This window comes from Schistocerca nitens, chromosome 5 (genome assembly GCF_023898315.1).
Source record: "Schistocerca nitens isolate TAMUIC-IGC-003100 chromosome 5, iqSchNite1.1, whole genome shotgun sequence".
Taxonomy (NCBI): Eukaryota; Metazoa; Arthropoda; class Insecta; order Orthoptera; family Acrididae; genus Schistocerca; species Schistocerca nitens.
In genome coordinates, this window is record NC_064618.1 from 72185243 (window position 1) to 72257331 (window position 72089).

The window sequence follows — 72089 nt, forward strand, 5'->3', positions numbered from 1 at the left end:
AATATTTTTTTAGCGCAACGCAATCTGACTTTCAAAAAAATCCCTACAAAAGAATGGCCCTGACTAACATTAACCTATACGTTTCACAAATCACTTACCTCACAAAAATCTTGGTTTGTCGAACTACTGCAATACAGCCAGCGCCACTACTGCCACCTTAATATCATCAGTTCATGACAAATTACAAAACTCCGCCATCTCTCTCCCCACATCCACCACTGCTGGCGGCTCACCTCCAACTGCGCAACGCTACGCGCTGTTCACAGCCAGCTGCCTAACACTACAATGGCGAGTATTACAACAATGCAAAGCAGCCACAGACTGCACACAGCACAGCCAGTGATTTTCATACAGAGGTGGCGTTACCAATAAAAAAAACCTAAACAGCCTACTTACAATACCTTAAAGTAAGTGACGTTATTCCCAATAATTTTACTATATGTTTGTTCCCTTTGATATTTAGACTGTAGCGTAATGACCGCGAAGAGTGCTGAATGATTTCTTCAGACAAAATCTGACACTTTAGCTGCTGGGAAACCTTTCTGGATGTGAGGTCGTGGCTCAAGAAACTCTTCTGTTCACGACGCTTTATCCATGACTGCGCTGGCAGTGGCGTTCCTCCGCTGAGTCTTGCCGACTGACAGATCGGACGTCCGAGAGCGACATATATACTGTAGAAAATGGGGCGTGATCGAAGTTTCACCTGATGAGCCAGAGTTAAACCTTGTCAAATATAAAACTTAACTATCGATTATCGTCTTGTCAAAAATAAAATTGATGATGTGACGCTTTAGTTCAAGGGATTTTCAAACGTGGCAGGGGAAATAGCGACTCTCTTCATTAAATCATCAAGCAAAGTGCCTTCCGTTGGGTGGCTTGCGGAGTATAAATGTAGATGTAGATCAGCAGAATTCAAAAGGAGAATTTTCAAGGCACGGAAATTAAATATCTGGTATACACCCAACTTACTTGAAGGATTTAACTGTATGTTTGCTCTCACAATGAAAGGCCACGACGTTCTGCTCACGCATTTTCTTCAAACTTTTGTACTCATTTAGTCCTCCATTAGTGCAACATAACGTACAAGTAGTAAGGCGTACTACTTCCATGATTTCGAGAAAAACACAAGAGGCGTTTTGCGCGTGAATTATGTACCGGGGCATTGCGCCCTTTCATACGAGCTGGTGGCGGTCATGTAGTTAGCGTTCAAACGCCGTGAGCAGTGGATTACTGGATGGGATGTCGCAGTTGCTTTTTTTCTTAATTCGTATTTTTGCAACACTACTCTTATTATTTCACACATATCACATCCTGAAAGTTAATATGATGAAAAGACACGTGTTTTGCGTAAACTTTTATTGAAGTTATGCTCTTATTTGGTTGTCTGCCAATATTTAATATCTCAAAAATTTTTATATTTACAATTATTGATAAGTAAATGATCATACCCTTAACTTTTTCGTGAAAATGTGCCCTCCGTGATTTCTTTATACCTGCTGTCGGTAAGGTACAGAGAACTGCTTTGCACCTGCACGGTTCGATCTCCAGCCACTGGTTTCGAGAACGCAAATAAAGGCATAAATAACTTCATTCAATAATATAGTAAGTTACACTATGCCAAAATCTTAGGGTAATGTTCGATTAATCGTCACATGGGCTTTCGAGTTTACAAGTTGCAGGATGATATTTTTCCTACAAACACGAAAAACAAAAATTAAAACGGCTGCTCCCACAACGAATGAATGCAATTTTTCCACATGGGCAAGTTATCTTCAGAGTTTCTAAGGAAAAACAAAGCTCTCTTTCATTTTGAAAAATTTCTCCTTCTTCCGACAGCTTGGATGTAAACCATGCATAACGCAATATTTTCGTAAATGTCGATACAGAAAATTTTCGATGCACGGTTGAATGTATTTTAACAGAATCTTCACGAGAAGAATTTTCTCATTCATATTAGTTAAAAAGAACAAGTCTGAAGATGCTTGAAAAAGAATTAAGCTTGTCTATAGAAATAAAAGACACAATAATGATTGTTGTAATGATCAAAATTAGTAAATAGCCGAATAACATGGCAAATTCGATAAAAATAAAAAATTAAATTGGGATATGAGCAAGATTCGATCCGGTTGTAACACCGAAAACACAGATAAAATACTTTCTGCACCACCCAAAATTTTTCGCCGTTTCATATCCGTTGATAACTTGTTCAGTACTTCTGATTCTGAATCTACAAGTTTTATTACAGAAAGTATACTGTATTTAATACGTAATCGACATAATAGTGTTTTTATTTCTGGCTGCATATTATTGATTATAATACTGTAAATTGATGGGTAATAGGCAAGGGAACTCTATTTAAATGTATCGATATCAACGATGAAATGGCAGGAGCTGTGTCGTTGTTTATCATTGCGTATGGAGAGTTTCTGTCGTGTTGCGAGCAGAGAGGAGACTGGGCAGCTTGAGTCATGAAATAGTGCGGAAGTGTTTGTTGGGCGCTCCCGCAGACGGCGGGTCGCAGCTATGATCGCGCCACTGTAGACGCGGATGATTCGATAAACAGCGAATATTGAGAGCACGGTAGGAGTGGACAGGTGGAGGAAGCTGCAATTCCAACCATTGTCTGTCCTATAATTATCCGTGGCTCTGCGGACGACTCGGGGTCCTCATCCAGTAGCAGTACCACCACCAGCGGCTACTCAATACTGTCGTCAGCTACATTCTTCGTCGTCCGCACAGCTGCAACATTTTAAGGCTGTTAAGTGAAAAATTATAAACTTACGTAGTCATTACCCAATGACATTTCTTTCACAAAGTACGACTAACTTGAATAGTAGCCGGCAATAGTAGAAACTTGTAGGGCACCTTGGTTGTAATTGACCTCAGATATTATTACCAAGCAGGGTGCCTTTCCTTTCTATGGAATCACCGAGTGTCGTAAGAATAAGAAAATTCATTAACTATTTCCTGCCAGTTTTGAGTGTTTGCTAATGAATAGTTTCGGTCTACATTTTCTGCCTCAGTAGCTGTTCATTCTTGTACTGCATAACAGAGGCTACTTCGTAAAATTGCACTGGCAAAACTATTAACGTACAGCACAAATTAAGAGTGCACATTTCATTTATGCTGTATTTAGCTTAGTGAGTGACTTCTCATGGCTTGGTATGTATTTTATTGTTGTTATTTTAAAAGTAAAATCAGTTGCTCATTGGCTTAGAGTAAATTGAATTCAGTCTTTTAATAATCAAAGTAAACTTTGCTTTACTCTAAATTTTGCATTACGTTATACTGAGAGCACTGAAAATAATTTTTTACATAAAAAATTTCAGTTAAGCCAGTCATTTCTTAAACCGGTAACTTTATCTACGTTACTTTCTAAATTTAGTATTTCAGAATAATTAACTGCAAACTCAGTGCTTTCTGATTCATTTATTTTCTTGTGAACTATTGTGCTGTGGAAAAGCGCGACAACTTTCTGTTGCCACTCCAGTGATTATTTGCTTAATTTCTTTTTTACCATTACCTTTCTTAAGATTCTGGAGATTTATTGCACTAGCGGGCTGGCGATCGTTTAATTATCCCCCTTTTAGCTAATCAGTGATTTCCTTGTATTATCAGTAATTTTCGTACCAAATATTACGTGGTACCCTTTTCCCCTCTGTGTGGTTCGTGACCGATTGCTTCATATTCCACCCATTTCAAAATTATCATCAGTCTTTTGCTTAATTTTAGATAGATTCTTCCTTCAGATCAGTCTGTTCTACACTTTCTTCCAACTAACCGGTGTCATTTTCCTTAGGTTACGATAGCCTTACTCATTTCATTAGGCATATGCGATCACGGTCAGTTATAGCGCAATCCAGTAGACCGATTAGAAAGGGGGAGCTTGCACAGTGACCCACTCTTTCTTTTAGACGACTTTTTTCAACCTGGAGTAAACAGGAGGTCAGAGAACAGAGTGGGCAGGGGTCGTTAACGAAAGCCTGACTGTGGTGTCCTCGTCACACCTTGAGGGAAAGGAAGAGAAGCAGAAGTATTTGGCAAACCAAAAACAAAGACAAATATAGTCTTTTACACCCACTGAGCAAGAACTGTGTGTTCTTTTCCGTTCCGGTTTTTCCCAAAGTCCACGTTTCACTACCATACAATGCTATGCTTCAAACGTACATTCTCAGAAATTTCTTCATCAAACTAAGGCCTTTGTTTCATACTAGTAGACTTCTCTTGGCCAGAAACGCCCTCTTAGCCAGTGCTACATTGCTTCTGATGTCCTCCTTGCTCCGTAGGGGCGAAAGACTACATCGCAGTCTTACACCGTCTTTAATCCATACACTTCGTTCTTGGTCATCCACTCTTATTATTCCCTCCTAGCTCTTGTACGTATAGTATATTACCCGTATCTCTCTCCATAGATTACCCATATTTTTTCTTTAAATATCGAATGTATTGCCCCATTTGACATTGTCGAACGCTTTTCCCAGGTCGACAAATCCTATTAACTTGCCTTTACTTTTCTTTAGTCTTACTTCCATTATCAACTGCAACGGCTTTACCTTTCCTAACGCCAAACTGATCGTCGTCTAACAGACCCTCATTCCTTTACTTTCTTCAGTATATTATTCTTGTGAGCAACGAAAGTCAGATGGTACGTCGACAGACTCCTACATTCTACACACCAACGCTAATAGTAGTTTTGTTGCCATTTCCTCCCCATGATTTTAAAAATTCTGATGGTACGCTATCCATCATCGTAAGTCCTCCTACACTCTCTTAAATTCTCATTCTAATTCTGGACCCTTATCTCTTCTAAATCGACTTCTTCCATCACATCGGACAAATCTTCAGCCTAATAGAGGCCTTCAGTGTACTCTTTCCACCTATCCACTCTCTCCTCTACAATCAACAGTAGAATTTCTGTTGTACTCTTAATGTAACCACCTTCGCTTTTAATTGCGAAAATTCGGTTTTGACTTTCCTTTCTGCTGAGTCAGTCCTTCCCACAATCATCTCTTTTTCAATTGCTTCACTTTTCCATGCAGCCATTTCGTCTTAGCTTCCCTGCAATTGCTTTATATTTCATTCCCCAGAGAGTTGTATATCTCTATTCTTGAATTTCCCTGAACGTTTTTGTACATTATTCTCTCATTTATCAGATGAAGTATTTCTTCTGTTACTCATAGTTTCTTCGCAGTTACCTTTGTTATACGTATGTTCTTCTTTCCAACTTCTGCGATTGCCGTTTTTAGAGATGGCCATTCCTCTTCAATTCTACTGCTGACTGGGCCATTCCTTACTGCTGTATCTCTACCCTTAGAGGAGTTCCAGCTTATATCGTTATTGCTTAGTGTGCTGTATGCCACTTCTTCTCGCTTTGGTTCTTCCTGATTAGTGTCTTAAGCTTCCGCCTACTTCTCAGTACTACTATATTGCGATGTGAGTCTGTATGTGGTCCTAGGTACGCCTTACAATCCAGTATCTGATTTCGGAATTTCTGTCTGACCACGATGTAATCTAACTGAAATCTTTCGGTACAAGCTGGTCTTTTACAAGTATACCTCCTCCTCTTGTGCCTCTTGCTTTTACAAGTATACCTCCTCCTTCTGTGGCTCTTGAACAGAGTATTCGCTGTTACTAGCTGAAATTTCTTACCGAACTTAGTCTTTCTCCTCTCTCATTCCGTGTCCCAAGCCCATATTCTCTTGTAACGTTTTCTTCTACTCTTTCCCCTACAACTGCATTCCAGTTCACCACGGGTGGCCGGGGTGGCCGAGCGGTTCTAGGTGCTACAGTCTGGAACCGAGCGATTGCTACGGTCGCAGGTTCGAATCCTGCCTCGGGCATGGATGTGTTTCATGTCCTTAGGTTGGTTAGGTTTAAGTTGTTCTACGTTCTAGGGGACTGATGACCTCAGCAGTCACATCCCATAGTGCTCAGAGCCAGTTTTGAACCAGTTCACCACTACTATTAGATCTTCATCTCCCTTTACGTACTGTATTACACTTTCAATATCTTCATATACTTTCTATATGTCTTCAGCTTTCCACGTTGGCATGTATACATGAAGTATCGTTGCCCTAATTAATTTGCTGTCGATTCTGATACGAATAAGCATATCACTGAACTGTTCATATTAACAGAATCACTGTCCTGCCTTCCTATTCATAACGAATCCTAGTCCCGTTATAGGATTTTCTGCTGTTGATATTACACTTTACTCATTTGGCCAGAAAGCCTTGTATTTCTTTCAATTTCACTTCACTGACCGTGTCTAGACTGAACCTTTGCATTTCCCTTTTCAGATTTTCTAGTTTCCCCACCACCCCCAAGCTTCTGACATTCCACGCCCCGACCCGTACAACGATATCCTTTCGCTGATTATGCAATATTTCTGTCACGGTGACCTCCCCCTTGGCAGCCCCTCCCCGGAGATGCGAACGGGTGTCTATTCCGGAATCCTTTGCCAATGGATATCATCATGATACTTTTTCAGTTACAGGCCACGTGTCCGGTGGATACGCGTTATGTGTCTTTAATGCAGTAGTTTCCATTACCTTCCGCATTCTCATGCCGTTGATCATTGCTGATTCTTCCGCCTCTAGGGGCAGTTTCCCACCCCAAGGACAAGAGAGTACCCGGAACATTGGACCTCTCCACCGCCCTCTTTGACAAAGCCGTTGGTAGAATGAAGGTGACTTCTCGTGCCGGAAGTCTTCAACTGCCAGTGCTGATTATGAATCGAACTTTAAGCGGTAGCAGCGATCCCGGACCAAGGACGTTTTGATTTCTAATGAACGACGCTACGCCTACACCACGGGTGCACTACATAGGTAATTTCAAAAGAAGTTGACAGTATGGTAGGTTGATATTACACTTTACTCATTTGGCTTGGCTTGGTGTCGCCCATGGAGGTAACACCAGAGCTCGAGAGCGTGTTTGATGTCGTCACAGTAGATATATTTCACGGGCTGGCTGCGGAGACTCAAGACTGCGTTCTACGAGCCCTGGGTAGACTGTTTCATCCGGTGGAAGAATCATGTGAGTGCTGATATAGAGCGGCATTGCACGTAAGATATATGCTAAATTCTGACGCACACGTACCAGACATGACCCGCGTCCCCACAGCTGAGATGGTGTTCATAGGTATCTCATGGTATGTTTGGCAAGCTGTTGACTCCTGCAGGTGGACCTTATAAAGGTGTTAGCGTACCATTTACTTCCTGTTGACAGGCACCTAACCATAGGGAATTGCGAATCAGAGTCAAGTAATGCATGGTGCTCCATTTTTTACCTAACTATCCACCACGTATTTGGATATCAGGATTTGATCACGTTAGCCTGGCGGTACTGCTGTAGTTCCCCGTAGTGTCGTATGGCCGTAACCGAAAAGTAGGGTCGTGGGTCACTTGGTATAGATAACTGTGGTACAAAGAGAATCACCCAAGATGACTGGAAGGAGCCAGGAGATATCCTAACACAATCGGTCGGTCAAGAGGGGCCTGCTCCATTGCGAGCAGTAACGAACTCGCTAAGCTCAATGGGCATCTACGCTGCAAGCTTATGTGCATACTTACGTAAAGGACCACCGCACTGTCATAGACGTTGACGAGCATCAATCAGCCCCCCCCCCCTCCCCTACCGTTGCCCCCTCTGCTCTTGGGTAGGGTGAGAGAATCGTTTCTAATTTTAAACAACATTCCTTTGCTGACAAAGGAGCCGTAAGCGGCCATAATGCTACAAGCCAAAGGATGTTTGATCGGTTGTGATGCGTAGAAACTGTGAGGCTAAGTCCAAACTGGCATAATGCACTCGCTGTACGATATTGAGGGACCATAGGAGTTGATCCATTACGCTGGCTCGTGTCTGCTGCAATAGGCATCTATACTTCAATGTTTTAATGTGCCGGATATAGGCTGTGAAGTCCATTCCAAGAAATCATAGTGTGTTGATAAGTCGATATGGGGCGACGCCCTCTCGTGACAAACCCAAACATGTTGACAGTGTGAGCAACTTGTCGATGTTGAGTTTATTTCCTGATGCTGCTCCGCATTTTGCAATCCAGGACATGGCCTGTGTCGTATCATCAGCTCCATGGACGACGAGCATCACATCATCGACGTAGGTCGTGCACTAGTAAGCTCGACTGCCAAATTGGAGTCCTGCTAATAGTTGGTGAAGGTCACGCAGCAAAGGCTCCCAGAGTAATGTATAATGTACTGTAGATATAGGACAGCACTGACGCACGGGATGGTTGATGTGGAGGGTACGCTTCAGGGGCCACTGATGAGTGCCCGTGATGGCGACCCATCTCGGAGGCACATGATTGTATCAATAAAGGTATCCGGATAATGCATAGTTGTGGTTCACTGCAGTGAGATAGGTTTGGTGCACTTATCGAATTCCTGACTAAAATACAGTGAGAACAGCGCACATGGGAGGCGCTGGATCTGTAGTATGGAGATAAAGTCCCTATGCTGCACAGAGCAGACCTGCTAATGTATGAACCTCCTAGGGAAGTTTGATCCTCGGGGTGATGTGGCGTACTGAACTTGGTATACATTTGCCAAAAGCCATGTGAAAATTTTCAAGTCACTGTTAAGCTTCGTAAAAAGTCGGTAGTCTCATATTGCGTTCCGACCTTAAGGACTATCAGACATTTGAGGGACTCGTCGCGCTGAGATGTGTTGGGAGACAGAGATTCTCCACAAATCTCAGTCCCTGTTAGGCATCAGTAGCCACTGTTGAGCGCTATAAAACCCCAATGGGAGCCGCCGGGTCCTGGGGATTTGTTAACAGCCCCTTACTGACAGAGTCGTGAATTCATGTTCCGTCACATCCTGCAATAAGTCTGTTGCCACGTCCGGTGGAAATGTACCATGGAGCAATCCAGAAACGGTGGCTACCGTCATAGAATCTGTATGACCTCCTGCATAGAGGGGCGAGTAATCTCCCTCAAAGGCTCCTACAGTGTCCCGTTACACCTCCATAAGTTTGCTGTCGTCAGTAACCAGATTATGCGCCGGCACTCTCTTGCCCTTTTTACACTCCAAGTTCACGTGGTTCATTGAAGGTCATTGCTGAAGTACTGGACATCAGTTTTTCGCTGCAGACTTTGTACGTTTCGACAGTTTGCCATTTTTGCGCCATATGACTGATCACATTCCCATACCATCGAAAAGATGCCGCCACGACATCTTCGGCACCTCAAAGCGAAGGTCAGATACTCGCAGCGTCCGTGGACCATGTCCCGCGTGGTCCACCACGATGGCTCCGAAGGAAGGAAGGAAGGAGGACTGGGTTTCATGCCCCATCGACATCGAGATCATAAGAGACGGAGCTGAAGCTCGGATTATGGTAAGGGTGCGGAAGGAAGTCGACTGTGTCCTTTCAAAGGAACCGCCTTGAGAGATTTAGTAAAACCACAGAAACCTAAATCTGGATCGTCCTCACGATTGCGATACCAATGTGCTAACCACTGCTCTACCTCGCTCAGTAATGGCTTCGATATGACCGTTAGAGTGTTTGAACGTAGTGGCATATGTACACACATAAACGATACCGGTCGTGATAGAAAAATGTACACCCACAATAAGCGATAGATCAGTCTGAGTTGGTCTCGAAGGTATTGCTCAACTTCGGAAGCTCATGGTCGGGCGTTGTCGAATTGAAAAGTGATCCTTATTGTGTCCTGCGTATACGAGTGTGACCTAGCGCGCTAAAAGCTAACACAAAGCTAACACGTTTGTGACGAGGAAGTAAACAGAAACTAATCGCGCGCAGCCCCGCTGGCGGGACACAGCGTACGTCCCCACCTTGCCACTGCTAAAAGCGGACTGAGGCGCTTGAACGTTAATCACATGATCACTGCCCGTGTGTCGTGATGGCCTCTACGCACAGCTACATCACTGACACGCAAATCTTCTCCTGTGATTTTCTCGGTATTGCCCAGGTAGTAGGCCTTACTACGTGCACACTACGTTATCCTAATGGGCAACAAAAAGTGATGTGTTGGTGAATGTGCCAACACCTTGTAGATAGAGGAGGCCGAAATGCACGCTATCTAACGCAGACGGGTGTGAATTCTGGAACAGGATAAGTAGTGAATTCTAATAAGAAAAGAATGCAGCTCCTCTAATACTTAACTTTTATTTATCCTTGTTGTGAATACAGCATTCTTGATGAGACATTTCATACGATAACTATCAAACTATGTAAGGCTAATGGCGCCTTGCTAAGTCGTAGCCATTAACTTAGCTGAAGGCTATTCTGTCTCTCGGCAAATGAGAGCAAAGGCTTCGTCCGTATAGGCGCTAGCAACGTCGTCGTACAACTGGGCGAGTTCTCGTACGTCTCTCGAGACCTGCCGTGTGGTGACGCTCGGTCTGCGATCACACAGTGGCGACACGCGGGTCCGGCATGTACTAATGGACCGCGGCCGATTTAAGCTACCACCTAGAAAGTGTGGTGTCTGGCAGTGACACCACAAAAAGTGTACAAAGATTGAAGGAATCCGTAATCGGAAGGTCGTGGCCTGCCCTTGTCAGTTATAATCACTGGTTTAGGGGAAATGAATTTCCCACTAGCGTTCTACCAGTGATTTTCATTAGTGTCGTGGTCCACTTTCTTTGGCTTTCTGCTCTAAAATAGTATAGGAATAATGAAAGTGATAGCTGCGATTATAAACTGTTTCACGAGGAACTGTCGTACAGGAATCATTACCCACTACATTCCAATCCTGTTAGCAACTTACTTTGGAATCACTTAATCCCAAGTGTCCCGGCGGAGGTTCGAGTCCTCCCTCGAGCATGGTCGTGTGTGTTTATCCTTAGTATAATTTAGGTTAAGTACTGTGTAAGCTTAGGGACTGATGACCTTAGCAGTTAAGTGCCATCAGATTTCACACACATTTTTTTGAAATCCCAAGTACTGAGTTAAAATTCACTTGTGTTACATTCACAAATCATTGTCACAGGAGTAAGTCATGTTAACCTGGAAGTCTTAATGCTGCAATCAATCTCAGAAAAATTACAGAAGGTACTTAAATCGAATTCTACAACATATACATTAAGATGTGTAAAGGACCTCTAGGACCCTTGTCCGTAATTCAGTGTGATTTGTGACAGCCGGGCAACATAGACTTAATAATAGTAGATTGTAGTCTTGCGCATGTATCTGTTATAGCAAATGTGCGTAGTGTATTTCGTTACTTCATTAGCGCGCGATATTCTCCAGTTCAAATTAGGAACGCTAGTTATGTAATAACGTGGACATGCCCTTCTATTTTTGTTACTTAAATGAATAATAACTGCGTAATCATCAGAATAATAGGGTTGTTAATTACGTATTCAGGTACATTGTTCATTAATTTGGTGCTATGACGATCTAATGTGTCTTGCAGATGTTCGAAGAATTCTGTACTTTATCACCACACCACCTTTCACCATATATTTTGTCTTCAAAAATGTTTTTAGTATCGCATAGTTGGTTGGGAGACACGTAAGAGAGGGTTCAGCGGCCCAATTAGAATGATTTCTCTGTTCCTCGCGCAAAATGTTACCTTCCCTTCGCAAAGTGTTAGAGCTGAGTGTAAGTTTACCTGACACGTATCGCTGACAGTAATGTGTGTATGCATGTGTGTGTGTGTGTGTGTGTGTGTGTGTGTGTGTGTGGTGTATGTGTGTGTTTGTGTTGTGTGTTGTCGTATTTGTGTTGGTTGATGATGCGGAAACAGATCACCGTGAACAGCGTTACATGTTCTCACTTCATGAGACACAGCGGAAGGGTTTCAGATTTAATCGAGGACATTAGTGCAAAGGCCGGTAATCAGAAACATGTGCCAGTATCCCTTCGTAAAGACAATGATAAAGCATCCAACAGCGCATGCGTACCAAGGCGGTTGCCTTTGTAAGTACCGAACACGTCCCACGTTGCTTAAATTACGTGATATGACTGGAACCGGTGTATTCAACTAGGGACGTCCGGCAGCTTTTATATTGTTTCTAGACAGAGATACAGTACGGAAATTATCTGACTAAAACAAATGAGAAAAAGCGACAAAACTCTGACCATAGATTTTCTGGGTGTTGTGTAAGGTCATAACCCACATACACGGCATCACATGCCCCAATAAATTAACTATGATGAAGTCTAATGTTGCTGGAATCCGAAGAATTCTCTAAGTATTTGCCACAAAGCACGCAGTTTTCTCTAAGATTCTGAACAAACTATACTGGTGTCCAAAATTAAAGCAACAAACCGCTGTTTCCCCGTCCGGTGTCTAATTCACGATATAATTATACACACTGTCCACAGATGTCCGGACGATCGTGTTCTGCATTGAAGATGCCATTCCAGTCAAGTAACAACCACGCAAGCGATGCCGTCAGGGCCCTATCAAACGGGGTAGCGTTTTCCAGCTAGTCGCACATCCAGAAAGCACTGTGTACACAGCCACACACGGTGCAGTATGGCACAGAGAAGACGCCTACCACATTCTCTCCGGTAGAGGGACAAAGTAAGAACGGAAGCAGAATGGTCGCAAAATGATATAGCCCTGATGGCTCAATGCGAATTTTTCTGTTGCTTCTCATATCTGGCGACAGTTTATAGAGGCCGAAACTGTACCACAAGACCAGGGCAGGGCCGACCATGTGTGACATCCGAAAAAGAGGTTGGTTATTTGGTTGTAAGGACACGAGGCTACCGACACAGCACTGCATGGCGACTGGCATCTGACCTCGCGTCACCACTGGACGTTTTGTATCGAGACAAACGGAGATGAGAAGGCTTCGGCAGAGTGACCTTTAGTGCAGGAGACCTGCTGCATGTGTACCTCTGACATCTCTTTACAGAAGGGAACGAGTAGAACGTAGTCGTGAACATGGCGCCAGGACGGTCTAACAATAGGCCAACGTTCCCTTCACAGATGAGTCCCGATTTGTTCTGGTGGGTGATCCTCGACGGATTCACATCTTGCGGAAACGAGGAACAGGATTTTGTGACCCAAACATTGTGTAAAGAGAGCGATAACGAGGACTATCCGCAGTGGTGTGGACAGGCTCCACTCGACCACTGCAATACCTCTTCACTAAATTGTATGGGTGAACCAGCGAGGCTTAAACTCCATCGTGAAGAGATTTCATGTGCTGTTGTTGCGAGGTGCAGTGGATCCAGACTCCATAACTATGGACGTTAATTCTCGCCCTGATACAGCACGGGTGGCTCATGTTTTCCTGGAAACGAAAGATACCGCACGCATGGCGTGGCCCGCTCCCTCTCCCTATTTGAATTCCACAGATCATCTCTGGGACGCACTAGGGAGACTGGTTGCATCACGTCATCATCCACCAACCACTCCACTCCCCAACATCTACGAGCAGATCTGCAGCAAGAATGGGAGCTACTGCCTCAAGATGAGACAGGTGGCATCATTCACAGCATGCCGCGTCGTTGTCAGGGTTTTATTGCTGCTGAGGTAGTCACACCCCATACTGAGCACATTAACCAGTTGTTAGAAGGTGTGCGTAAGTGCGAACAACATTTTTGTCTACCGTTATGCTGGTTCCACCTCTGTACGTTTTGTATACTTCACGTTGTTTCTACTTTACTACCACACGTTTGTATGTCTTGTGCCAAAATAAAGGCAACTTTGCAAAATTTCCTTTTGTGGCTTCAATTTTGGGCACAAGCGTAGCAAGATATGTTTTGTTGTTGTTGTTGTGGTCCTCAGTCCAGCAACTGGTTTGATGCAGATCTCTATGCTACTCTATCCTGTGCAAGCTCTTCATCTTCGAGTACCTACTCCAACCTACATCCTTCTGAATCTGTTTAGTGTATTCGTCTCTTGGTTTCCCTCTATGATTTTTACCCTCCACGCTGCCCTCGAATACTAAATTGGTGATCCCTTGATGCTTCAGAATATGCCCTACCAACCGATCCCTTCTTCTAGTTAAGTTGTGCGACAAATTTTTCTTCTCTTCAATTCTATTCAATACCACCTCATTAGTTATGTGATCTACCCATCCAATCTTTAGCATTGTTCTGTAGCACCACATTTCGAAAGCTTCTATTCTCTTCTTGTCTAAGCTATTTATCGTCCACGTTTCGCTTCCATACATGGCTACACTCCATACAAATACTTTCAGAAACGACTTCCTGACACTTAAATCTATACGCGATGTTAACAGATTTCTCTTCTTCAGAAACGCTTTCCTTACCATTGCCAGTCTACATTTTATATCTTCTCTACTTCGACCAACATCAGTTATTTTACTCCCCAAATAGCAAACTCCTTTGCTACTTTAAGTGTCTCATTTCCTAATCTAATTCCCTCAGCATCACCCGACTTTATTCGACTACATTCCATTATCCTCGTTTTGCCTTTGTTGATGTTCATCTTATATCCTCCTTTCAAGACTCTGTCCATTCCGTTCAACCGCTCTTCCAAGTCCTTTGCTGTCTCTGACAGAATTACAATGTCATCGGCGAACCTCAAAGGTTTTATTTCTTCTCCATGGATTTTAATACCTACTCCGAATTTTTCTTTTGTTTCCTTTACTGCTTGCTCAATATACAGATTGAATAACATCGAGAAGAGGCTACAACCCTGTCTCACTTCCTTCCCAAGCACTGCTTCCCTTTCATGCCCCTCGACTCTTATAACTGCCATCTGGTTTCTGTACAAATTGTAAATAGCCTTTCGCTCCCTGTATTTTACCCCTGCCACCTTTAAAATTTGAAAGAGAGTATTCCAGTCAACATTGTCAAAAGCTTTCTCTAAGTCTACAAATGCTAGAAACGTAGGTTTGCCTTTCCTTAATCTAGCTTCTAAGATAATTCGTAGGGTCAGTATTGCCTCACGTGTTCCAACATTTCTACGGAATCCAAACTGGTCTTCCTCGAGGTCGGCTTCTACCAGTTTTTCCATTCGTCTGTAAAGAATTCGTGTTAGTATTCTGCAGCCGTGGCTTATTACACTAATAGTCCGGTAATTTTCACATGTGTCAGCACCTGCTTTCTTTGGGATTGGAATTAATATAATTATTTTCTTGAAGTCTGAGGGTATTTCGCCTGTCTCATTCATCTTGCTGACCAGATAGTAGAGTTTTGTTAGGCCTGGCTCTCCCAAGGCTGTCATTAGTTCTAATGGGACAGATGTTTTACTTACTCCATATTACTGTGTCATACACTGTTCATAATGCATAATCACATTCTACACATCCAAACACAATATGTTTGAATATAACAGGCGATGTTTTCTTTATTTATGTACGGATTTTCTGAAATTATTTATTATTTCTCGCCGGCTGGGGTGGCCGAGCGGTTCTGGGTGCTACAGTCTGGAACCGACCCACCGCTACCGTCGCCGGTTCGAATCCTGCCTCGGGCATGGACGTGTGTGATGTCATTAGGTTAGTTAGGTTTAAGTAGTTCTAAGTTCTAGGAGACTGATGACGTCAGAAGTTAAGTCCCATAGTGCTCAGAGCCATTTGAACCTTTTTTATTATTATTTCTCCGATTATCCTGCGAACCGATCTGCGTAGTTTTAACGTAGAATCACATTCCTCATTAAATGAATCAGGCATTTTTCTCTTTACTCTGTGTTTATTTATATCTTCTTCATCCCATAACTAGTTTCAAATATATTAAAGCCATTATCCAGTGTTTCGTGCGAAAAACGTCCCATACGTTTTGAAATGAGAGCGTGGTCATATTATGTATTTCCATTACTTTTGATTTACAAAATTAAAATAAATACTGGTTAAGTGGAAAAGTGCCGTATTTATTTAAATGAACATATAGCGCTGGTACCGACTATGACGGAAACATTTTCTTACGTTTCTATACAGTCCTGCACTATACGTAGATGGAAAAAATATCTCAGTCCCAAAAAGTAATTTATGTAGAGCAATGAAATTTCTGGAATGTATTTGCTAGGTAACATACCTAAATGATTAACATTACAACATCACGTGTTCACTTAAGAATGAGACAAGCGACTGCAAATATGAAATGGTGGTACGTTTATAACAGGAGTAAGCGCCCGAATGTTGAATGCAAGCACGCAAATGGGCATGGATTGCCTTATACAGGTGCGGGATATAAGTCTGTGGGATGGAATACCACACCTGCTGCACTTGGTCGGTCAATACTGAGACATTTAACGCTACTTTTAGATGAGAATTGTCTTCCGATTAAGTCCCATATGTGTTCGACTGGAGATAGATCTTGGGGTCGTGCAGGCCAAGACAGCACGTCGACACTCTGTAGAGCATGTTAGGTTACAACAGCGGTATGTCGACAAGTGTTATCCTATTGGAAATCACCCCCTGGGATGCTGTTTATTAGCGGTAGGTCGACAGATCGAACCACCAGAGTGACGTACAGAATTTGAGTCAGAGTGCATGGATAACCACGAGAGTGCTCCCGCTGTCGTACGAAAGTACACATTTTTCCGTAACTCCAGGTGTAGATCCAACGTGTCTAGGTCGCAGACAGATTGGTTGCAGGCGCTCAAATGATCTCTTGCCCTCCTGACCAACACACAGTAAACTGGCACTGAGGCAGAACCTGAAAAAATACAACAGGCCTCCACTCCGCCCTCTAATGAGCTGACGCTTGACACCACTGAAGCCGCAAATGGCAGTGATTTGTGGCTCAGGGCTTCACGACATACGTGCTCGCGGAGCAAGCTGTGAGCAGCAAGGCGCGAACACGGAGCAGCGCGAGCACGCTACCCCCACTACCGGACCAGAGCGGAGAGTGGGGAGAGTCACGAGGGGCACACAATGGCTGCCACCAGTCAATGTAAATCCGCGGCCACCTGCAGGGATATCACTCACGAATTATTACTGCGACAAATGAAACAAATGAAGGAGAATGTACACGTGCCACATAATTTTATTAGCTTAGTGTATGCCTCTACATTCGCATTAATTTGTGAACTGTTACACAATAAAAGGTGTCACTGAAGTGTGGGATCATCGGTTATCTTGTACTTTTTGCCCTTTACAATTGCGTCTATGTTCGGAGTAATTGTTCTTGTGCATTTTAGGCGCAGCGTGCAGTTTAAATTTCGATCAGACAATGCGTTTCTCAGGCGCGTCTTGTTACATTTCATTGCAGGAACAGTTGTTCACAAACACGTGGAACCGAACATTGATATTATTGTAGCCGCCAGTTTGTGCAAACGAGGAAATATATCCTGAGGGAAGTGTCTGTAGAATTCCAAAATGTTTTTTTTGTTCTGAAATTTGTCTCTGTATTCTCTGTCACACTGCAGGTCAATAATTTCTTGCTGCAGCTCAGGACGAATCTCTTAAATATTCGCTGAATATGGAGAGAACAGATCAAAATCACTGTCTAGTGCTGTCAGACCTTGAAAGCGCTGATCAACTAAACTATGTGAATAACGTTCACAGTTTTGTGAACATCTTGCATGGATGATAATTTAGGAAAATGAGCTAGGTTTTCTGTTTCCAGCTGACTCACCCAAAGTGTCAATTTCATTTTAAAAGCTCGTATTCGATGTATGAAATGAGTAATTAGCAGATCTTTACTTGTAGTAAAATGTTCAAAGCATTCAGATGGCTAGTTAAATCCGCTAAGAACGCGAGATCACATTCAAACGTGCGCGCGCATTTCCCCTCCCTCCCCTCCCTCCCTACTCCACGACCTTGCCCCTGCTCGCGAGCACGTGCCTGAGCAGACGTGAGTACTCGCGCTCAAAACCGGCCAGTTGTTAAGCCCTGCTCTAGGTCTTCTGGCTTGGAGGTGTCTTTGAGTAACCGATTTGTAACCGTTCGTTGTGCCAGTGTGGTGCCAACGCCTGCTCGAACTGTGGCAGTTGCAGTTCCATGCACCAGAGCCATACGACGAACACGATGGTCTGTCCTCTCGGTACTACCACATGGCCGTCCAGAGCCCGGTCTTCTTGCTACCGTGTATCCTCGTGACCACCGCTATCAGCAATCATGTACAGCAGCTACATTCCTGCCCAGTCTTCATGCAGTATCGCAGAAAGAACATCCAGGTTCTCGTAGTCCTATTACACGACCTCGTTCAAACTCAATAAGGTGTCGCTAACTGCATCTTTATAGCCTTGAAGGCAACATCAGCTCACCACGTCCAATCTCAAAGGTGACTAATGTCCACAACAGTTACAGCGTGTATTTAAAGCAAACATGATATGCATTCTCATAGAGGCGGTACTGGCGCAACTATTACGCGACTGGCGCTATATTTTAAAAGACATCACCTTTCATTTGTAAAAAAAAAAAAAAAATGCCTACAAACTTTCGTTTATGCCGCACAACTCCTTGGTGTTGCGATTTTTTTTCTGTCAATGTATAATTTATTTTCTGATAGTCAGCTGAGATAAGTTTTTCTTTCTGCAGTCCAGAATATACTGTAGATAATAAAATAGGTATTTAGCAAAGTAGTAGTTCTCATTCAGTATCTTTGGCGATGATAAACACAGTGAAACGCATTGTTCGTCGCTGCATGGTTGAGCAATTTTTAACTACTGGCGAAAAGAGCATAAATTGTATTTAGTTCCGCTTCTAGAAAAAAATAGTGTTACCTATTGATGTCCTAATAAACGGGAAACTGGTCATTAATAAACAAATATTACAGGAAAATGGTGGAATGTGTTTGTTTTTCACCTATAATAAAAAACCATTTGTGCTGTTCACTGTTTAACACGAAATTATTCTGTAAATGAACAGCAGACGTTCTTGTAATGGCAATTCTTTCTTTTTTTTATTATAATAGGTCTCATCAATCCTTCGTCTAAACGATTTATAGTTACGAAGCCGGCCGCGGTGGTCTAGAGGTTCTAGGCGCGCAGTCCGGAACCCCGCGACTGCTACGGTCGCAGGTTCGAATCCTGCCTCGGGCATGGATGTGTGTGATGTCCTTAGGTTAGTTAGGTTTAAGTAGTTCTAAGTTCTAGGGGACTGATGACCACAGCAGTTGAGTCCCATAGTGCTCAGAGCCATTTGAACCATTTTAGTTACGAAAATTAATACCCCTGTAGATGTAAACTGAGGGTGTATGTCAGTATTCGAAAGGATCCTGTCTTTTCCTGGCATTCATGTTACTCGTTGTACAGTATGTTCATTAGGACATACAGCATCGCTCAGACGAGCGACCCGTCCAGCAGAGTGAATGACACTTATCCGAAATATGCAACACATGAGGCATATTAGGTTTCTGGATTGACCTCTATGAAACACAACAATAGTGTCGGCTTAGATTTATAAGGTTGATTGACGCGATTTCACAGATTAGCTGTAGCTGTATTATTTCACATATTGTCTCTGGGCTTTGCACGCATATAACAATACCCAAAAGCCTATTTTGACGTATCACAGGAGCTCCATACATGCCTTCTACTGATTCTGCAGATATCAAGTTGATAATCAACTTGTTCCCACCTTCAGCTTAGTATGTCCCTATCAATCTGTTCGAAAGTACTGTTTGACGGCCGCTGTGGCCGAGCGGTTCTAGGCTCTTCGGTCTGGAACCGCATGACAGCTACGGTCGCAGGTTCGAATCCTGCCTCGGGCATGGATGTGTGTGAGGCTCTTAAGTTAGCTAAGTTTAAGTCGTTCTAAGTTCTAGGGGCTGATGACCTCAGCTGTTAAGTCCCATAGTGCTCAGAGCAATTTGAAAGTACTGTCGATGCGAGCTCTGCGTTCTGGTGGGTCTATTGGTAGATGAGGCGGGTTCGCGTCCTGCTCCTGTACATATCTCCGTTGTTGTCATACCATTACACAGGTGATGGATGTCCATATTCGCAGCTGCGAATCCTTTCTGTAAGTTTCATAATGACTGTAATCGCCACAGCGCCTGTTCTTTCAGACATAGATGCAAGTCCGAAGGAACATTGCATCTTACTTCTGAACAACACAGGCGCCGATATAACGTAGTTTTCCAGCACCTCCAGATAGACGGATATTGTAATGACATTTTTGCATAAGATAAAGGACCGCATACTTCAAAATGTGGGACTGCACAGAACACATTAACTTCTGGTGTATCGCGATAGCGTGGAGATTCTCACGTCGCCCCTGTTAACTGTCATTCACAAACATTACTTCATCGCTGAAGTTCAGTTCCTCACAAAACTCATCTTCGTCCATTAGCTGTTGTCAGCTGTGTGGAAAATTCAATGTGTCTGACTTTTGTCATAGGGAGTGAGGGCAGTAAGGCTTCGGCGTCAGTGGTTTCCTTAAGATCTTTCAAACGGACGGTTGTGGTATGTTCAGCTCCCTGCTTGCAATGTTCGTCTACTTCTGTGGGTCGCGTGCCAAACTCGCCTCCATGCGGTCAGCTCAGAGCAGGCGGAGCGATTTATCTCCTCTTGCAGAAACATCCTGAAGCTTTAAGGGGACCACACCCTGCCTATCTAACCCACGTTAATTTAGGCAAGTATTTGACCCATTTCTGAAAACACTATTAGATGCAGGACCTTAATACTTTTACTGTATGTTACATGATGCTAATAGTGTCAACTGTACTAAAATATACTTTATCCATTTTATTGTTTTTATGAAATACTTTCTTAAATTGATTAACAATAATACTAAGATTTTTCTGTAGAAAATATTTTTTGTGAACTTCCTAAAGGAGAAATATTAACGAATGTAGTACCAGGGGTGATTTTTTTATGCTATGCAGAGTCTCTGAAAATTTCATTCATTTATCTATGATAGTTTCTGATATAATAGGACATATATCCTGAAAATTTTAGTTTGCGGGAAATTAACTTCAAAGAAAAACCTTTTGAAATTTGTTACTTACAGTTAATTAAAACTGTCCTGTTGCATATGATGGCCTTTCTTTGGCCTCTAGCGGGTCTTCCAGCTCCTTTTTCTCCTTCCTGTATGTCTGTCTTGCTTCCTTGGCCATATTGGATGCAGACCTGTCTGCATCGTCTACACTCATTTTATCGCATTTTCACCGGGATTAATTCCCAGTTTTTTCTGTACCCAACGCTTTCCAATATTACCACAATTGAATGTAATAACAGCATCATGAACTCCTGGTTTCATTGTATGCATGGGCTTATCATCAGCGGAGGACTTACGGAAGAATATGGGCCAAACATCTCTCTTCATTGCCTCCAGATTTTCTTTATTACTCCTAATTGCCTGCCCATAGTATACCTGCAAGTTTTCTATAACAACTACTCGCAATCACACTTGAACAAAACTAACAGTGTGTTTGAAAGCGTGTTGTTTGCAAACAGCAAAAACAAAAGAATACCGGCCATTGCATTCCAAGGATAGCCAACACACTCGGGAGTAAAAAAAATCCCTAACATGCAACGTAGGGGAAATAAAGATCTAAAATATATGCAGAAAAGTGCGTGACAGAAAAGTGGGCGTGGCACATAAACACGCGTGGTAGGAAAATGCTCTTTAAATGTTCGAAAAAAAAAATGTTTTCAGCAAATTCTTTTTCAGAGTAATTAAATAAAACCTTAATCTATCGAAATATGATGAAAACCGAAAATCGATTTTTTTCGACCTGAACCACGGTGCCCTTAAACTGGGCACATCACAGCCGAATGGAGTTGGAAGTTGGTGGCGTTTTGTTGAACTTCCTTCTCACTGACCTGAATACATTGCAAGCACAACATACGCTACCTTTCGACACCATGAATAATTTCCGTAAATCATGGACGAATGGATGAGTGTTTTCAAAGGTACCGCAGGAGGCAAAAGATGTTTCCGCCCTCAGACCATAGCAGTAACAACCGCCCTCTGTCCAGTCCAAAACTGTACAGTAGCACAACATGTAGCCAATACAGAGCTTTCCTGTTTCTTTTTTCCGTTCCACTACTAGACCCCCGTGGCAAATTTCTCCCACACCATGAAACAAAAGAATCCCCGTTCCCAAATGGCTGTCTGTTGTTGGATTTTGAGGCACTGCGGCCATCGACTCTTAAGTATCTCTGTTCTTCGGAACAAGGTAAGTTGCTAGTTCAAACTGTTTTGTGTAGTCTATACGAGCTTTGAAAATGGCGTCTGTAACGGTGGTGCGGTCCAAGCAAAGAGCTATCATTTGCTTCCTTTGCTTGCAGAATGTCTACGGAGACCTGGCAGTGAACAAAAGCATAGGCGAGGCGTCTGTAGTCATCGAAACAAGAGCGCGCAAACCTGTCCTCTCTCCCGCGGGCAGACCGGCCGCAGACAGATTTGACTCATGCAATTTTCAAACGTGCGGACACTCTCGTTCGAGGTTATCTACGTATCACAATCAAACGCCTCGATGCACAACTGGATGTTTCTGTTGGTAATGGTGGCACACTCGTCTACCACTTTCGTACTGAAAGGTGTGTGCCTCGGCGCTTAAAACAAGACCTTAAAGAGCAACGGAAGGCCAGCTGTACGGAGTTTCTAGCTCGTTACGGGGCTGATCGTGGTGATGGAACCGGAAACACAACAGCAATCCGTAGGGTGGTGCCACGCCAACTCTCCCCCAAAGGATATGTTCAGTGCGGCACCTTTAGCCCTTAGCCATGGCGATGGTCTTCTAGGATTTGTAACTTTGTTACTTTGATTTTGCTATGTTAGCGTTACTGCTAGCCAATAAAAACGGGTTAAACGCTGTGAGCTGTCTGGGGAAGTTAATCTTGCATTACTAAGCAACTGTTTCATCAGGTATCTAGTCTAGGTTTACCAAATTCCCAAACAGACTAACATTAATTATAATCCTTTAATAGTCATACAACAACCGGTAATATATATATATATATATATATATATATATATATATATATATATATATATATATATATATATATATATATATATAAAAGAGAATTTAAATAAAAAGAAAGAAATCAGTTTAAATTTGGAAATGTATTTTAAGATTGATCATTGAAATTTCAGCATATTACACATGATTCCTAACTAAACTGGTGCCTTATTTAGGATTGTGAAAATGTGAGATTGCAATCTTACGGAACACATCAAATATGGAGCCAAGATTGGGAGACTGCATACAACACTGCATTCATAAAACAACACGCAAAGAACGTTGAAACGCATGCAAGAGAAAGTTAACCACTGCAAACAGATTCAAATTTTTACGCAAAGAAAATTACGTTCGTAGCACAATCCTGTCCGTCATGTAATTACCACACACTGGTATACTAAATTCATATTAACTCTTTGTGAAATCTTCGCGAAAAGAATAGCTGAGGGCTACTTTGATGATTACACCACATGCTTCACGTGGTCAACTTGGTTCACACAAAGCGTATAACTCCACAATGAATTTGATAATTAAAATAAATTAGATCGAAAAGCAATTTACAAAAGAAAAACCTCGAACTGGTTATTAACGTCTTACTGTTAACCTGACGGGCCAAACAGTTATATAAGCACGTGGTGCTGGTCTCGCAAAGTACATCCCACGTGGGTTGAACATAAAGAAAAGTTGCTATATTGAAAATATTGTCAAGACGAGACGTTATAATCACACAAGCATTCGCATTTAAGATTTATCTTAGTTAGAGTTACTGATCAACACGTGGTTCCACTTTACTCACAAAGTAGTGACAAAGCAAATACCGGAAAATAATCTGAACTTCCCACGAGAATTATACTGCGCTGCAATTTAAGATAACATTAGATATTTTAGAGCTAAACCTGAAATAAAGGTGATTAAATTTTCAGTTAGGCTGAACTTAAGAAATCCATTGTCCTACGGACTTAGCAGACACGCGCTTAGCCGGAGATCTTACCACTTCAGACGCTCGCCACGGACCAACTGACCTGCGCTACTCCCCAGCGTGCTTCCTGAGGGTGGCTCACAAATACCAACGGAAGTGGCCAGAGGGGCAGCTTCCTATACCAACATGACAACGGACGGACAGGACCATACTAAGGATAGAAACCTCTTTGCTTTTAGAAAGCGTAGCTACCTGTTCCGACGTTGGTCCTACTGTTCTCTAGCAGACAGCCTTGTCTGCTACCCTCAAGCATGCAACTAGAAATACGTTTGCTCATTCATCCTCTCACACAGAAGGGAAGGGGGATGACAGTATCTTATCATATACAGTATATAAAAGAAAGCGGATGTAGGTTCCGTATGAGACTGTGTGACATGAATTACATATAAACTGTGTTTTAAAGTGTAGTAGTGTGACAGATCGTTCTTGTTTATGTGTAAAAGTAACACGTTCCAATACTCAGTCTCCTCCCAGATAGAAACGCCACAGTAAATTTAGAGGAGGAATTTATGCCGTAATGACAACAGATTTAAGAAAATAAACATGAAAGGAATCCAACAGACACCTTTCAGGTTCTAAACGGGTTATTCTGTTTGAGGTACTCTCTTATGGTGCAAAGATCAATTTTAAAGTTTTTTATATTACCCACGAGAAACTTAAGAAAAAACTTCACCGCGTTCGTCGCAACAAAAATCAAACGAACTTCTCCTTCTTCATGACAGCGCAAAGCCGCACACAAGTCAGTGCACCTGAGAGGAACTCTCAATATGTCATTAGACTGTTCTTTCCCATCCAACCTACAGCCTGTATCTCGCGCCTTCCGACTTCCAGCTATTTGGGCGAGCGAATGTTCAAAATAGTTCAAATGCCTCTAAGCACTATAGGCCTTAACATCTGAGGTCATCAGTCCCCTAGACCTAGAACTACTTAAACCTAACTAACCTAAGGACATCACACACATCCCTGCCCAAGGCGGGATTCGAACCTGCGACCGCAACAGCAGCGCAGTTTCGGACTGAAGCGCCAAGAAACGCTCGGCCACTGTGGCCAGCGACGAACGAAGGATGCTCTTCGCGGGAAGCAGTACGTGGGTAGTGGCTTAAATGGCTCTGAGCACTATGGGACTTAACATCTGAGGTCATCAGTCCCCTAGAACTTAGAACTACTTAAACCTAACTAACCTAAGGGCATCACACACATCCATACCCGAGGCAGGATTCGAACCAGCGACCGTAGCGGGCTCGCGGTTCCAGACTGAAGCGCCTAGAACCGCTCGGCCACACCGGACGGTAGTACGTGGGTAGTGCGGAGGTTATTGATCCAGAAAGACGTGGACCGGTAAAGTGGTATCATGTGGGCAGTGGGCATGCAGGACGTTCCAGAAAGGCCGTCGCAACCAACGGAGATTATGTTAGAAAAAAAAAAAAAATTATAGCGAAGACAGTGAATAATTGGGTGTATCGGATATCCGAATAAACCAAACTGCTTTCAGAAAAAAAAATGTGTTGCACTACATATTGAGCGCCACCCCTATGTGGATGAGGATCAACGAATCAACGCGTTTGCATCGGATCAGGAATCAACAACGGTTTTAGTGAAGGTCGCTTTTTGTATTGAATGAAATTCTCGTATAATGCAAGATCTTGCGACTGTGCTTCGTTCTCGATCCGGGACAGATCACGAGCCTTCTGTGTAATCTTTTTGGTTAGTTTCATGGTTTCCCCCATGCCTAATAACGTAATTCATTCGAGTTCGCGGAGTGGAAGTTTGTCGTAGCGTGTAACATGAATGAACTTGATCAGTTGCGAGATATTTCGTGTATAAGTCCCTTGCTGTTTCCTGGTGGTCTAAATTTCCATAATCATCATTTAATCGCCCTAAACAACCTTTCCTCGTACACAAGCTGGGTTTCCACCGTTTTATGGCGTTTTTACTATTGTTCGTCCGTTAAATGGTACCTACACTTTGAGTGCAGCCGACCTTCACGTATATTTGAATCTGTGATTTACGATTAGGCAATCCTTCCGGTTCGAATGAGTTAAAGTCACTGAATACAACGAATCCATGTGCCCATTGTAATAATATCATGTGATGAATTTCTTCTGAGTAACTTTGTTTATGCGGGTTGGCTCTGTCCCCTTGCTGGCCCTAATTATTTTCTCAAACCGTTCACCTGCTTGGTCGAGTGGACAGCGCGTCTGACTGCCATGCAGTGGGCCTGGCTTCGGTTCCCGGCCAAGTCGGTGATTTTCTCTGTTCGGGAACTAGGTGTGGTGTTGTTTGCCTCGTCATCGACACGCAAGTCGCCCAGTGTGGATTCAACTGAAAGGACTAGCAACTCGGCGGCCGAACTTCCCCAGTGCCGGACTCCCGGCGATCATTGCGGTAAGACTATCTTCTCTAATAGCGTGATGCTAAATTTACTAAGTAAAACGAACCGAAGTATGTATGAAAATATTTCCCGGTACTGAATTTTGTTACAATAAATTTGTTATTGTGGGGTGTAATGAACTTGGGGTACCATCTCTTGTGACACCCTGTTATTAAATCACTGCTCGTGTACTGTCATTGCATGTGGTAATTCCCAATGTTTGCCCCTTGTGTGATACTTTACTCAGTGCAGACCAGAATGATTACTATATGAACAATTTCGCAACATAATATCCCAAACCTCCAGAGAGGCCTTTGCTGTTGATTAGAATACCAAGTGTTTTAATGTTTCCTGGTTCTCGTGGAGTTTCGTTGTTTTTTAAGTAAGGGCCGTTCGCGCGTATAGTCCCGTAGTTCGCGCGGTTGCCGCAACAAGCCACCGCGCCACTTGCCGGCATCCTTCCCGTTCACACTGATGCAAGTTGGAGCTCTGTAGCTGACGTGTACGCGTCGCTGTGCTACTTTATAATGTTGACGATTATTGAATCGCCCGCCGCGTGTGAGATACGCTCAGTGATACTTTTTTACCGCGAGAAGCCTATCAGCTGCAGAAATTCATCGTCAGTTAAGTTTATAGCTTGAATGCAATGAGTGAAGGTAAAGTGCGTCAATGGGTTAGAGAGTTTAAAAACGGCCGTCAAAACCTCCATGACGAAGAACGCTCAGGCCGGCCCTCTGTGATCACTGATGATTTGGTGGCTGCAGTCGAAACAAAGATTCGTGAGGACAGAAGAGTCACAATTTCCACTCTTTCTTTGGAATTTCCACAAGTTTCAAGATCGGTTTTGTACAAAATTGTGTCTGAAAACCTAAACCTTAAGAAACTGTGTTCTCGGTGGATACCCAGACTCCTCACAGAGGACCAAAAAGGGAAGAGATTTGCCACTTCATTGGACTTTTTGATTCGTTATGAGGAAGGAGGGGATGACATGTTGAGTCAAATTGTCACTGGAGATGAAACATGGGTATCCCATATCACTCCGGAAAGCAAGCGACAATCGATGGATTGGCGACACACAACCTCACCCGTCAAGGTCAAAGCGAAACAGACGCTGTGAAAGCGCAAGATTATGGCAACTGTGTTCTGGGACCGGAGCAGTGTTTTGCTAGTGGACTTTATGCCACGAGGAACGACAATCAACTCAGATGCCTACTGTGCAACTCTAAAGAAGCTCCGCAAAGCAATTCAAAACAAGAGGCGCGGCATGCTGACAAAAGGAGTTTTGCTCCTGCGCGATAACGCTAGGCCTCACACCTCTCAAAAGACTCGGGATTTGATTGATTCTTTTGGCTGGGATGTTTTGGACCATGCACCATACAGCCCCGAACTTGCTCCTAGCGATTTTCACCTTTTCCGGTACCTGAAACACCATCTTGGCGGGCAGCGCCTCAATGACGACGATGAAGTGAAAGCGGCCGTGAACTCTTGGCTGTCGGAGCAGGCGGCCGAATTCTTTGAAGAGGGAATTAAAAACTTAGTTGTACGGTATGGCAAGTGCTTAAATAAACAAGGCAACTATGTAGAAAAATAGGTAAAAGTGTGTAGAATCAGAAAACAAAAGTTTTTTTAAAAAAGTATTTGTATCTTTTTTTTAAAAAAAACGGCCCTTACTTAAAAAACAACCCTCGTATTCGTCTTTATCAGAGATTGTCCTGGAGTAAACTGTCGCCAGACACCAGTCGGCAAAGATGAAGCGGAAAGATCGATTAGTAGGCGCTGCACCAAGCGCGCCCATCACGAGAAAGTCCAGAGACACATCCACAAGCAACGCCAAGGCCCTCTCGACATCAAGTATTTCTACCTCCGCCGCTGACCAAGGGGAGCCTCAATCACTCACTCTCTGGCTCAATCGTCCAGTTTGGTGTCTGCCGGTTTATGCACAGAGAGGGTTTAGTTCATCACAGGCTGCAAAAGTACAAACCGACCAGATTAGTAACTACAGTGTTACTAGTTCTATTGGCATTACATCAGTCTGCATGAGGACTATTACTGACGACCCTGTACCACAGCACATGGATTCTATTCAAGTTAAGTAAAGTTTCCAGTTCATGTAAATGAAGAACGGTATGAATACACGTGTGCATATGTGTGCCACCCATAATTACATCCTCTCCCTCTCTTTCTTACGGTACAAGGCTCTACAGATATGATATCCAGTTGGCTAATTCCGATCCGCCTTCCATTGTAATCTTTCCGCGATCAGTGATTAGAGCAACCTGTTTCTTAAAAGATTTTCTTGCCGTAATAATCTCCGAGTTGTAAAATGAGATCCGGTATGTATAACATATCCGCAAGGAATCCGTCGCCATTGTGTAGGCGTACAGAGACAATTGCCTTTTTCCTCTGCGTATCTTAAAGTTGGTTACCAATTCCGGCAGTGTATAATCTGTAACTTTATCACGGTTTCGTACGGTACTGCACCTATTGTGAGCGACGATAAGATACAAGGACAGATAGGAAGCGAATAAATTTCGCTTTTTATCTATTGAGAAATATGAGTGTTCGAGCGAACCCATTTCATGTGGCGAAAGAGATACTGCGAAGATTAGCAATCTATTTGATGAAAGAACAGAAGCCCACACGCAACTTCACGATCCCCTATTTAAATATAATTATTCGAATGACGGTAGGAACCGCTTTTATTTTGCGACTACTTTTGGAAACATTTTAGGAGGAAGTCACCGATTACAATGAAATATTTTAAATTAATTATAAAACAGTGTACACCGCAAGGCAGGTTTATTGAAAGGTGGCCGATTCCGATCATTACTTGATCATCTACAAACATTCAACCATAATAATAGACAATGGCTAAGCATGGAGCAGGAACCGCTGAATGACGATAGTCTTCTACAGTTGACTATCGTCATTCAGTAGTTAATGCCACATGCACAGCTATTGTGCATCAGTCTGGTGGAAGGTATGAAGATCTTGCAGTCACCAAAACCGGCCACCTTTTAATAAACGTGCCTTGCGTTCTAGACTGTTTTTTAAAACAGAGAAACAGTTAACTTAGTTTATTGGAATTCACAAGTTAATAAACATGAAGTAAAAGGGAACGCCCATCGGGGAGATCGATCTCCTGGTGCCAGTCTTTCGAGTTGACGCCACTTCGGCGACTTGCGCGTCGATGGGGATGAGATAATGATGATGAGGACAACAGAACACCCAGTAACTTTGCAGGCAAAATCTCCGACAGAGGCCGGGAATCGAACCCGGCCCCGTTGGTACGACATTCCGTCCCGCTGACCACTTTTTTGTAATACAAAATTAGGGAGTTCCCAAACACTAAATGAAATGCATCCTTTGCAAAAAAAAATAATAAAAAAATTAAAATAAAGAAAAAATAAAAAATTTAAAAATTAAAAAAATCATTGTAAAACAAATCACAAACTTAAAGGAACAGGGATGTTGTTTTTATTTATTTATATATTTATTTTCCATAAAGATCACTCTGTTAAAAGGAACATGTAGATCATTTCATGGTATGTGCATTACATACTGAGCGGTGAGAGAAGCGTGAGGTTCATTATCAGCTGTCAAATGTGCACACCGACTGCACCCGGCACATGCCAACTGCGCATCGGAATTTAACATCTCTTTGTACATTTCCGTCCATCGCGGTGCCATTTCGTTGCGAAATTCTCGATAAAATTCAGTAGGAAGCCCATCAATGCCTGGGTACCGATTCAACGCACCCTTTGCGATCGCATCATGTACTTCCTCACAGCTAATGGCTTCCAGTAAGGTTCCCGCGGCTTCCACCGTCAATGTACGGGAGACGTACGTGGCTATACGTTCGAGGTCATTGACAGGGGCTGTTTCTTCCCGATAGATGTGTTGGTAATGGTCGACGAATGCAGAGACAATGTCCGCTTGACGCGTCACTCTTCGGTCTTCGCGGGTAATTAATTCCCGTACCAAAACGCGTCGTCGGTGCTTTCGTTCATTCACGACGTGGTGCATGGAAGGAATCTCGTGCATTATCGTATCGTGACATCTGGCGCGCACCATGGTTCCCTGAAGATGTTTCCGAGCTAATGCCATTAGTTTAGCTTTTATCCTTTTGCGTTCGATCCAAGATGTCCCTTCCCCGCGGACCATCATCCAGGTCGCGCAGCGCTGCAAAATAAAAGACGGTCGTACGGCGGCGCCATTCTGCCATCTCCCTGCTATATGAGATGAACGTACGGCGAAGCGCCGGTTTAGCACAAGTCAGCCACCAATCAAGCTTCGTCGCATACCTTCCAACCCCTCGCCCGCACATCGTCCATGTCTCAAGGATCCGTTGACGGCATTCAGGATCATGTAGATGTTGAATGTTTAATTTCCAAGGGGCCTTACTGTTCCACACCCCTCCACGGGGAAGAAGCACCGTACAGATGTAAGCGCTGTGATCGGAAAATGCCAATGGCCAGCGTTCCGCGTCCTGGACATCATTTGCATGAGCCCGTGAGATATAAATGCGATCTAACCTGCTCGCCGAATGTCTTGTCACATAGGTGTGTCCCGATGAATCTCCATATCGTAATTCCCACGTGTCACTAAGTACAAGGTCGTTGACAACGATTCGCAACTCCTGGCTCATGTTTGCTTGCGGCCATTGATCTTTCTGGCTGAGAACACAGTTGAAATCTCCACCAATTATTACACATTCATAACGTTCATGGAATAGTGGGGCAATGTCTTCTGCATAAAATCGCGCCCTTTCCCGCTGCCGATTGTTCCCCGACGGTGCATAAAGATTGATGCGTGTCCAAAACGTCGTGAAAGCCATTCCCCTGGCCGACGGAAGATAAGTTTTCCACTCGGAAGCCATCTCGCACGTAAACTGCCACCCCACTCCATGTGACGAATAGGATTGGTAACCTGCGATGTATGGGAGTGCTGCTATGTGGACTTCCTGCAGCAAAGCAGTATCCACATCAGATGCCCAAATCGTTTCCTCCAGTAGTTGTATTTTGGCCTGTGAACGCACGTGATTTATATTTAATGCCGCAATACGGTTCATATGGCGTTGAATCCCACTCTGTCGAGGCGCAACAACATCTCCCTGCATCGGCGCTGGGGGCTGAGTTAGAAGATGTTCTCTCGCCCCTCTCCCTTCACCTTCAGCAATTATTAGGCCGTCTTCGTGAGTGCCGGCTGCCTCTGTATGACGTCCGGCGCCTCCTCAATATCCTCATACCACATCTTTGCAGGCAGTGATACATTCGTGTCCTTAGCCACAGCATCTGCGTCTGGAGAGGCAACTGGTTGTGATTCCTCTTCAGCTTCACCACGTCCCGGTACCGTCAATGTGACAGATCGCTGCGGGTTTGATCGAATAGTTTCCATTGCCTCATCCTGTATCGTAGAGGCTGTTGTGTCGTCTTGGTCCACAGGCACATCGTCGTCGGGGCAAGGGGAGTTATCCCTAGGAGATGTAGTGCGACGACGCCGTTTCCTCCTTTTCGGGGAACGTTGTTTGCGTGATCTTCCTTCCGTGTCCTCAGATTGTAGGGAATCACGGCTGCCCGACAGAAAAGCATCCGTAGGAACAGGAAGCGTTTCGAGTCCCATCGTTGTACTTGGCGGGAGTTCGGTCGAAACTGATGTTGTCGTCACAGAGTGCGTTCCAGACAGAACAGCATCCGTAGTGGCTGGAACTGCTTCGTGTACTATCGGTGTGCTTGGTGTGAGTTCGGTCTCATCTGATGTTGTCGCCGTATATTGTATGCTCGATGGAGCAGCATCCTCTGTCATCCCGACGTCTGCTACAAGGTCTCGGAGAGTGCCATCTGTGTCCTTTCGGTCATCAGCGGACGCAGTGAGGGCTTTGGCATAGGTGATCGGTAGTACTGTCATCGCCGGCGACGGCTCCCGCACATCTGAAGGCAGTTGCGTAATCCGCCGTTGCATACAGCTCGACCTGAGGTGTCCCTCCTGGCCACAGCCAGAACATGTACGTGGTTGACCATCGTAAATCACCACCGCCCTACAACCAACAATTGTCAGATAGGACGGTACATGCTTCTGAAGATCAATAGTGTACTGTCGCACTCCGTTAAGAACGGGGTTCGTGGCGAATTGTGTCCAGCGTTCTGCTGTGTGACCGTGTACCGTGCCGTATGGCTTAAAAGCCTCGATATCCTCGTCAGCCGGGAGCTCAAATGGCAGCTCAAAAACACGTATTGCCCGTACACCCAGACCAGCATGTTCTACAGTTATCGTGCCGACATTCCCGTCACTATGGCAAAATCAAAGACCTGCTTTTGTCGCCAGTAGAATTCTCTCACACGCCGCGTCATTTACCATCTTAACATACACCGTGGGACTAACGATGGACCGCCGGCCGGAGTGGCCGAGCGGTTACAGGCGCTACAATCTGGAACCGCACGACCGCTACGGTCGCGGGTTCGAATCCGGCCTCGGGCATGGATGTGTGTGATGTCCTTAGGTTAGTTAGGTTTAAGTAGTTCTAAGTTCTAGGGGACTTATGACCACAGCAGTTGAGTCCAATAGTGCTCAGAACCATTTGAATGGACAGGTAAATTCCGACGATATGGTTTGGCGGTATCTTGACGTCCTCTCGAATGACTCGTTCCACTGCTAAAGCCTTTGGTCGTTCGTAGTCTTTGCAGAAATTGAATCTTAATGTAGTTTTCCTGTATTTGTTCGCCATGATCGTTGTTACTAGCCCGCGCGCAGACTAAGTCCACAAATAAACAAACACTCGCACACGCCGCACAGGCGGAAGTATCGGACCTCCGCTTCGCACGGCCGCTAGCGCCGAACTGTCCACTCAGCTACTGACGGCGGACAAGCAAAAGGAGTAAAACACACTTGGTTTGAAGGATAGACACGTAAATAGATACGGAAGAGGAGGTAGAAACATGGTTTTACAGAATTAAAGAGAGGCACGGAGAGCAAAGACAGAGGAAAGGGCGCACACCCTGCGGATCAGCATACAGGAAAGAGGTGGTGGGATAGGGGAGTAACAATCGAGAGAGAGAGATAAAGAAACAGTAACAAGTGTTATCAGAGAGAAACAGAGGGGGGGGGGGGGGAGGTTGGGAGAGGCAAGGAGGGAGTAGGGGACAGAGAGATTCAGAGATAGTGAATGAGAAAGTTGGAGGGAGACGTGGCGAAAAACTAAGACAGAGGAAGAATGTGAAGTAAATTTAAATATGATCTGTGTGAGGTGTTGTAGCGTAATTTAAAGAATAAGTACAACACAAGACATTTACGTAACGATATTAATTCTTCCCTCTACTGCCTAAAGCAGGTCACGTGATATTTGTCGAAAATTTCTGCATTAACTCGGTCGTTCTTGGTGGTGGAGCAACTATGGCCAAATATACCCGCTAATCAAAGAGTCAGTATAAATTTGAAAACTTAATAAACCATGGAATAATGTAGATAGAGAGGTAAAAATTGACACACATGCTTGGAATGACATGGGGTTTTATTAGAACCAAAAACAAAACACCCCATATTGCTAGACGCTTGAAAGATCTCTTGCGCGCGTCGTTTGGTGATGATCGTGTGGTCAGCCGCCACTTTCGTCATGCTTGGCCTCCCAGGTCCCCAGACCTCAGTCCGTGCGATTATTGGCTTTGGTGTTACCTGATGTCGCAAGTGTATCGTGATCGACCGACATCTCTAGGGATACTGAAAGACAACATCCGACTCCAATGCCCCATGATAACTCCGGACATGCCTTACAGTGCTGTTCACAACATTATTCCTCGACTACAGCTATTGTTGAGGAATGATGGTGGACATATTGAGCATTTCCTGTAAGTATCATCATCTTTGCTTTGTCTTACTTTGTTATGCTAATTATTGCTATTCTAATCAGATGAAGCGCCATCTGTCGGACATTTATTGAACGTTTGTATTTTTTTTTTGTTCTAATAAAACCCCACGTCATTCCAAGCATGTGTGTCAGTTTGTACTTCTCTATCTACATTATTCCGTGATTTATTCAGTTTTCAAACTTATACTGACTTTTTGATCACCCGGTATTTCTAGCTTTTTGTTCCTAAATTGTTTCAAATGGCTCTAAGGACTATGGGACTTAACAGCTGAGGTCATCAGTCCCCTAGACTTAGAACTACTTAAACCTAACTAACTTAACGGACATCACATACATCCATGCCCGAGACAGGATTCGAACCTGCGACCGTAGCAGCTGCGCGGTTCCAGACTGAAGTGCCTAGAACCGCTCGGCTACAGCGGACGGCTTTTGTTCCTCTACTTCTGTTTTATTCAGTAGTTTCATAGCAATAAGTATTTCGTATCCACTGTCAATCATTTTCCGTTCGGTTTATATTGTAACCAAATGTTAGAAGATGCATCCTATAACTGGATACTAAATTACAGATCGAAACAGAATACAGCTTCTCTATAGAAAGTAAGACGTTGTCCCAGGGAAGCGATTGAGAACACCGTACGTGTCTTTTATAGTGATTACAGAGAAGTAGTAAGTACGAGTTGAAACTGCGCATATCAGCGCGCTCCGACCGCAGTTGTCGTCCACACAGCGACACGCGGCAATCTACGCTGGACGTCCAGTTTAGGCGGGCTACGGGTAATCTGCACGGCCACTCGGCTCACCGCAGACGCTCCGCTCTGTTTGTCCTCAAAACTGCGGCCACCGAGCGCGCCGGAGTGCCTTTTCCGCCGCCAAACCGCCGTCAATAAATGCCCCTCACTACAGGTGAGTCGGCGAACCGCGGCGTTGTCTGCAGCGGACGATCTCATTCGAGAGAGGCGTGTGATGGGATTGCCGGGTCATTCCAGTGCGGGGGATTGCCTGGAAACATGTTTATCAGCGGCCCGGCATATGCAAGTGGGCTCGCCAGCCACCTGCCCGCGGGGCGTTCGCGAAATTGGATTTCAGTGTAAACACTGGCGGGGCTCTCCGCGCGCTCCCTGCTTGAGTGCGCCTCGCTCACCACGCCGCGCCGTATTGATTGCCGGCTGTGGTCAGTGTTCGACCATGCCACGTAATGCGGTCGCAAGGTTATATGAATCGATTGCTGCGGAAAGACAACCAGTCTGAAATTTATAACTTTCCGTCTCTTTTTTTTATACTATTATGGTTCTGAGTAGACCAATGCATAATTTACAGTAAAAAGGGAACCTGTTTCCACGGTAACACGGATCTAGCAACGCCATCGATTTTCTGTTTACTCCAGATACGGAATAATCTGAGACGTGTTGGTGGAAGAAGGAAAGTGTTGTGTTGGCATAAGAGCCAACACCGTGTTACTAGAGGAGGCCGAAATGCACGCGTTTTAGCTCACGCACGCTGGCGTGAAGAGGGAAGAACTATACTGACGTGAGGTCTGGAACATGACACGGAATGAGAATTCACAAAGCGGACATAATTAGTATGACACTTAGCTTTAATCCACTAATGATGAACGTCGCTCTTCACGGCACATGATTCACAATATTATCTGTTCAGATTATAGTAACTGAATATGGTGCCTTGCTAGGTCGTAGCAAATGACGTAGCTGAAGGCTATGCTAAACTGTCGTCTCTGCAAATGAGAGCGTATGTAGTCAGTGAACCATCGCTAGCAAAGTCGGCTGTACAACTGAGGCGAGTGCTAGGGAGTCTCTCTAGACTAGACCTGACGTGTGGCGGCGCTCGGTCTGCAATCACTGATAGTGGCGACACGCGGGTCCGACGTATACTAACGGAGCGCGGCCGATTTGAAGGCTACCACCTAGCAAGTGTGGTGTCTGGCGGTGACACCACAGAAAGTAAATTATCTTGAACTCATAAACCATTACTCAAAACAGGACAACAAGTGATTCTTCAGTTTCTCCTCGCGTATTTCTTGCTCGAACAGTCCATCGACGTATTGCCGGTCCACAATGTCCAATGGGCACATATTTCGGCGGTCAGACATGTCGCCATCGTCAGGTGCGCCGACCAACAGAGCTCCTGAGGTCGGGCGGCCGTATTAAACCCCCCGCCCACAGAGGCGAGGCGTTCTCTCCGCGGTCCGCGCCCTCGCGTCAGTAGTCAATGACACGCTGGCGTCGGCGTCTGTGGTGGCGTCAGTGTAAGTGCCTCGTCCACCCTAGTCGCCCGTTCGTTTCCTTTGCTGAGCGTCGTTTTAACTAGACTCAGTGCTGGTTCCCATCGTGAATAGCCGGCCGAAGTGGCCGTGCGGTTAAAGGCGCTGCAGTCTGGAACCGCAAGACCGCTACGGTCGCAGGTTCGAATCCTGCCTCGGGCATGGATGTTTGTGATGTCCTTAGGTTAGTTAGGTTTAACTAGTTCTAAGTTCTAGGGGACTAATGACCTCAGCAGTTGAGTCCCATAGTGCTCAGAGCCATTTGAACCATCGTGAATTTGATGTGGGATGTATGGACTCCATACATCCAAATATCAGATTCACTATGGAGACCGAAGCAGAAGGAAGATTACCAATCCTGGACTCTGTACATCCGAACATCAAATTCACTATGGAGACCGAAAGAGAAGGATGATTACCATTCCTGGACTCCATACATCCAAACATCAAATTCACTATGGAGACGGAAGCAGATGGAAGATTACTATTCCTGTACGTCATGGTCAAAAGAAGAGCGGATGGCACCCTGGGCCACGGGGTATACCGGAAGAAAACGCACACCGACATGTATTTGCATGCCGAGAGCTGCCACCACCCTGCACAGAGGAATGGGTTGCTAAAGAACACTCTCCCGGCCGCGGTGGTCTAGCGGTTCTAGGCGCTCATTCAGGAACCGCGCGACTGCTACGGTCGCGGGTTCGAATCCTGCCTCGGGCATGGATGTGTGTGATGTCCTTAGGTTAGTTAGGTTTAAGTAGTTCTAAGTTCTAGGGGACTTACGACCACAGATGTTGAGTCCCATAGTGCTCAGAGCCATTTGAACCATTTTTAAAGAACACTGGTGCACAGGGCGCTCACCATCTCTGACGCAGAGAGTCTCCCCGAAGAACTGGAACACCTCAAAACGGTATTCCAGAAAAACGGGTACTCGGAATGGCAGATCAGACGCGCTCTCCGCCATAACTCTACAGTACTGTTTGTGGAGACAGCAGAAGTCACGGAGAAAGAGAGATAGCCACTGCCTATATACCGTATACTGGCTCACTATCAGGGAAAATAGGACTAATATTGAGGAAACACGGAGTAGGAACTGTCTTTTGCCCACCAAATAGAACACGAGCATTATTGGGAAGTGTCAAAGACGATTTCGGTTTGCGAGAGCCCGGTATATACCAGATTCCATGTCAATGTGGAAAGACTTACGTTGGACAGATAGTGCGCACCATCGACGATCGTTGCCGAGAACATCAGAGGCACATTCGACTTGAGTACCCCAACAAGTCGGCGGTCGCAGAGCACTGTTTGTCCGGAAATCACGAAATGGACTACCAACACGCCAGGGTTTCGGCGCAGACATCTGAATACTGGGACAGCGTCGTTAGAGAGGCTATCGAAATTCGCACCAGGGTCGGGCTCATCAACAGAGATTGCAGCTACAACCTCCGCAGGCCATGGGAACCAGCATTGACAATTAAAAAGACGGTCAGCAAAGGAAACGAACGGGTGACTAGGGTGGACGAGTCAATACACCGACGCCACAACAGACGCCAGCGTCTCAGCGACCGCTGACGCGCGGGTGTGGACCGCGGAGAGAACGCCTCGCGAGGGGAGGGGATTTAATACGGCCGCCCACCCTCAGAAGCTCTGTTCGTCAGCGCACCTGACGATGGCGACATGTACGGTCGCCGAAATACTGTGCCCGTTGGAGGCTATTGACCGTCAGTACACCGATGGACTGTTCCAGCAGTATACCAAGTGTTCTGTTGATCAAATGAAGGTCTATTCTTCCATCGACTACAGTTCATAATAGATCATTGGTAGAGGCAAAGAGTAATTTATATGCGTCAATAAATTCGTCCGGTGACCGTAGAAATTCTAATTTTGGACGAAGGTAGAAAATCCAATTTGTGACTCCGCAACTGAAACCTATAATAGGTATAATTATGTCATTTTATCAATAAGCTAACCTTTAGGTTCCTGGTGGCATACATTCTATAAAATAACGTGCCTCAGTGATAATTCGTATGGTAAGGTCGTTCTTAACCATCTGAAAGGGGTTCTCGCTATTTCAGTATTTTGAGATGACCTTTTCAGCAGAAAATCCACACGGTGTTTCATGCAAAAAAAGTATTATTGGCTTGACGATGGATGCTTATTGGCTGAAAAAAAAACTGTATTCTCTTTGGGACTCCCTTGAAAGCAAGACTACGTATCTGTACTACCTATAAAGAACACAGAAGTGAAGATATCGAGAAATCGTGGAGCTACGTGCCCCAAGACAAGATGCAGTTTTGGAACTCGGTCACGACAAGGCCAATAACAACGGCATCTCGTGATGTAGATGGAGATAATTCACTAATGCAACCATGCAGAACAACAAATATTATTGGTTCAAATGTCCATGAGCACTATGGGACTTAACATCTGAGGTCATCAGTCCCCTAGAACTTAGAACTACTTAAACCTAACTAACCTAAGGACATCACACACATCCATGCCTGTAGCAGTTCAGTTCCGGACTAAAGCGCCTAGAACCACTCGGCATCCGCGGCCGGCCAACAAATATTACTCATAAATATTTAACAAACAGTGCTAAATACGGTAAAAGGCGTTTATATGTACAGTTGTATTTTGAACCAAGCAGCTTAATCCTACAATTAATTTGAAAATCCTGTGTATTTCAGAATGGGGACATGTCCAATATCAATAAAGTCTTTCATCTCTTTCCCCTCATGCCATACTTGACTTCTATATGTCTATAATAATCAAGTATTGTGAAGTTCTAAAGTATCGACTGCACACTGACAAGCCCAGCGCCACGAAGCCACTACGCCGGCGATTGCTGTCTCCACGTACGCTTACACCATAAATACTCTACCACACAAACATTTGGGGAGGTCTATTGGGGGTCGAACCACATAATAACCCTGGATTCTGTGTGGGCGGCGATGAGGTGGGTGGACTGCCGTGGTCTAATGTGGGGTTGCGAACCACGTGAACCACTGAGGTCTACGAGTATGTGTGTATAGGAGGCAGAGAAAGCACAGGAATCAAGTTCAGTAATAGTTTTCTTCTTTTTAGAAATGAACTGAAATCTAATCTTAACGTATTTTGAATAGATAATTTTGCATTCCTGTCATTTGCCATCGCAGTTTTTCTCCTTTACTGTTTGAGTCCGTGCTGATTCCCACAGTTGATACCTGTGTCAACAAATAAGAAACACACGTAAGGAGATTAATTACTTGGAACCGATTTTGTTCAATATTTTGTCGCTAGTGTAGCAGTGGAACATGTGGAATGCAGACTTTATGCAGTATGCAGTTCTTTTACGTGTGGGACTATCCGCACGAAATTATTCTCCGAGTATGACACTAAATCTCTGGAGACAAACACAGAATGGATTTATCCATGCAGTGAGCAATAAGATGCACAGAAGCGGAATTTTGGCACCATTACACGTTCCCACAAATGTCACAAGACATCACAATGCTATAAGATCTGCCCGCAAGCGCTGTGTCAGTTTGGCAGGTCATCACAACGACTGAACCACAATGCGGCGAATTTGCTAGACGTCCTTCATGGACAACTTAAATATTCGTGTTTGACAGGCGGAATGAACTTGCCTTGAATCTTTGAATAGCAGAATCCTTATTAGTGACAGATCAACTACTTGCATAGACACCTCTACAGCTTCTTAGCACAGAGTGAAAGATGTAGGGCCAGGGGTGGCCACCGCGTGCCAGGTTTCACGCGTGCAAGGTGTCCATGCCGCGTGGGGTCCGAGACGAGGCCTCCCAGGGCTTTGCTCAGCCCTTCTCGGAAGAACTCAGCACACCACGACTTTTCATTTAGTATTACGGTGTGGCAGTTTTCAATCTGCACAAGTGTCTTCAGATCGGCAGAACCATGATGTCACCGCTGTTTATCTATTCCTATTTGTTCGTAGCATGAAATGTTCAAATGTGTGTGAAATCTGATGGGACTGAACTGCTGAAGTGATCAGTCCCTAAGCTTACACACTACTTAACCTAAATTATCCTAAGGACAAACACACACACCCATGCCCGAGGGAGGACTCGAACCTCCGCCGGGACCAGCCCCACAGTCCATGACTGCAGCGCCTCAGACCGGTCAGCTAATCCCGCGCGGCTCGTAGTATGAAGGGCGTTCAGAGGTCCAATGGATGTTTGCACAAAAAGAGGCCTTAAAAATTGAAAGGGAGTGACGTAAGACAGAGATGGGGACTCCCAATGGAGCATAATGCGGGTCCTGTAAATTTGCTATAAAACAACATTGTAATATCATGCAGAAAGAATTTGAAGGCAATGAGCGAGAAACATTTACGCCTGAAACGCCAGATTTATTGTTCTGTACGTCAAGAAGCACTTTGTGCTACATCTGCAGGCATGGAGCTCGTGAAAGAATTGATGGTACCAATAGTAATAGTTCTGCAATCGCACACATTATGCCACTGTCAGTTACAACAGTTTTATATAGAACTGAACGACGAGTTGGGAGATTCTAAATACAAGGTGTTTCCGGGAGAGCGTGTAAAAATTTAACAGGACATATAAGATGCTCCATTGAACAATTTGAGGCAGGTAACCTGGGCAGGAGATGCCAGCTTAAGTAAGTATGAAAGTACCGGTAAAGTTGTCTGCCGCTTCGTGTAGCATTACTGTTTACCAACTAACGCACAACTAACATGGGTACAATTTTACACCCTCTGTGCTGTTTACGCACATGTACATGTACATTTCCTGCAAGGAAACAAGGAGGACAATCTAAATGGGCCATTTCTTCTACCTGGGCGTTTGAATGGCTACCTGTGAGGCTCGTGTAAGCCGCTCTACCGGAGTTGTTGGAGAACGCGCCCTTGTCTGTTCGTGAGAGGATGTGGATACAACATGATGGCGCACCGCCTCACTCCAGTGTGGACGTCCAGAACCACCTCGGTGCCGTATCCGCTGGTCGCTGGATTAGTGGGTTAGAGGTCCTATTCCATGGACTGCGAGATCACCTGACTTGAATCCCCTTGATTATTATCTACGGGGATAGCTAAAGTCACTTGTGTATGAGACCCCAGTCCATGCAAATGTGGAATTAGTTGGCAGAATTGCAGTTGCCTGTGATGTGATTCGAAACACACCAAGAATATTTGTCAGGTTGCGCCAGAATCTTGATCGCCGATTTCGTGCTTGCACTGAGGATGATGACCGTCAGTATCGCCACATTTTGGAAAATACAGTGCAAATAGTACGTTCACAGTGTCAATGACAGTCTTTGCAGTTAATTGTAACTTACTAATGTAAATAAGAAAGTGCACAGTAACGTGTTTTTATTCCTATCATCTCCTTAAGGGGCTCCGGAAAGGCTCAAAATCATGAAAAGTTCAATTTTTACTTTTTTGCGTTTTCTGAATCTGCAGACCATTACCTTTTAATAGATATATAATTTATTCAATTCCGAAGACTACAACTATTTTTAAATTTTTTTTGAAATGTGTTCTACGTGGGCGTGACCCACTGTGGCGCTGTTAAACTGCTGTCAAATGGTGTTATTATTAACGTCCGTGTTCATCAGGTACATTTTAGTGATGTGAGATAAAGTATGTGTTGTGGCTAACCTGTGATGGTTCAATATATATCGCTGGTGTGATTGTCGATTGTTTCATGTTTATTTACTCTGTCGTTATCTCGAAAATATTCATAATTAATTGTGTTTCTTGAGTCTCTGTTTTGTTGAAGTATAATAATGAGTAAAAGTAAAGTTATTAGAAATCCTCTGAAGGCTTTTAAGAAAAGGAGAAATGTTGGAAAGCCAAAGGTATTTAGAAATATTGGAATGAAGATAGGTTCTAACATGGTACGAGCGATGCTTGCTTTAGACAACGAACGCCTTCGGGCTGCAGACAGGGCTGTAAAGAGTCTAGAAATACAAGCAAGAGTAAACAGGAGGAGGAACAAGAGGAAGCTGGAGGAGGAGTTTGCAGAGGATGAAGATAATCCATCCTATGGACCTCGAATGCACTAAAAAGTTAATCCAATCTTTGTCGCTCGATTCCCAAAACTTTTATTTTCTCATACTAATTACATTTTTTCTAAGGATCTTCCAAACAAATTAACTTTCAGTAAATGCTACACAGTACCTTCTGCATAATTTAACACAGCCTTTTTGCAAAAAAACTGTATATTTTTGAATATATAAATAAAAAATTGCAAAAAAATGTTGTGAATTTTCATTACAATTGAAAAAAAAATCATCTTTAATAACTGAACTAAAATTTTGTAAAATCCCTGTGTTAAGTTGTAGCCCATATTCCAATAAATAATCTTTAAAAAGATCAACTTCCTACCTCAAATACTTTGTGAGGAAAGATGTAATTTTTAAGCGTTATTTTAACATTGCAAGTATAGGGCGTTCCGGATCCCCTTAAGCTGGCTTCTCCGACCCCAGGTTTCCTACCTCAAATTGTTCATGGAAGCATCCTCTGTGGCCTGTTAAATGTTTGCACGCTCTTACGGAAACACTGAAAGGTACCTTGGTTAAGTCAAGGTCATGCAAGGAATGCTTTTTCTGTTTAAAACCTTCCATTGTTGAATTTATGAATAAAAAGGAACTATAGGAACGAAAATTAGACCATATGAAATGCGTAGCACACTTTACGTTTTAAGTGGCATTGACTGCACGCTGCCGAGCGGTTCTAGGCGCTTCAGTCCGGAACCGAGCGTCTGCTACGGTCACAGGTTCGAATCCTGCCTCGGGCATGGATGTGTGTGATGTCCTTAGGTTAGTTAGGTTTAAGTAGTTCTAAGTTCTAGAGGGACTGATAACCTCAGATCTTAAGTGTGGTGTCACCGCCAGACACCACACTTGCTAGGTGGTAGCTTAAATCGGCCGCGGTCCATTAGTACATGTCGGACCCGCATGTCGCCACTGTCAGGATCGCAGACCGAGCGCCACCACACGGCAGGTCTCGAGAGACTGACTAGCACTCGCCCCAGTTGTACGACGACGTTGCTAGCGACTACACTGACGAAGCCTTTCTCTCATTTGCCGAGAGACAGTTAGAATAGCCTTCAGCTAAGTTAATGGCTACGACCTAGCAAGGCGCCATTAACCATTTGTAACGTTGCATGTACCTCAAGATAGTCTCACTTGTATCATCCAGAATGCTGTATACCAAAGGACAATATAAAAGTTAAGTGTTCTAGTAGCTACGTTCTTTTCTGTATCACATTCATTACGAATCCTTTTCCAGACAACGCCAGACGGTGTGAGTTGACGCGTGTCCTTTCGGCTACTTCACTGTGGACTGGCTGCCTTAACAGTCCACTACATTAAGTCCCATAGTACTCAGAGCCATTTGACTGCACGCTGCGCACACAAAGATATTACAAGATGTGAAACAACTCATTTCTGTTCTGATTGAGTTGTACTAGGGACACATTCCGACAAACACAGCTCAGGTCCCTAAGCTCACCGACGTTAAAGGTCTGAAGAATCGTTGTGGTCTTCAAACAATTGCGAGGAAGGTTGCTCTGTACAGTAATTTGTTTTAGAGATAAATATTAACGATTTTCTCAGGCAGAGTTTCCATGTATTCATAAAGATGTTGAAAAGTCCTCCAATATTTTGATCAATATCTGTGTGTGTGTGTGTGTGTGTGTGTGTGTGTGTGTGTGTGTGTGTGTGTGTGTGTGTCTGATTGTGTGTAAGGTCTTTTTTCGATTATGAAACTACCTGTCACGATTACGTCGCTTCCTGAGTGCATGTGTTCTTATGCCGTCATTTTGTGACAGATGTAATGTATATTATGTATTTAACTCAACAAAAATAATTAAATAATACCGAAAATTTGTTTTGTTTCTGATCTACGTTACTGAGAAAGGTGAAATGTAGAACCAAGTCGCATGCAGTGTGCCTGCATTGCCATTTAAAAGAGGCGTTATCGCAGTTTCCACCTCTTCCCGCTCAGACAGTGTGCCATGGCAGGGGGGAAGTCTGGAGTCAAATTGAAAGCTATGGCATTTGTGCCAGAACACGGCTCACAAGCCGAATTGTTGGCCGCCCCTGGTGCAGACGAAGTTACAGATAGACAAATAATCTAGTGATTAAGCTGTGTCAAAATAATCTTATTAAATTAAAGTAATTATTTTATCTATAATTATGCCATGATAGGTTGTGCTGTATTATAATACAGGGTTATTCCGTTAAGCTGCCCATCTAAGCTATTTCCTGAACCATTCAAGACATCGTAATTAAATTTCAACCAAATTGAATTATGGAACAGACCTGTATGACACATAGTCCCTTTTCACAGAGATATTAATGGCAAAGTTATCCCCAAACTCTTCGCTTTTTCGAAAGGGACTGTACTAACACCTGCTGCTGCACCCGTATGGACGCAGTATATCAAGTCATTCTTCAACGTTTTCAGTGGGAAGATAAGTGATCTGATAATTTAAAAACTTTTACATAAAAATCCTACCTCAAGATCGCAAATTTTCTTCATTGTTTCCTAGTTTCGGCCTATTGACGAGCCATCCTCGGATAATCTAAAATGTTGTTCAATATGTGACAACCATCACAGATCGTCGTATTCTTAGAGTCACCCAAAAATGAAAAATCGTTGTTGATTTTTATAAACTGACAACATCTATCACTAATCAAATATTGTTACAGAACCCTTTAAACGAACGTGTCGTGACCATTGTTAAGTATTTTAATGAACTTATTTCCAGCATTTGATGTACAAATTTTATGTATGATGCTGAGTATTCTGTGCTGACTTCGAATCACACTTATGTTCAAAAATAACAGAACACCTTGAACGACTAGAGATAAGACGTTAATATTCATTGGACATGTGAATATTAACGTCTTCCACAAATGATTGGCATTTCAGCAACTCGGTTCAGCATGTGTCTTGTTGCCTAGTATGCGCATGGTCCGCTATGAGCCCTGATAAATGTTCCATACAATCATCTGGTTCCAAAGTTCATCTGTGGTGGATGGCATTGGGTCGCAGCGCTGCATCGGTTGTTTTACCAAATCCCACACACTTTCAATTGGCGATAAATCTAGTGATCTGGCAGGCCAGGACAAAAAGCTGACGCTCTGCGACCCCCTTGACCCCCCGAAGGCATATGTTCGTGCAGCAACATGTGGTCGTGCATTGTCATACTGGAAAATTTTCTCTGGGTCTTTGTGTTGAAAGAGTATGGCTACGTGTCGCAGGATGTCACTCACGTGGGTCATACTGGTCACAGTGCCCTGGACACGCACCGACTGTGATTTGTGGTTGTATCCAATAGCATCCACACCATAATGCCTTGAGCGAACGTAGTAATTGCGATACGGCTTTCCCTGTGTGCGGTGAATCAAAATTCGGCCCTCATTTTCAACCAAACAGAACCTGGACTCGTCAGAAAACACTATCTGATGTCATTCCCGTCCCCAGGAACGTCGTTGCCGTCTAGCATATTTCTGCACATTCGTCAAACGTAGGTGGAAAAGTGGACGACGTGGACATAACCCGTGTCATAATAGACGCGCGACGGAAGGTCACCCGTGATAGTGCACGAGATGTTACAGTGCCCCACTATTGCGTCAGAGTCGTGGAGGACGCAGATCTGTCCTGCAATGCCTTCCTGTTGAGGTGTCGGCCTTCTCGGGGAGAGGGTGGGGGTCGCGGTGGTGTCATCTGATCTATCTCGTCGCGTTCTACGGCCTTCAGTGAACCAGTCTGTACACACCCATTACGCTGCCGAAACAGTTCACCCACACGAGCAACAATTTCCCGGATGGATGCATCACGTTGTCTCATGCCAGTAATGTTCCGTCTTTCAAAGTCGCTGATCTGACGGTAGGGTTCGTGTGTACATCTGCAAGGCATTCTGCACATCTGCTCAAGTCACACTGACCCATTACCTTCAGCTTACAGCGACAACGAGAGCCTCAGTCACCGTTACGTAGTGTTGTGCTCCGATATCACTCTTCACCTTGAATCAGTGTGCCGACATTGTTCAAATGCAAATCATTTCTGCAGAACATTCTAATGTACATGTTCGTTGAATATGAATGTCCTCATTCTAGTTATTCAAGGTGTTCTTTTTTCTGAACATGAGTATAGTTCAGCGACGAAAATTTTTACTCTCTACAGGGTTGTAGAATTTTAGAACATGTTTTTTGCTCGAGTATCATGTCGTTTTTGGAAACCAAGAATCTACTCTGTAGGAATCAACATGTATTCCGTAAACAGCGATCGTGTGAGACCCAACTCGCTTTATTAGTTCACGAGACCCAGAAAATATTAGATACTGGCTCCCAGGTAGATGCTATTTTTCTTGACTTCCGGAAGGCGTTCGATACAGTTACGCACTGTCGCCTGATGAACAAAGTAAGAGCCTACGGAATATCAGACCAGCTGTGTGGCTAGATTGAAGAGTTTTTAGCAAACAGAACACAGCATGTTGTTATCAATGGAGAGACGTCTACAGACTTTAAAGTAACCTCTGGCGTGCCACAGGGGAGTGTTATGGGACCATTGCTTTTCACAATATATATAAATGACCTAGTAGATAGTGTCAGAAGTTCCATGCGGCTTTTCGCGGATGATGCTGTAGTATATAGAGAAGTTGCAGCGTTAGAAAATTGTAGCGTAATGCAGGAAGATCTGCAGCGGATAGGCACTTGGTGCAGGGAGTGGCAACTGTCCCTTAACATAGACAAATGTAATGTATTGCGAATACACAGAAAGAAGGATCCTTTATTATATGATTATATGGTAGCGGAACAAACACTGGTAGCAGTTACTTCTGTAAAATATCTGGGAGTATGCGTGCGGAACGATTTGAAGTGGATTGATCATATAAAATTAATTGTTGGTACGGCGGGTACTAGGTTGAGATTCATTGGGAGAGTGCTTAGAAAATGTAGTCCATCAACAAAGGAGGTGGCTTACAAAACACTCGTTCGACCTATACTTGAGTATTGCTCATCAGTGTGGGATCCGTACCAGATCGGGTTGACGGAGGAGATGGAGAAGATCCAAAGAAGAGCGGCGCGTTTCGTTACAGGGTTATTTGGTAACCGTGATAGCGTTACGGAGATGTTTAATACACTCAAGTGGCAGGCTCTGCAAGAGAGGCGCTCTGCATCGCGGTGTAGCTTGCTCGCCAGGTTTCGAGAGGGTGCGTTTCTGGATGAGGTATCGAATATATTGCTTCCCCCTACTTATACCTCCCGAGGAGATCACGAATGTAAAATTAGAGAGATTAGAGCGGGCACGGAGGCTTTCAGACAGTCGTTCTTCCCGCGAACCATACGCGACTGGAACAGGAAAGGGAGGTAATGACAGTGGCACGTAAAGTGCCCTCCGCCACACACCGTTGGGTGGCTTGCGGAGTATAAATGTAGATGTAGATGTTATTATAAATGATTGATGCGATTTCACAGCTCTACAATAACTTTATTATTTGAGATATTTTCACAATGCTTTGCACACACATACAAAAACTCAAAAAGTTTTTTTAGGCATTCACAAACGTTCGATATGTGCCCCTTTAGTGATTCGGCAGACATCAAGCCGATAATCAAGTTGCTCCCACACTCGGCGCAGCATGTCCCCATCAATGAGTTCGAAAGCATCGTTGATGCGAGCTCGCAGTTCTGGCACGTTTCTTGGTAGAGGAGGTTTAAACACTGAATCCTTCACATAACCCCACAGAAGGAAATCGCATGGGGTTAAGTCGGGAGAGCGTGGAGGCCATGACATGAATTGCTAATCATGATCTCCACCATTACCGATCCATCGGTTTTCCAATCTCCTGTTTAAGAAATGCCGAACATCATGATGGAAGTGCGGTGGAGCACCATCCTGTTGAAAGATGAAGTCGGCGCTGTCGGTCTCCAGTTGTGGCATGAGCCAATTTTCCAGCATGTCCGCGGGCTACGCGTGAAACTTACAAGCACGCGTTCAACCGTTTCTTCGGTCACTGCAGACCGACCCGTTGATTTCCCCTTACAGAGGCATCCAGAAGCTTTAAACTGCGCATACCATCGCCGAATGGAGTTAGCAGTTGGTAGATCTTTGTTGAACGTCGTCCTGAAGTGTCTTTGCACTGTTATGACTGACTGATGTGAGTGCATTTCAAGCACGACATACGCTTTCTCGGCTCCTGTCGCCATTTTGTCTCACTGCGCTCTCGAGCGGTCTGGTGGTAGAAACCTGAAGTGCGGCTTCAGCCGAACAAAACTTTATGAGTTTTTCTACGCATCTGTAGTGTGTCGTGACCATATGTCAATGAATGGAGCTACAGTGAATTTATGAAATCGCTTCAATCATTTGTAATAGCCCTGTAGTTCCATTTTTTTATTCATCGTTCATCGCAAGGAAATTAAGTTGTTAAGAGCACATAACCAATCTCCATGTTATACGTAGTAACAGTGTAGCTTCCTATGGGTAGTTGCTTTACATAAGCACAGTTCCTTGCAAATATGTATAAAACGCATTAAATGAGTGAGAAAATCACACATAAATCTTATCTGCGGAGTGGTATTGATCGAAACGTGTGTATATTCGACGGATTTACTTCCATCTCTGTCCCACACTACCTCTCGTAAATTTTTACACTATGTTTCTTTATTTTTCAAGACGTGTATCAACTTTTAATGATATAATGACTGTAATTACACGTTTGTGGAACACACTTATAATAATATCCTTTCTCCTTTCTCTTATTTATTTTGGTATCCGTCTGAAGAAAAGCTGGTACTTCAGCCTGGTACCTAAAACGTGAAAAGTGTAACTTCAATCTGTGATCTTCAGTCTGGTATCCACAACTTGAAAAGTATACCGAAGATTCGCTTTCCTGCGACAAAAGTAAACTTTTGTTTAAATTTACCCCGTGATTCTTCTTAACTGCCTCTACTTTGCGTAATATTTTCCTAGACCTGTGTCACTACGACACGTCCGTCATCCATACTCCAGTGTTCTACTTTAGAAAAGTGAACGCAGTGCGGTTCTTCTATTGGGGTAAAGAGAACAAAGTTAGCCGCCATATAAGTGCAGCGGGCAGGAACGTTGGCAAAGTTGGTAGCTTGGGCGCTGATCTGGCCGCGGCTAACTCGTGGCCCGGCTGGGATACAGCGGCCGGCGGGCGGGTCGTTAATTTAGCTGTCAGCAGCGCCAGCCCCTGGATAAAGCGGGAATTTTCAGCCTGCGCTTACCGCCTGCCCAGCCCTGTTATCTGTTACCACTTGCCACACCACCTAATTATAGATGTGGCCGCAGTAGTCAGGAACTTAGAATATTCACACCTAGCAAGTAGAATGAACTTTAACAGCAACTACATCGTAAGTTAATGCAAGTATTCTCGCTTATTTTGACTAACTGAAACATTTGAAGACAAATTATTTGCGACAAAAAAATGTGGTTTTGGAGTTTGTAAAATCGATTGTATCGGTATTGTGGTGCAATAGATCACTCTTAGAGGGATTATAGTTTTAATTAAAGGTATCCATCACTACCCGATGTGGAACTCGTTTTATACTCATCAATAAATATGAACAATGTGAACTTTTCTACTTATTTATTTATTTTTATTTTATTTTCGGCTCAGCTGCCAACTTAACCTACATTTTACGTCACATAGTGCGAAACGTTGAGTGAAGTCAATTAAAACATAACTTTAACACTAATATAGATCTTGTAAGCTTATTTTTCAATTTTGTGACAATGAATTTCATTTCTTTGAGATATTTGTCGACGTCAGATTAATGCGTGTGTACATATGTTGCTTCTTTCGGTGCTGTTTAAACTCCACACAAAAGCTGTACTTTTTTGAAAGTGACTGAGCCACAAAGCAAATAATATTACGCAGTCTGATTACTCTTGGGGTATGGTTCGTCCCAGACACACATACTTAAACGTAGCGAAATGTTCCTTAGCATCTGAAAAGTCTTACCGTTGGTCACTGGCGAACATTATACACTACTCGCCATTAAAATTGCTACACCGCGAAGATGACGTGCTACGGACTCGAAATTTAACCGACAGGAAGAAGGTGCTGTGATATGCACATGATTAGCTTTTCAAAGCATTCACACAAGGTTGGCGCTGGTGGCGACACCTACAACGTGCTGACATGAGGAAAGTTTGCAACCGATTTCTCATACACAAATAGCATTTGACCGGCGTTGCTGGTGAAACGTTGTTGTGACGCCTCATGTAAGGACGAGGATTGCGGACCATCACGTTTCCGACTTTGATAGAGGTCGGATTGTAGCCTATCGCGAATGCGGTTTATCGTATCGAGACTTTGCTGCTCGCGTTGGTCGAGATCCAATGACTGTTAGCAGAATATGGAATCGGTGGGTTCAGGAGGGTAACACGGAAAGCCGTGCTGGATCCCAACGGCCTCGTATCACTATCAGTCGAGATGACAGGCATCTTATCCTCATGGCTGTAACTGATCGCGCAGCTACGTCTCGATCCCTAAGTCAATAGATGCAGACGTTTGCAAGACAACAACCATCTGCACGAACAGTTCGACAACGTTTGCAGCAGCATGGAGTATCACCTCGGAAACCATGGCTGCGGTTACCCTTGACAATGCATCACAGACAGGAGCGCCTGCGATGGTGTACTCAATGACGAACCTCGGTGCACGAATGGCAAAACGTCATTTTTTCCGATGAATCCAGGTTGTGTTTACAGCATCATGATGGTTGCATCCGTGTTTGGCGTCATCGTGGTGAACGCACATTGGAAGCGTGTATTCGTCATCGCAATACTGGCATATCACCCGACGTGATGGTATGGGGTGTCATTGGTTACACGTCTTGGTCACCTCTTGTTCGTATTGACGGCACTTTGAACAGTGGACGTTACATTTCAGATGTGTTACGACACGTGGCTCTACCATTCATTCGATCCCTGCGAAACCGTACATTTCAGCAGGATAATGCACGACCGCATGTTGCAGGTCCTGTACTGGCCTTTATGGATACAGAAAATGTTCGACTACTGCCCTGACCAACACATTCTCCAGATCTCTCGGCAATTGAAAACGTCTGGTCAATGGTGCCCGAGCAACTGGTCGTCACAATACGCTAGTCACTACTCTTAATGAACTGTGGTATCGTGTTGAAGCTGCATGGGCAGTTGTACCTGTACACGCCATCCAAGCTCTGTTTCACTCAATGCCCAGGCGTATCAAGGCTGTTATTACGGCCAGAGGTGGTTGTTCTGGGTACTGATATCTCAGGATCCATGCACCCAAATTGCGTGAAAATGTAATGACATGTCAGTTCTAGTGTAATATATTTGTCCAATGAATACCCGTTTATCATCTGCGTTTCTTCTTGGTGCAGCTATTTTAATAGCCAGTAGTGTATTTATTGAAAAGAGCTTTAAATACCTGAAGTATCATTTAGTTCTCACCTGACCAGCAGCATATGCAATTATTCATCCACAAATTAATATATTTCGTTGTTGTGACCAGGTAATGCCACGCTGACACAGAACATAGTACCTGAATGGAGAAGTAGTTAGTCTCTTGAAGATCTCGAGGCAACCTTACCCTCTGTGATATGAAAATAATTTACTAGTGCAAAGGGAAGCTTCTTAACCGAATAATAATTACAAGCAGAAGTGGTTCATATATAATGATTGAATAAAGGGTGGGAGAATATTTATTTAACTATTTCCACATGAAGTATTGGTGCAAAGCCCAATGGTTGTTCTCAGCTTACACCCTGAAAAATTTTTGCTATATTCAGTTATGAAAGGAATGAATTTCCAGTAAGGATATGAGTTTTTTATAACCTTGTATTTATTTTTTGATTTAAGAACCACGAAGACTTTGTACAGGACAATACGATTAAGTTTACATGAGAGACCCCTGTACACCAGTGTAGTGGCACAAAGACCTGACCCATGACGTACGTCTGAAGAAAGCATGTGAGATGGAAAACTTGTCAACTGAATCAAGTATCATCTTGCTAAGGCTAACAACGAATCAAACACAGGTAATAATCAGAACAGAATCTAAAACTTTTCCAATCCATGATGGGCTGATTAGTACAGCAACAGGTTTTCTTAATTACATAAAGATTATCGGCTGCAAAATTATTTTTAACAAATAACGCTTTTTGCCTGGTTATCGCTTCCTCAGATATTCTGTAGGAAAAGGAAAAACAAAGATATAATTATGCAAACATTACGAGTTAACTTCTAAGCTATGCGAAACTACTGAAAATCGTTTAAAAAAATTTAAAAAATCATATTTACTCTTATAAAATGTTATCAAAGCATTACATACAAGCGGCTGGTAGGGCGGTTGATCATAACGATGTTAACGAACCATTTAGAGGAAGACACGCCGAGAAAGGTACACTAGACCATAACCAAGTGTATAAAGTTAGAAGGATTAAAACCAGAGATAAATGTGTGAAAGCAAACATAAAGCGGAGGAATGGACACAGACAAATAAAGTAACGGAAAATACCTTAAAATAATCAGAGTCGGCAGTGTCATCGAATTAAACTCGATAATTGGTGACTAAACGGTCTAACAGACAGCCAAATAGGGCAGTACAACAATAGAAAGCGCTGCTGTTAGTAAATCGTAAATTAATCTAGCTGTAAGACTGTCAAAACAAAAGACTACAGGCAATAAATGAAAGTGATTAGACAGCACCTTAACTGAAATACATGACAGTGTGACAGATAAAATTTGAGAATGCTGAAAATTAAAAGAATCTTTAATACGAAGAACTATAACAAAACCAAATGTTGCAATAAAAATAATGAACGATCCCAAGAGGTTAAAAATGCGAATACGTTTGAGAGGCAACGGCAGAAGTTGCTCGCGAGCACTCGACAGGTCACAAACAGAATATATTGAAAAAGGGGAAATATAACAGTCAACTTCCAGTCTGATTCATAATTACCATGAGTATGTCGACGGTATGCCGGTAAAAGTTCCCATTTCCAGCAGTCATGATCTACATCCACATCGCAACAATGTATACTTCAATGCAGTTAAAGTATTTTTTGTCGCGATCTTCAGTTATTGACCAGTTTAGTAAAGTAAATAAACATGCAGTTCCATTCTAAAAGTGGTATTCAGGAGACTGATTTATGGGTGGCTTGTTTGACGTAAATTCTAAAAAAAAAGGTTGAGTTTAATGGAATCTCGTTGTTTTCCAGAAACCTTAAGGTTACCAGCTGCTTATTTATCGCGTCAGAAACACACAAACATGCCACACTTATATACACGTCATAAACAAGGACAAAATATTGCACCCTACTGTAGATCTCGCATTTCATAAACCTCTAATCTTGTTCTTTCCGTTGCAAAATGGGTACAAGTGTGGGTATCACCATAGCCTCACTTGTGTGGAAAATCAAATACTTTTTAAACTAATATAAAATGGGGTGTAAAATTAAATATAACTGCCTGCTTTCTCCTTCCCCACAGCTTTCCGGCAGTGCTCATATCTTATGTTCCCTAAAGCGAACCTTTATTTCTTTAACATATGAGAACAATCTCTTTGCATCCTCCCCTCTCACTCTCTCTGATTCCCTGACCTCTTCTCTCTTCCTATCTTCTGTATTGTCTCACAAGCAGCTTTAAAACACCACATCTTAATTCCGCATACGTGTACTGGTCACTAAACATAAATCACACCAAATACTATTTAAATTGCAATTATGACACTTAGTGAAAAACACGTTGAGAGACAGCGAAAATTTATAACAAAACTCATTTACTCTTTCTCCTCTCTCATTCCTTGTTCCAAGCCCACATTACCCTTTAACCGTTTCTTCTACTCCTGCGTTCCTGTCCCAAAGGATTGTTAGATTTTCATCTCCCTTTACGTATACTATTACCCTTTCAATATCTTCATATAGTTACTGTATCTCTTCATCTTGAGCTTGCGACGCCATGGTCGCAGGTTCGAATCCCGCCTCGGGCATGGATGTGTGTGATGTGCTTAGGTTAGTTAGGTTTAAGTAGTTCTAAGTTCTAGCGGACTGATGACCTCAGATGTTAAGTTCCATAATGCTCAGAGCCATTTGAACCATTTTTGAGCTTGCGGCGTCGGCATGTATACCTGAACTACCGCTGTGTACGTGCTAATGGGCAATAATTCTGATGCGATGCAGTAGTACCTGTACCAAACCGTAGGCATGGTGAATGTATCATGTTTCCGTAATAGCAGTCTGAACAGGCACTGCCTGATCCAGTCTTCTGAGTTCTCAGGTGTATTAGCATTTCACGTAGCTCTCGGCACACTCTCTGTTAATTCACGATTAAATCATTCATCACAACGTCCATAATTTGTTCAAAAGTGTTCAAATGTGTGTGAAATCTTGTGGGACTTAACTGCTAAGGTCATCAGTCCCTAAGCTTACACACTACTTAACCTAAATTATCCTAAGGACAAACAAACACACCCATGCCCGAAGGAGGACTCGAACCTAAGCCGGGACCACCATAATTTGTTTTATGTTTAATTGTTCTTGTATCTTGACCTGCTACAAGACTACTTATCAGCAGTTTCTTAGCTTACTTTGTGTGCAGTAACGGTTATTCTCTGGTAACAGGCTACCTCTCACTATATTCATTTGGTAGAATATGTGCAACATTTTACCAGATCTGTGTGGATTTTTTTCGTTTGCCTGCAGCTTCCTCTTGTTTATTTATTATCTGTGCGAATATTGAAACCCAAGCTGGATGTGATGGAACCAAATGCTGGCCGCGGTCGGGAAAACAGCACATCTCTAGGTGAGATTTAAAATTGCCAGCTCTTTAGGGGAACGGGGCTGGCTGACAGCCAGTTTAATCATTGCTATCATACTTTCAGTTAATCTCATCAGTCCACACAATTACAAGAAGCAGCGCCCACAGACGTGGTGAATAGAGCACTGCAACGCTCGCTGTTTGACCGGTCATGGCTCGCCCGTTGACAGGGGGACCGAGCCGCTCGTGTCCGGCCCCACACGACTCGGCTCGGTCACGTACTCGCCCCATGCCTGTTGGTCGGATTCCGAACACGCGGATAACCGGGCATGACCGCTCACCGCTGACGTCTAAACTCGCCTCGGCCCGGCTAGCTGCACTGTACTGTACAAATCCAGCGCCTCTCTCTCTCTCTCTCTCTCTCTCTCTCTCTCTCTCACACACACACACACACACACACACACACACACACAGCCGGCCGGAGTGGCCGTGCGGTTCTAGGCGCTACAGTCTGGAGCCGAGCGCAGGTTCGAATCCTGCCTCGGGCATGGATGTGTGTGATGTCCTTAGGTTAGTTAGGTTTAATTAGTTCTAAGTTCTAGGCGACTGATGACCTCAGAAGTTAAGTCGCACAGTGCTCAGAGCCAGAGCCAGAGCCACACACACACACACACACACACACACACACACACACACACACACACACACACACTTTATTTATGTCTGTCTCTCTCTCTCTCTTTTAATAAAAAACGTTTGCAACGGGTACGTCACACAGCTAATATCATGAAGCACTTGGAAAGTAAAATGGTATTTCAATACAATCGCATATAGAAGACGAGTATCAGTTCCAAACACAAGATATATATTTTTCCTTTCAGTAATAGGAAACATTAAATAAGTGCTGTTCCTGTAATCTAGAAGACAACCATCTTCATAAAGAAAGCATACAAAGAACATGAAACATTTACAGACGTAACTTGACCTACTTTTCACTTGTTTGCAACAGAAACGAAATTATAGTTATTGTTGATCAGTAGTAAATGACTAACGCGTTCCGGATTTAATTGGCTGCGGCGATTTTTTACTAACATGCCGGCTTAGCTAAAGCATCTTTCACTAGGTGCGCTTGTTGCTGGGATACGTAAAATACGTCTTGCAACTGCAGCCAGGCCTAGCAGATATGTTTCATGTCTGATCCACCACTTAAAGATGCCATCATCGTCTCCGGGGTGCATTAAAATGTAGAGAAATACTTCATCTGCCTGCGGATGTTCTATTGTTCCTCCATTCCTTGAAACGATCTCTCTTTCTGGATGGTGATGACACAGTATTTGAGGGATCTATGATAATAAACAAAAGAGACAAGTAATACAGAACTGATGTGGAAATCATCGAAACATTCCCGTAAAAACGAGGTGTTTTACGTTAATGAAATATTTTACAATATTATAATATTCCCGTTTCTCTATAATTCATTATCCACTAACTATGCAAAAACGATTATGTTAATTATTGCATGAAGTACCTGCGTAAGTAGCACACATTTGTCGAGCATTGCTAAGAATTTCAATTATTTCAAGCGTATTAAGATCACAGAACGACGGCCAAAGAAAAGTAGGATTTTTATGTCTGGAAGTGATCACAATCCATACACAAACGAAAGTCAAAGCTCGATTTTTAATCGTCTGTACCTCCTGTTAAAAAATACATATGTTAGTACACATCAATTACGCTAGTTAATTATAAATATATCGAGTATGGTAATGAAACAGTGCTTTTAACTGCATTAATTACTCACCTGACAGTCAGTGTCATTCACACTGCTAATTTGTTGCAGTTTTTTAAACCAAAGAAGAACTAACTGGATTGTCGGTTCTTTTCCGCCTTCTAATTCATCTGTGGTCTCTTTAAATCGTCTCAGAAAATGCGCAATTTTCCCTGCAAGATCATTATCATAACATTACAATATGTAAGCGGAGTAATTTTCCGTCAGCAAAGCAGCAACTTCGTTATAATGAGTGTGTAAGGATTCCAGCATAGTGTACAAGCTGTTCCAGCGTGTGCAGACCTCTTGTTTCAACGATGATTTCAAACACAATCAGAGGCCACTTTTCGTAATGTGCCTTTTGCAGTATATATTGTTGATGCCATGTTCGCGGCATGGAGCAAATGGTGTAAATGGCTCTGAGCACTATGGGAGTTAACATCTGCGGTCATCAGTCCCCAAGAACTTAGAATTACTTAAACCTAAGTAACCTAAGGATATCACACACATCCATGCCCGAGGCAGGATTCGAACCTGCGACTATAGCTGTAGCGCGGTTCCAGACTAAAGCGCCTAGAACCGCTCGGCCACACCGACCGGCGTTCGCGGAATGATTTAACAAGAAGTTACCTTCATCGAAAGTATGGCTAAGTGCTGTGTTTATACAATGAGCAGCACAAGGAATCCTTTCGTGATTTTCCAAAGCCTTTATTACATTGGCAGCCTGGTTGGAGACAAAAACAAAACTATGCTACATGTCCAGTGAAATATCCCAGTCAGCCATCCTCTCTTCAATTTCTTTCATAATATTTACTCCTGTCTCCTTAACGTCCGGGAATTTTGTTGTAAATAAAACATTATTCACAAGAGACAAATCTGTGTTAATGTAATGTGTTGTAAGCGTCAAATGGTGCACCTGATTATGCGAATCAGTCCATATATCAACGCTCAGCACATGTTTTATTAATAACTTCCACAATAACATGTCTGCTTATAGTAAAGGAATGTGACATGACATCTGCCACGTTAACTTCTGCATAATGGGCACCTATATGTATTAAGTCACGGCCTAGTTCTCTGAAACCTTCACCGGAAACAGCATTAAAACGTTTCTAAACTTTAGTACACATTGCAATACACTTTGCTGTATTGGTATTTTTTATTACTGCCGGTATCCCTGAAGGAGATGTATCTTTGTGAGTTTTCTTGCAACTGTGTTTCTTTAAATGAGTGGTTCCCGAGTGGAAACACAATACTGTGGAGCAGTTTATGCACGATACGCACCCAGTAGACGCACTGTTTTCGTCTACTGCCAACAGAAATGTACTCCATACTTGGCTTTTTAGATCTTCCCGTTTCTTCAAGGTGTAAAAATTGGTTTCAATCTTATGTCTTACTGCCCAGGGTTCCTCGCGCTGCATGATTACAGAGAGAGACACACCACAAATGAGAGGCCCGTACTGGCTGCAGTCTCACGCGGATAATGACACGTGTAATCTGTTTGAAGTTAAGTGCTACGTGTTCGGTCACAGCTTTTATGCTCGGTCACTAGAACTACTGCTGGCATCCTATCCAGTTAGGGTGTGCTCGCCCCATCTCCTACTTTGTGCTCGATTACTCGGGCATGCAGGACTGGTGGTGACTGCGACAGGACACATCAGGTTTCAGTGATTTTCGACTTCGTGAACCTATTGTAGTGGCGTAGCAAGACAGCCAAGCCACTCGGAGGTAGCCGAAAGGCACGCGTTAAGCTCACGCAGATTGGCGTGAGGTCTGGAACAAGGTAAAGTAATTATCCTATAAAGAAAAGAACGTAGTTCTAGGAATACTTAACTTTAATCCACAATTGGAGAACATCGCTCTTGTTTAGACATTATTACACTGAATATAAACTGGTAATGGCGCCTTGCTAGGTCGTAGCAAATGACGTAGCTGAAGGCTAAGCTAACTATCGTCTCGGCAAATGAGAGCGTATTGGTCAGTGTAGCTTCGCTAGCAAAGTCGGCTGTACAACTGGGGCGAGTGCTAGTAAGTCTCTCTAGACCTGCCGTGTGGCGGCGCTCGGTCTGCGATCACTGACAGTGGCGTCACGCGGGTCCGACGTATACTAATGGACCGCGGCCGATTTAAAGGCTACCACCTAGCAAGTGTGGTGTCTGGCGGTGACACCACACCTCTATTGCTCGCGAAATTCTTTCGGAGGTAGCCGTTACTGCCTCAGCGTTCTTTCTGTTCCCCACTGCCGACCGAACGCTAGTGGCGACAGAAACAGTATCTGCTTCCCTCTTTAAGTACTGCAGGTGGCGACCGGATTTCGTTACCACAGTTACCGAGAGAGAGATAACTGTTGTTGCTAGATGCAAGTGTAAACGTTATCCGTGAGGGAGAGGCTGAGATCTCAAGCAGACCGTCAGCAAGAGGATCCTGAACGGGCTGTTGGCCCAGGTGGCCGTCTTCCGGTTTCGAACACATACGAGGAAGCCGCCTCCCTTGTGCACACAGAGGATGGGGACCGGCCGACCTTGCCCATTGTGGCAACGAGTAAAGCCGCTCCCAGTGCTGGACTGTCGGCTGCTGACTACAACAGGGCTGCTCCAGCGGGGCGACCACTGGGGACGCCGGCACCACCACAGCCGCCCCCGACAGCAGCGACGCCGCAGGCGCTGCCGCCTGCGCAGATGCCGCCGCTACTGACGCTTGTAACCTTCCCGCAAAAATATTTAAATGACAAAGACAATTAAATAATAATTAGCAATCTGACCTACACTGTTAATCAAAACTCAATTAAACCGAAATGTCGGTCTTTGGCCCTGTGCAAAAATCAGAATTAATTTCTTACCTTAGTAAAACTGCATGTCAAAATTCTGCTCTTATTCTGCGCCACAGCTTGCAGCAGATGTATGGCAATAACTAAATTTTTTTTTTGAAGTTAACTGAAAATTTTCTTTAAAGGAAATGGAAGGAATTCGAATCATTGTTTAGTTAAAAATTGCTTTGAAATCAGATTATTATTGCGGCGATTTGAAAATTAATTACAACGAATATAGATTAGATTATGTGATGAGCGCAAAGCTGCATGAATACTTATTTAATAAAATTATACCTCATCCTGAATCTCGACCATTGCTGTGCCGACGCCCGCCGACTGCTCTGGGCTACCACTACTCACAGACTCCTAGCACTACTGAGGACTGACTACCGCAGACTGACTGACTGCTCGCTACTGCGAGTCGAGCGCAACTGCTCTGGTCAGAGATTCTACAATGTCTCAGCATCGCTGCCGCACAACATACGTGTTTCATAACCCTCCACTGGGGGGGCAAAAATTTGGCAGCGATGGTGAGTCATTTGGACTTGCCATCGTAACAAATTTTTCCTTTAATTAATTAACATTTACAAAATATTTGGATGTAATACATGAATTAAATGTTGTGCGCATGCACCAATTACAAAACATTACAGACAAGACAAAATATAAGTACAAAACAAATCAGGAAAAATGTATATACAAATTATTTGACAGATAACAAAATGCACACGCACTGAAAAGTTCTTTAGCAGTTTCATAACAGGCAAAAAAAAAAAATCATGTTGACAAGTGTCATGAGTGCACATGCACTGCAGTGGAGAACATATCAGTAAAAAACGAAATGTATATACAATGAGTAACAAGTGACATAAATCATAAAAGGTATACAGAATGAACACAAATCATATCGTAAATTGGGAAGAGTGCAGAGGCACTAGAGTTCAGTTGAAAACATATTCACATAAGTGCACATGCACTGAAAAGCTTTTGAACATTTTCATAAGAAATAAACACAAGGGTAAATAATCATCAAATCACAAAAAGTATATACAATAGAGATGACAAGAGTGCACACATACTGCACTTCAAAACAAATCGAAAATGTTTTTAGTATTTTGACAACAAATGGCAAAAATCATGTCGACAAGTGACACAAGTGTACTCGCACTGGAGTTCAATAAATCGAAAAAAATGTATAGGCCATGAACATAAATGATGTTAGCTAAAAATGTTTTTCACTATTAGGATAGGAAAGGAAAGGATTGCATCATGGTTGTAGCACTTTAGTTTGCACATAGCTGCACTGAAAGTCCATATCTTTCCACAGAATCACAACTAAGTGATGCAATCTGCAGTTCCGTTCCCAGAAGTATTTATCAGCGTATCAAGACAGTGAAACGTCGTAGTATTATTCCATGCTATCATTTGGCAGTACATCAGGTACACCAAACAGTGGGACCATAATAACGTCTTCTTCGCTTACGGTGGTGGACAGCATGTCGTGTCAACACCACGCTCTTAAGAGGCACACCAACGTAGAATTAGTGCAAAAACCAAATATAGTGCTCCATGATAATGAGGATGGACAAGACAAATGGATGTTACAATAATTCCAGGTAGTTAGGTCAGAAGGTGAAGGACATTATATCACAGACTAGTTTTGATTACATTAGTAGTTTGCGGTATCCATAGCCTAGTTATTGAACATTTCTGTACCATTTATGTAGTATTACAGAAAAATGTTCATTAATTGTTTTACAGACAACATTGTCATTGCTCATTTCAATACCGTAATCAGTAGCATTCATTTCCTAATTACAAAGCATTATTAATTAATCATTGGTCATTTCAATACAGTAATCGGTAGCATTCTTTTCCAAATTACAAAGCATAATCAATAGCATTCAATTCCTTGTTACAAAGCGTAATTAGTAGCATTAATTTCCTAGTTACAAAGCATTAGTAATTAATCATTGGTCATTTAAATACAGTAATCATCTCAATACAGTAATCACTAGCATTCTTTTCCCAGTTACAAAGCATAATTAGTAGCATTCGTTTCCTAGTTACAAAGCGTAATTAGTAGCATTACAAAACATAATCAGTATCATTCATTTCCTATTTACAAAACAATGAATAGCATTCATTTTCTAAATACAAAGCATTATTAATCATTGGTCATTTAAATACAGTAATCGGTAGCATTCTTTTCCAAATTACAAAGCATAATCAATAGCATTCAATTCCTTGTTACAAAGCGTAATTAGTTAATGTTCATTTCAATACAGTAATCAGTAGCAATCATTTTTCAGGTGACATTATTCATAGCTGATCAGCATTACACAGAATTCTCTTAAACTGCTATCATTATTTGGGACTGGTAATACATTTTTGTTAGCAATGCATTGCGTTGGGATCGATAATTAATTGCTCAGGCATAACAATATTTGCTTTTGACCTATTGCTGCAAATGAGGATAGGTAACGTCATTCGTCATGAGTCAGCTGTAGCAAGGTTATGAAACAAGGCAGTATATGTGATCACATTTATAAATTATAGACACAAATGGGTAAAAATAAAAATGCAAGTATTAGAACGGTATAATAAGTAACAGGTTTAGTAAGTATCATGAAAAGCTTCTGCTGGAAAATACAAAATGGATTATTAAGCTGAAAGAAGAAACGTAGACTATGCTGAAAAGTAGTGAACTTCGAATTAACAAGTAGTGAAATGTGTATAAAAAATGTTTTCCATGGCTGTCCTTTCCAAAATCTTCAGTCATCCTACTATGCAATATAACACCTGCTGTCAAAGCAAACTGCAACAAATACTTAAATAACTACATAGCATAAATACATAACTTCAACATTATCCTCATCTGTAAAGAAAAACTTCATTATTCATATCATCATAACTCCATCATTATCATCATCACCTGTAAAGAAAAAAACTTCATTATTCATAGTAGCACATTCTTCATCATTATTCTTCATCAGCATTCATTATCATCTGCAAAAAGTCACTTCATTACTCATTACATAACTATTCCTTATCTCTAGCATATTTTATCACTTAAAACTAAAATGTGTAGTTCTGTCTGACAGCTTGTATCAATCGCCTTGTATTCTGAAAGAAAAATTAGTTAAGACTGCTATTCTGCGATGTGTATAGTATATTCTTGTTAATGCTTGTTAATTCTGATCCATTTACTCGTCCTCATAAGGTTTTGTATCTTCTTTCATCTATTCCGTAGTTGAAATTCCCATTTCTGTTTAATTTATTTCCTTTACGCATCATTTCTTTCTGAAATTAATGAACAAAGATTAATGTCTTGCATTTAAATCATATACCCACTAAATAATGACTGGTTAATGGTGACACAATTAAGCATACAGCATAACATGACAGAAAACGTAATATGTCAAGAGCATAGACAGTGTTCAAAGGCAAAAATGTACAGAGAATATCACAATGCAGCAGCAAAAAAAAAGAAGAAAATGTAAAACAGTCACGATGTTGAGATATCATAGGGCAAAATGTCAAAGTCAGATGGTGTGTGTTATACCTTAACTAGTTCACAGTGCATACAAACAAAACAGGAAAACAGTCATACATACAAAAAAAATGAAAAATGTGCACGGTCTCATGTGTAACGACAAGAAAAGCGACCTGCTAACCTTACCTTGCCGGGCACTTGCCAAGAAAAAATACGATAGTCATCATCAGTAATTAGTCATATGAATATAATTGCATAAGTGGTCATAAAATGTGTAAACGGCCTCATAGCATGTTACATCGTAAAGTGGTTTCATTCGATGAAGGGTTTAATGTTTGACACATGATGGTTCCCCTTACTTTTCCTGGTTCTCAAAGTTTCGACGTGTACAACATTGGGGTGAGGAATGCTGCGAATCCGATATGGACCTGCATATAGAAGTTCAAATTTACTGCACTTACCTTTTAATTTGCTGGATAAATAGTGTGTACGTACTAATATCTTCTGTCCAACGTGAAAGTCTTGGCGTCTACAAACCTGTTTTTGCTGTCTTCTCCGGCGCTCTGCGGCACGTTTGATGTTGTTCAGCGCAATGTCAATTATTTCGTGGTGTCTTAGTCGACGTGATCTAGGAAAATTTACTAACTCTTTGATTTTGTTTGGTGGTTCTACGTTTTTCAGTATAACAGACGGAGATAGCATAGTAGATTCATTTGGAATGGAATTAATTACATCTTGGAATGAGTGTATGTGTGTGTCCCAATTAACATGTCTTTTGTGGCAGTATATTCTACACAGTTTACCAATTTCTTTCATTAATCGTTCACAAGGGTTCGAAGAAGCGTGGTACTTGGATATATAAATCGGAGAAATGTTTCTAGCTCGTAACATGCGTGTCCATATAGCAGAACGAAATTGTGATCCATTGTCAGAAATTACTTTCTTCACATGCCCTACATGAAATAGAAAATGCTTTACAAATGCTTTCGAAACAGTTTTAGCAGTAGCTTTGCGTAACGGAGTGAAGGTAACAAATTTTGAAGTGAGTTCAACAGCGACAAAGATGTAGCAGAAACCTCTGTTAGTTCTCGGAATTGGACCAAAAATATCTACTGCGGCCATATGTCTTAATTTAACAGGTACAATGGGGTATAATGGAGGAATATGTGAAGTGGTGTCAGACTTAGCTTTCTGGCAAATTTTACATGACGCTAAAACTCGTCGTATACGTTTTTCCATGTTTGAAAAATAACAGTTCTGTCTCAATATAAGAAAACATTTTCTTGCTCCGTAATGTGCGTAGCTTAAATGCGTGTACCATATTAATTTGTTAACCAGTTCGTCAGGAATGCATAATAACCAGTTGTTGCTGTCTGGATGAGAGCGGCGAAACAGAATGTCATTGCGTACAGTGTAGTGGTTTCTAACCGTAACATTATTCTTATCTTGCCAAAGGTGTTTAATTTCTTTCCACACATTGTCTTTATTCTGCTCTCGTGCTATGTCTTGTAATGACGATGAAATAAAATTTTCAAATGCAACTTGTTGAATGTACATGACGCTGAAATTTGCTTTGCAGAGGTTGGTTGCTACGTCTTGCTGATTGTTGCTGAGAGAACGCGAAAGTGCGTCTGCTATAACATTTTGTGTGCCGGGAATGTAAACAATCGTAAAATTAAATTCCTGTAAATAAAGTTTCCATCTGCTTAATCTATCGTGAGTGAATTTAGCTGAAAGTAAAAATTGTATAGCTCTGTGGTCTGTGTAAACGGTGGTGTGTCTACCATACAGAAAATGCCGAAATCTCGTAAAAGCCCATACAACACATAACGTTTCTAATTCAGTAACGGAATAATTTCGTTCAGCAGGTGACAAAATGCGGCTTGCAAATGCGATGTTTTTAATTACTATTGAGCCATCTTCTTCAATTTCCTGAAAAATATGTACGCCTAAAGCTGTGTTGGAACTGTCGGTGGCAATGGAAAAATTTCTGGTAAGATCTGGGTGCGATAAAAGTGGAGCATTCAACAAAGCATGTTTCAGGTTCACGAATTCAGAATGTGCTTGCTTATCCCAAGACCAAATAGTGTTTTTACCTGTTAATTGGCATAATCTAGGCGTGTCTAAAGCAGAATGATGAATAAATTTGCGAAAAAAGTTAATTAACCCCAAAAAGCTGCGTAATTGTTTCTTCGTTGTGGGAACAGTAATGTCACGTAGAGCTTGAAGTTTTTCTGGATCAGGCGCAATGCCTTCTGCTGAAATTACGTGTCCAAGAAATTTTATAGAAGTTTTACCAAAATGTGATTTACTGAGATTCACTGTGAGTCCTTGTGCATGGAAAGTTTGCAATAGTCGTTCTAAAATCAGATTATGTTCAGACCAGTTAGCTTCTGCAATAAGAATGTCGTCTACGTACGTCGTAATTCTGTCTTTAAGTTCTGTCGGAAGTATTGTGTTCAAACCGCGAATAAAAGCAGCAGAAGAAATAGTTAAGCCGAACGGTAATTTACAAAATTGATAACAGTCGCCGAAACAGAGAAAAGCTGTATATTTTCTGCAATTTGGATGAAGTTGAATTTGCCAAAATCCCGATTTTAAATCTAGTGTAGAATAAATAGCTGTACCGTGAAATTTCTGTAGCAGTTCCTCTAAAGTCTGTGGTCGATCGGTTTCATTAATAATTATGTCATTAATGTGACGCGAATCAAGTACAAGGCGAAGTGAGCCATCTTTTTTCTTAACAATATGCAGCGGGTTTATGTACGGACTAACTGCCGGTTCTATAATTCCTTGGTCGAGCATATCCTGCAATTCTTTTTTAACTTGTTCTCTATGAATATATGGAATCGGATAATGTTTTGCTTTAAATGTATCGTGCTGTTTCACTTGAAATTCATACATAAATCCGGACATAGTACCAGGAATGTTGTCAAAAACTGGAGCTTGCTGCAAAAGAATTTTGTGTAATTGCGTTCGTTCGTCATCTGTATTTGCACTGCTTTGTTTAACTTTGTCAGAAATCATCTGCATTACGTCGTAGTCAGTTTCGTCTGGAGTATTGTAGTTCTGTACGTACGTGTCTGTGAACAATGCGGAATTACAGTCTATGTTACGTGTTGCGGAGATGACCTCTGTGCGGTTAATTGTTTGTTCTTCCGCAGATAAAGAATGCTGAAACTCTAAAGCTAATTGTACATTTTCGTCCTTCAACATTAAATAAGAATTTTGAAAATCAACCACTGCGTCGTGTTGTACGAGAAAATTAGTACCTAAAATTACGTCTGTTGTCAATAAGGGAACAATCCAAAAATTTGAGTGAAATGTATGACCTCCAATACAAAATGATAAATGCGTCTGTAATTTAACGTCTACTCCTTTACTCGATACTGCTCCTTTCACTTTTGTTTTGCCTAAAGGTAATGTGGGATAGGTGTTCTCTTTGTTACACTCGTTAAAAGTTTCCTCATTTATAACTGACATAGGTGATCCGGAATCAATTACTGCTGAAAATTTCGATGAACCAATTTTAATTTCGATGACAGGATGTGAAATGGTTTTCTGAACAACTGGTTTTTCCTGCAAAAGAATGTCTCGGATATCGTCGAAAGTAATAACATTTTCGCGAACAACATTTTGCGTGTCTAAAGTAGTGCTTGTGTTATTGGAAGATGCGTCCTGTACAGTATCTAGTCAGATTCTATTCGACGTGTTACTATTATCAGGAGGATGGTGTGGCATTTCTACTATTTGAACAGTTCTATTACTTCTTCCAGACGTGTTACGCTCTGGATGATACCTACTGTCGGGTTCATTCATGAGAATAGGTTCTTGTGGATAATTTTGCTGTTGGTATGATCGACTGTTGTTAGATGTACGCTGAAAATTCTCGTCATTATTTTTACGCCTGTCGTAATAGTCATTCCTATACGGTGTATTGCGATAGGAATTGAAATACTGTCTTCTCTGTACGTAGTTATTTCCTTGTTGCCGTGTGTTACTATTTGTTGTATCAGGGACTATACGTCCACGCGGCGAAACATTAAAGCTTGGCTGACCTTGTGCATAACATTGTTGGTTACGTATGCTAACCGGATGACTTTCATGCTGTTGTGGTTGAAAACGTCTATTGTTACTAAAATGTGATTCCTGTTGCCCATAATTTTGGCGATATTGATAATCAGAATTTTGCCTGCTGTTAAAGTTCTGGTAGTTGTCGTTCCTAAAGCGTCTGTTACTTTTCCTATTAAAATTACGTGTCTGATCATAATTGCTGTACGTCTGTTGGCCTTGGTTGTTATATGAAAAATTTTTGTTTACGAAAGAATAATCTGATTGCTGCACTTCTAAAAGCTGCAGCAGATCCCTGAATGCCGAAATATTTTCTTTTTGTTGACCTGTTAAAAGTGACACTCTTAATGACCGTGGTAATTTAGAGATACATAATTGAATAAGTGCAGATTCACTATAAGGTTCACTTAAATACTGGTTCTGTTGGACCATGTGCTCAAAAAATTGCGTGACACTGGAAAAATTTGTGTTCTCATAATTTGGTAAGCTAATTAACTGATCTTTAATTCCGCGCTGTGTCGTTTTTGACCAATACGCAGATAGAAACGCATTCTGAAACTCTTCCACTGAATAACATTGCCTCGCGATCGGCCTCATACGAGTTGCCGGTTCGCCTTCCAAAAAGCTGCAAATAAATTCAAGTTTATGCGTTACAGGCCAAGTCGGTGGAAAAGCAAAGCTAAATTGTTGTATCCAATCTAGCGGGTGAATCTGTGTTCTGTCGTTTTTAAACACTTTAAACTTTCTCACTGACAGAAAATGTTTGTAATCGAAATTGTCGTCTCTGTGTGATGAAACAGGTTCATGGTTGTAAGAGAATCTGTTGAACTGTGATTGTTCGGAATCTAAGTCCCGTACTCTCTGTAGATTACCCAAATTATACGCGTTGCGCGAGTCTGGCAAATGTTCGAAAAGTGGTGTCTGCTGTGCTGTGTTATTAACTGAAGTGTTTTTCATCTCTGTTACTTCTTGCTGTAAACTTGACAGTTTTCGACGCAATGTGTTATTAGACGAATCAATCTCATTAATTGTCTGCTGTAAATTTTGAAATTCCGGTGTTTGATTAAATGCAACCGGTGAAGTATCGTCTGATTTATTGTCATTAGTAGTTTCGATGACGTCAATACGACTGGCCAATTCATCACATTTTTCAGTCAGTATTTTTACCTGATCATCGGTTTTAGTGTCATTGGCATTAATCTGGTTTTGCAATTTACGTGTAGTTTCGTTCAGTTTTTTAACATCAGCTTTCACACCATCGGAATCCTGTGTTAGTTCTAATTGTTCGAGTCTGTCGGTCACTGTTTGAAAATCTGTTATGTATGTGTCTGTTTTCGATTTCAGATCAGAAATTTCGTCACGTAATTCTGTGTTTGACTGTTCGATGGTATTAATTTTGTCCGAAACTGTGGCAATATTATTGTCTACATACGTTTTTGCCTTCGCAAACATTTTACGTTTGTCTTCTTATCTATGTGCAGTGATTGTTTCCATTACCTGGCGTTTTACTTTATTTTGATCATCAATAAATTTACGAAAACGCGTATTACTGTTTTCTATGTGAAGACTAAGACGTTCGTTAATTTGAGTGTTCTGTTGTTCGAATTTCGCGTCAATCTTTTCATCCATTGTGCGCGAAAGTTCTACTGTCATTGCTTTAAACTCGTCGCGTAATTGTGTAGCTTTTTCAGAGCATTGTTTAGCGACTGTACTGATTTCCGCTCTAAGTGTTTCTGTTGCAGCTGTTTGCAATTCCCTTAATTCCTGAGCAACAGACTTAATTTCTTCGCTACTTTTTTTTGAACAAGCCTCGATTTCCTCGCGTAACTGTACCTTAGTGTCATGACATTGCGCGGCAACGGCTCTAATTTGTTCACTAAGTTTGTCTTGTTTGTCATTCTGTTGTTTGAAATTCTCTTTAAATTGTTTGTTATCTTCACTATTTTGTAGCAATATTGCCATAATTTGTTCCAAGGTAACATTACCTACTCCAGTCTCTGTACTGTTTGTCGGTGTATTTGCAATTGTCGCGTTTTCTGTAACCAATTGGTTATTCTGAGATTCACAAAAAGGTTTGTCAGTCGGATGTGTACTGTCAGACATTATTTCGGAATTAAATAAATCCGGCGTACTTTGTGTATCCTGTTCATTTTCATTAGAGAAATTTGTCTGTACGTTATTTGAATTTTCCAAACCGGGTGTGTTAAGCTGGGCAGCGCTCATTACAATAGAGCCCCCCGCGTCATCAATTGTCGTTAAATTAACAGTGGAGACAATTGAGTTCGCTTGTTCATCATTAAGGCAAAAGTCATCATTAGTGGTTGGAACGCACTGACTGTTAGTGAACACAGCATTGTCATCATTACACTGCGTGTCACTAGTACTATTGGTCACGTTGTTTAAGTCGGTAATTTCGTTCATAATGCCTCGCGATACACTATTCACTGTCTTTCGCGGCATTTTCACAATAGTCACAATTAATCACAAAACAAATAAACACAATGCAAACAGCAACACTCAAATACAACAGAGCAACGAATTGCCGTTGACCTGTAGAAAGAAAGTCACAGATTAGTAAAAGCGTTGCGCCAATTTCTAATTATATCTAAGCAATAAGAGCAGATATCTGACTTTTTTTCTCAAAAGATTCTCAACGAAATACGATCCTGGACCGGGTGTCGCCAAGTGTAACCTTCCCGCAAAAATATTTAAATGACAAAGACAATTAAATAATAATTAGCAATCTGACCTACACTGTTAATCAAAACTCAATTAAACCGAAATGTCGGTCTTTGGCCCTGTGCAAAAATCAGAATTAATTTCTTACCTTAGTAAAACTGCATGTCAAAATTCTGCTCTTATTCTGCGCCACAGCTTGCAGCAGATGTATGGCAATAACTAAATTTTTTTTTTGAAGTTAACTGAAAATTTTCTTTAAAGGAAATGGAAGGAATTCGAATCATTGTTTAGTTAAAAATTGCTTTGAAATCAGATTATTATTGCGGCGATTTGAAAATTAATTACAACGAATATAGATTAGATTATGTGATGAGCGCAAAGCTGCATGAATACTTATTTAATAAAATTATACCTCATCCTGAATCTCGACCATTGCTGTGCCGACGCCCGCCGACTGCTCTGGGCTACCACTACTCACAGACTCCTAGCACTACTGAGGACTGACTACCGCAGACTGACTGACTGCTCGCTACTGCGAGTCGAGCGCAACTGCTCTGGTCAGAGATTCTACAATGTCTCAGCATCGCTGCCGCACAACATACGTGTTTCACGCTAGGTCGCTGTATGTGGTTAGGCACCGCACTCAACGACGCCGGGTGCGCAGCGGACTAACAAGGCAAGTACAACTCCGGAGGCAGATGCTGTCCCATGCGATGAAATGAATATGATTTCTCAGCTAATGACAATCTTTGATGCCCAAAGGCACACATTAGAAACGATTTTAGTCATTAAACTAACCGCCCAAAGGATGACTTAAGAGCTCAATACAAAAGACTGATTTCCCAGTACAGACAAATAGCCAATAAGAACAGCTTGTAAATATTTACACTACTGGCTGGTTCAAATGTCTCTGAGCACTATGCGACTTAACTTCTGAGGTCATCAGTCGCCTAGAACTTAGAACTAATTAAACCTAACGAACCTAATGACATCACAAACATCCATGCCCGAGGCAGGATTCGAACCTGCGACCGTACCAGTCGCTCGGTTCCAGACTGTACAGCCTAGAACCGCACGGCCACTAAGGCCGGCTACACTACTGGCCATTAAAGTTCTTACACCACGGAGACGACGTGCTACAGACGCGAAAATTGACCGACAGGAAGAAGATGCTGTGATATGCAAATGATTAGCTTTACAGAGCATTGACGCAAGGTTGGCGCCGGTGGCGACACCTGCAACGTGCTGATATGACGAAAGTTTGCGACCGATTTCTCATACACAAACGGCAGTTGACCGGCGTTGCCTGGTGAAACGTTGTTATGATGCCTAGTGTAAGGGGGAGAAAAGCGTACCATCACGTTTCCGACTCTGATAATGGTCGGATTGTAGCCTATCGCGAATGCGGTTTATCGTATCGCGACATTGCTGCTCAAGTTGGTCGAGATCCAATTACTGTTAGCAGAACATGGAAAAGGTGGGTTCAGGAGTGTAATACAGAACGCCGAGCTGGATCCCAACGACCTCGTGTCACTAGCGGTCGAGATGACAGACATCTGCATGGCTGTAACGGATCGTGCAGCCACGGCCCGATCTCTGAGTCAACAGATGGGGACGTTTGTAAGACAACAACCATCTGCACGAACAGTTCGACGACGTTTGCAGCAGCATGCACTATCAGCTCGGAGACCGTGGCTGCGTTTACTCTCGACGCTGCATCACAGGAGCGCCTGCGATGGTGTACTCAACGACGAACCTGGGTGCACGAATGGCAAACGTCATTTTTTCCGATGAATCCAGGTTCCGTTTACAGCATCATGTTGGTCGCATCCGTGTTTGGGGACATCGCGGTGAACGCGCATTTGAAGCGTGTATTCGTTGCCGCCATACTGGCGTATCATCCGGCGTGATGGTATGGAGTGCCATTGGTTACACGTCTCGGTCACCTCTTGTTCGCATTGACGGCACTTTGAACAGTGGACGTTATATTTTAAATGTGTTACGACCCGTGGCTCTACCCTTCATTCGATCCCTGCGAAACCGTACATTTCAGCAGGATAATGCACGACCGCATGTTGCAGGTCCTGTACGGGCCTTTCTGGATACAGAAAATGTTCGACTGCTGCCCTGGCCAGCACATTCTCCAGATATCTCACCAATTGAAATCGTCTGGTCAATGGTGGTCGAGAAACTGGCTCGTCACAATACGCCAGTCACTACTCTTGATGAACTGTGGTATCATGTTGAAGCTGCATGGGC